Source organism: Heterocephalus glaber, unplaced genomic scaffold (assembly GCF_053883595.1).
Source record: "Heterocephalus glaber isolate CG9 unplaced genomic scaffold, H.glaber_assembly_v1.0 deba00001547, whole genome shotgun sequence".
Taxonomy (NCBI): domain Eukaryota; kingdom Metazoa; phylum Chordata; class Mammalia; order Rodentia; family Bathyergidae; genus Heterocephalus; species Heterocephalus glaber.
The window spans coordinates 14,319,916-14,392,004 of NW_028258340.1; the positions used below are offsets into that span (position 1 = coordinate 14,319,916).

General features: G+C 35.4%; 1 protein-coding gene across 1 annotated transcript; it reads left to right on the forward strand.

Moving 5' to 3' along the window:
- Nucleotides 1-23,946: 23,946 nt before the first annotated feature.
- Nucleotides 23,947-52,990, forward strand: Tmem47 (transmembrane protein 47). The gene is made up of 3 exons (XM_004850042.3): nucleotides 23,947-24,419; nucleotides 39,734-39,874; nucleotides 50,247-52,990. The coding sequence occupies exons 1-3, from the start codon at nucleotides 24,194-24,196 to the stop codon at nucleotides 50,423-50,425; spliced, it is 546 nt and encodes a 181-aa protein (XP_004850099.1). The 5' UTR covers nucleotides 23,947-24,193; the 3' UTR covers nucleotides 50,426-52,990.
- Nucleotides 52,991-72,089: the final 19,099 nt, after the last annotated feature.

Below are 72,089 nucleotides of genomic sequence, written 5' to 3' on the forward strand. Positions count from 1 at the left end.
GCCACTCACACCCAGGGTGGGGCATCTGTCTCCAGTAAATCCGTTCAACCACATATAGAAATGTGCTAATTCCTACCAGTGGACTAATTTAGTACCACACACCCTTAATCCCAGTATCACATACCCTAGATCCAGCCAGCTTCAAAAAGCCTCATCTGTGAGCACATGAGGCTTTGGGGAGACATCTAGACACAAGCCATAACACTTGTCTTGGTTAAGAAGTGACTTATTCTGTTTTCATTCATTGTCCATTGGTCAGAATTAGTCACATGACCAAACCTAACTGCAAAGATAGTTGTAAAATATAGATGAGATCATTGGTGAACGTCAATTTATTTTAACCTACCTAGCCTCCATTTCTTCTTGACAAAATCCATTAGGATTCACTATCTTAGCCTATTATACTGGATCAGTGGCCTTTCCTGTGTGATCTTATAATGCTTTTGTAATTCTCTATTCTTTGTACCAATATAATTTATGTTTATGTCAGTCAGGCTAACTTCTATCCAGTGAGGTCCTTGACTATTGAGATAACATAGATAGCTAAATTAGATAGAAACTAATAGGCAGTCACACACAGATTGAACCTTCAAAGAACTCAGCAGAAGATGAAAACACACCAAAATTATGGCTAGAAGTGCATCTGAAGGAGGCCAAGCCTCAAGATGGAAACAGAATAGCTAGGCCTACAAGCTTCCCTAAGAGATAAACAGCAAACTGAAATTATACTGTAATTAGCACCACTTGGTCCAATAAGTCCAGATAAGCATCAGACATATGGGTGGGTGATCAGGGCATCTGCACCAATCTTCCCACCCCTTCCCACCCCTTTCTAAAAATGTCTTTGTTCTTTCTATGTTAGAAATTATGGTTAAACTAAAATTAATAATGCCATATACCTTGCTGTGTGCCTCATTTCCCTATTCGATAAAATATTAGCTAAGTGACTATACCTCTAATCCTATTGGTTGCTTGTAGTTTGACCCACATTGAAACCACATTGTAATTTTTGCTGTATGAATTTTCTTGGAAAAAGAATATCTGTAGCAATGCAATTTGAGACCCTTCCTGTCTCTCAGGCGCTTTCTCTAAATAAACCTTTCCTACTCTTAACCTCCTTCATCCTTGAAATTTATTCTTTTATATTTGGGAGGCATGAACTCAGCACATCTGTCATCTAACAAGTTGGCAGTTATTTTTCCCCAGTCACAGTAATATTTTGCTTTTCTTTAATCCCAACTCTTTTTTCAATTTTAATATTTTAATAAAATGGTATTTTAGAGATATATCCAAAAAACTCCTTGCCATAGCTGGTGTCAAAGAACTTTACCTCAGTTTTCACATAGGAATTTACAGTTTCAAGGCACTGTATTCTTCAAAATTGATGTTAAGTATTCTCAGAACTGAATGTGTAGCTCAGTAGCACGGCATGTTGCTAGAATGCACAGAGCCCTGAGTTCAACCCCCAGAACATTAAAAGAAGTCTTCCCACCACAAAAATATTAATTATGCATGTGTTAATTAGTTCAATTTAGTCATTTCATAATGTATATATATTGCAAAATGTCACTTTGTACACAATGAGTATATAAGATTCTTATTTGTCTATTAAATTTTTAAATAAAAAGATAAAGTTTTAGTTTCATTCTTTCACATGTGGACATCCATTTTTCCCAACACTATTTATTGAAGAAACAACCCTTTCCTTGTGTCTTCTTGTAACCTTATTGAAAATTAGTTGACTATTTATGCTTGGTTTTATTTCTGGGCTCTCATTCTGTTTCACTAACCTGTATGTCTGTTTTAATATTGATATTATACTATTTCAATTACTGTTGCATTGCAGTATATTTTGAAATCAGAACATTTGCATCCTCCTGATTTGATTTCACTTATCAAGATTACTTTGGTTCTTTCCCTCCTTGACTGTCAAAGGATCAAGAGCCAACATGAATTTCACAGTAACTACATGGGCCAGGAAGTTAATGACAAACTGACTGCTTCACAGGAAAGAAAAAATGGACATTGATTTTCTTCACCCTGTGAAGGCAATGGCACCTAAGACAAAAATCTGAAGAAAACTAGCCAAAATATACAAGACTACACCAGAAGTCATATTTGTATTTGGATTCAGAATACATTTTGGTGGTGGAAAGACACCTGGTTTGGGCATGAATTATGATTGCTTTTTTAAACCAAGAAAAATGAACACAAGCATATATTTGAAAGGGATTGCTTGGATAAGAAGAAAAGACCTCAAGAAAAGAGACAGGAATACAAGAGTAGAATGAAGAAAATCAAGGACACTATAAAGGCCAATGTCGTTGCTGGCAAAATTGAGGTGGAAATTGGATAAGATCAGAAGCAGTAGAGATTCTGCAGTGACTTTGTCTGTGATAATTGTGGAAATTTTTCAAGAGAGGATTAGCAACTGTAGATCCTTTTTAAAACATTGTTTTGGGCCCGGGATTTAGCTCAGTGGTTCCGCCACCTGTCTCACAAGCAGAAGGTCCCGAGTTCTATCCCCGTACCAACAAAACAAAACAAAACAAAACATTGTTCTAGTTATTTCAAGTTTTTTGAGATTTCATACAAATTTTAAAAGTGTTTTTTTCCTATTTCTGCAAAAATTGTAATTTTTATAGGGATTTCACTGAATTCATTACTTTAAAGATTATGGATATTTTAACAATGTTACTTTCTCTAATCAATAAATTTATACTGATTGAATTTTATAAAAGAGTATTAGTTTTACTGGTCAAATCCCATAAGTTCTTAGATATATAGCCCATGGTTGTTAGACTGGAAGTCAATGACTAAACAGAAAAATGAGAAAGAAAATCAGGAATTCTTTAAATACATCTCTCTCTCACATCTCCTGACCAATTTCCTAGCATTGCTGAAGAAAGTGAGAAGAAATATAACTTCGAAATAGAGATTACATCAAGTGGTTTCTACCTATAGCTATAAAATCATCAATTTGGGAAATGGTTGTCTACATTTTATACCAGCAACTATGGCTTGTATTTGGCTGTTTTCTAATACAGGTGGGTGACAGTATACATAATTAGATATTTTCCTATAAAAGAGTAAAATATTATCTCTAATAGTTACCAATAATTACCAAATTATCAAGATTGACTTATTATCATAACTGCCTCTTTCTGCACAGTATATAATCTTGGGAGAAGGTCTAGATGAATGAATACATTTTATACTTGCATGGGCCATACACATAAAACGGGAAAATAATCTATAGGAAGAGAATGAGATCCTGTGTGAAGTGGCTTCTATTTGAAGCAGAATGTTGACTGGAGGCCATGAACATACCTTCTAAGCAAAACAATAAAAAGTTGCACGGAATATGAACATATTTTTAATGTCACCATTAATTTCATGAGAAATAAAGAATAAATAGATGACAATGAATACAATGAAAACAGAAATCCTAATACACAATTGAGAAATAAAATCAGTCTTTGTTCTCGGGGCATCTGTAAATCTTGGCAACCTTGAGCAGGGTATTATCAGAAACTATCAAAGGAAGAAGGGACCAAAGCAGAACCTAAGGCTTGTCCTAGGCTAGAGTCTAATACAACTCCCAAGATAAAGCTAGTTCCCCAGTGGGGTAGACCTACCATGTAATAGTACTGAAAAATAAATCTAGCACAAGAAAAGAACAGCAAAACTTGCCCATCTTGACAGTCAACTTGTATATAGGATGTAAACAATCTCATCTGAGAATTCTTAAGGACAAACAGTCCTCACACAAACTCCTAGCCCAAACTGACTTTACCAGAAATGTCAAGAAGAATACTTACTTGACTCCTAGATGACTAGCATTATCACACAAAAATTTTGGGAGGAACAATTGCAACCCAGGCCTCAAATAATTTTGCATTGACAACAGTCTAAGAAACACATGCTCATAGGGCCGGGGATTTAGCTCAGTGGTTCTGCCGCTTGCCTTGCAAGCCCAAGGTCCCGAGTTCGATCTTCGGTACCAAAAAAAAAAAAAAAAAAGAATATAGAAACACATGCTCATAGAAAAAGAAATACAAAGTCCACTAGAAAGCAATTACTATACCTGTGCTTCAGCATATAACTGTGCAAAGACTCTCAGTGCTGGACTCATTGTACACAGAATTCAAGAAAAGCTATATTCATATATTTCAAAATGTGAAAGAAAGATTAGATAAATTAAACAATAAGAAATAATAAAAATTTAAAAGTAGATTTGAAATAGAATCAAAAGAATTTATAAAAATGAAAATTGTAATGATTAAATTTCAATGGTGTACTAAATAGAAATTAAATAGATGAAGAGACAAAAATAAATAAAAGATAGACTCAATAAAACTCTCAAAAATGCAGCTCAGAGAAACAAACTTGAAAAATGTGAAAGAGATTAAATAAATTAAGCATGTAAAAAGACATTCCTACATACTGATGAAAAGTTTTTAATTTTCCAGAGGTTATAATGATTCTTAATTTATGTGTGTCCAGTCATATCAACTCAAATTATGTAAAGTATACAATGACAAAATTCAATAGTAAATTTCAAAATTTCAAGAAAACCTTATTGTACTGAAAGACTAAACATATTTATAGTAACTGATGAATCCAATAGATAAAAAATAGCAAAATACATAAGATTTGGACACAATAATGAATAAATTTGAACTAATTACAGTAATGTATATGTAACATTGCTTTCAATATATATATTTTGTTTGTTTGTTTGTTTGTTTTGTACCAGGGATTAAACTCTGGACCTTGTGCTTGTGAGGTAGGCAGCGGCACCATTGAGCTAAATCCCTGCCTGTGCATTCAATATTTGAAGAATATATTGTCTGTAGGAACTTGAGGAACATTACGACTATTAACCATGTTCTAAACCACGAACAACTGACAATACTTGTTTTGTTTTGTTTGCCTTTTTGCTTTCCTTTTGCTCCCATTTACTCTCCTCTCAACTCTACAACTACAGTGAGTGATCCTGTGCGGTGAATGAATCACATTTCCCTGCAGATTCTTTCAATGGATCTTGGCATTGTCTCTTTGACCTCACTTCTTCCCTCTTTCTCTCATTTTATCAGCTCTGGGCACTCTGGCCTCTGTTATTCCATTAACATATCGAGACCATTCTACCTGTGAAATTTTCATTTGCATTTCTGCCAGAATCCTTTCTGTATACATTTGAACACTCACTGCCTCGTCTCTTTTAGATATTTTTAACAAATGTTGCTTTTAATGGAGCTTTCTCAAAGCATTGTCTGTCTCTCTCTTCTCTACTTTCCTCGAAATGATTTCACACTGCCTAAAATATTATTTTGTCATCTATCTCCTATCTTTACAATGTAAATTCCTGAAACTTACACAATTTTTTCTGTTTTATTTACTGTTGCAACACTTGTGAATAGAGCAGTTTCTATTATTTTGTATGAATGTAATAAATACTCATTGAATAAGTAAAGAATAAATGAATTTGGAAATTTTAAAGTATCTTTTATATAATTCTTGGGTCCAAAAGTCATAATAAAATTGTGGGTTATTTCAAACAAAAATTCAAAATCATATGCATTAAACTTTTATAATATAACTAAAGTGGTACTTAGAGGAATTACTAAATGTTGGTATATATGAAAAGAAGAATTATTTCAAAATAATTAAATAAACATCCAACATAAGAACAAAAAAGAAAAACATAATAATTCTCACCAAAATATCAAGAAGCAAATAATAGATGAGTACAAAAGAAGCCAATGCCCATAAACAATTCTTGAAAAGACTAATAAATCTCTGGTCATAACAAATCAAACAAAATAGAAAAGGCAAAGTAGACAATATTAGGAGTGAAGAGATAACATAAACTAAAGAAACTACAGTGATTAAAAGGATATGACAATGTTATTAATAATTTTTAAAATAAAATTTAAATATTAGATGAAATTGGAAAAATTTATATAAAAATATAATGCACTTAAACTGGTTAAATTGAAAATATAGAAAACTATTAAAATCCAGAACACATAGATTAAACTATGCTAGCAAATATATACTAGAATTCAATGGTTTTATAGGGAAGCTCCAGAAAATATGAAAAGAAATCATAAACCAAGTTTTCCAGTAGAGAAAAGGAAGGAATATTTCAATTTGCTAGATGGTAATATAATAACCTTAAGAGAAAAATTATATATAGAAAAAAATACATATATATAGTTCTATGGGTAGATTTTTTTTTTTTTTTTTTTTGACAAGTGGTCAATTCTAGGACTGCATCTAGAAATACACAATATGAGCCTGGAGCATCTTGAAGTGCCAGAAAAGAAGTTTTTAAAAAACAAATCAAAATTTCAAAAAGCACAATGATTGACTTATGTCAAAGGAATGCAAGAAACAATTTTTGAGCTACAAAATAAATAATATAGTATTGAATTGCAACCCAAAGTATAGAATACATATCCATGACTCCATAGTGATATAAATAAATGATTGAATAAATAAATAATTGGGGGGAAAGAAACAAATATCCTGTGCGGAAGAATGCCATAAGTTTTTCCATAATTCCATAAGCATTTACTTATGTAAATATTCCTTCAAGGAGGTAGAGTACAGCTATCTACTTCCTAAGTGTGTCCTGTGAATACTGACTCCCTCGGCTCAAATAGTGTGGTATGGAAAATTGTGATTACATTTTATCAAAGTGGATGCTCTACTTATAAACAATCTACTGACCATGTAAATATAGTCTTGGTGACAAAAAAATTGGAAAACAATTTGGTAACAAGCATATTTTTTAACTCACAATATCCTTTTGTGCAAAAATCTTAAACCTTGCAAGGATACTCTAAGCAGTACTTCCAAGAATGTTCTTAGCTGTATTGTTCGTAAAGTAAAAAATGGAAATAGCCCAAATGGTCTTCCACAGATGAGTGGATAGTCTTTCATTGTATGAATATACACAACAAATGTATGAATATTCTACAACAAAACAAAAACAAATGAACAGCAGCTGTCTGCATCAGTACCGATAAAGATCAGAAAAGAGTCATATAAAAGGCCATTCTGGAAGACTACATGTGTGTGACACTATATGAGGTGAATCTAAATAATTCTCATGATAAAAATATGAAGTAAAAGCAAGAGAATAGTTAATATACATTTTTGGACTATAAGTACATTTAAGCTTAAGAGAGAAGAGAGACCAGTGAATTGCACATGGTGATCTAAAGTGCTAATAATATTCTATTCTAAACATAGGGATGGGTACATGAGTGCTCATTTAATTGTCATTGGTTATATTTAGACATCCCCTCTGTAAGTATGCTATATTTCATACTAAGACTGTGAGTTGTCAAGTGAAATGGACTTAGGATTTAAAATTTGTTTAGAGGCTGTAATTGTTCAGGTGTCAGGGGAAGACTTGCTTCTCCAGAGTGAAGGAACTCATTCGCAATATCCATGGTAATTTGAGAATAGCACCCTCTGAAGACTAACCTATCAATACCTTCCTGCAGTACCCATTCTTACCCTAGCTGTACCCAACAGTATTTTCACAGAGCTGGAAGGCTGTGCGCAGATGCCATAGAAATTTTAAACAGCCCTTTAACTAAGAACTTGCCCATAGTCCAGGCCATGGGAGAGCCAGTGAGAGCTCCCTCCTGACCAAGTGCAAGTGCAAGGTCCAAGATACTTTGTAAAGAACCATGGCAGCTAAGGCTTCTTTTGGAAAAAAAAATTCCTTTTTTTTTCATTCCATCTCTTTCCTTTTAACAATAAAGTTTATTGATTGTCCTATCATCTAATTTTCTCTTTCCATCTGGTTGCCATATATCTGGATTTTACTTCTTGGTATGACACCATAGAGTTGAAAATCTGTTTACATGGTTACCCCGGAATCTTCCCAAGGTGCAGATCTTTGCATTTCTTCCTGAATCAGCATTCACTGTGCTATCCTGAGGGAGGAAGGAGCATATGCTCTGTCTTCACCTTGATCTTTTAAATGCATATTTGCATGATTTCTATGATGCAAAAAACAACCAACCTGGATGGATCTGAGTACAAGTATCTGTCCTGCTGAGTAGCCAAAGCAATAAAGTTAATGATAGAACTATGAAGAATGTTTCTAGTTTATACATAAGTGAAATTATTGGATGATCCGAAAATAAGGAATAACCTTAAATGCAAGGTATTATTTTTTACTTTTAAAAAGTCTGGTTCTTCTAAATCTGTAGCTTCTCCCTTGTGTCAAATAAAGTGGTATTAATTTATATCTTGTCTTGGAAAGACACATAGTTTTGTCTTATTGTGTTGTGTTTTTTGGATTGAGTCCAGGACCTTTGCAACGAATTACATTCACATCCATTTTCTTTCCTTTAATTGTGACAGAGTCTCACTAAGTTGCTAAGTTTCCCAAGCTGTCTGGAACTTGAAATCCTCCTGACTCAGCCTCCCAGATGCTCAGATTACAGGCATGCACCACCACACCCAGAAACATATGTATAAAGATCATTGTATATTCAATTCGACAATATTTCCTAAAACAGAATTTAATTTGAGTAGGCTAAGATGTAAGTCACCTCTCTTCATTTCCAAACTTACTGCTTAAAACCACACATATCGTTATCAGCAATATGTCCAATTTCTCATCTTTGAGGGCTTTAGTTTGCATTAAACAAGAAAAATACAGTTTACTTGGTCCAAAAAAAAATCAATTTTCCTCCTAAAAGCTATCTACATGGAAAGCTAGAAAGTCCTGTTCTAATGTCATTGTGTTGTTTCTATCTGGAGTTACAGCTGAACTCTGGTGCTCTAATACCTAATGACTGTTTGCTCACTACTGAGGTGAGGTCTTTATGAGATACAAGAGTATCATGCTCTAGGGTTCCAATTCTATGAGTGTGAGTGTGTGTGTGTGTGTGTGTGTGTGTGTGTGTGTAATGTCATATATTCTCAGCCCTCCAAGTAAAACGAGATGCCCTCAGAATTTGGACATCTATTCACAAATATTGGTGATATGGACCAAAGACATTTCATTTGAATAAGGGTTTTCTTTTATGGAAGCCCTCCAGTATCTCTCAGGAAAGAATAATAATTCATTTTTAAGTATTCTTTTTAGAATAGTTTTAGTTTTCAGCAAAATTGAACAGGAAATACAAAGAGTTCCATATACGATTTGCTCTCTCACATGTACACCCCTCCCATTATCAGCATCCCTCACTAGAGTGATACATGTTTTTGTTCCAGCGGATGAACTTTTATCAATACATCATTATCATCCAAAGCTCACAGTTTACATTACAGCATACTGTTGGTGTTGTTCATTTTGTGGGTTTTGACAAATGTATAATGATATATATTCATTTTTATAATATCACAAGAATAGTTTGAATGTCCTAAAAAATCTATACTCCACCAATTCATTCCTCCTTTACCCCATCCTCTCTGGTAGTCACTGATATTTATGCTGTCTGCATAGTTTTTCCATTGCCAGAATGTTATCATTCAGTAGGCACCGTTTTCAGATTGATTTCTCTCACTCAGTTCTATGCATTTAAGAATCCTCCATGTATTTTCATGGTCAATAGCTCATTTATTTACAATGCTGAATAGTATTTAATTGTCTAGATGCATTATTCTTTATCCATTCACGAGCTGAAGGACATCATGGTTGCTCCAAGTTTTGGCAATTATGAATAAAGCTGCTATAAACATCCATCTGCAAATTTTGGGGTAGACATAAATTTTCTATTCATTTGGGTACATACAAAGAAGCATGATTGCTGGGTCATATGGTTGGAATATCTTTAGTTTTATATGAAACTTTTAAAATGCCATTCTAAATTGGCAATAAATTCTAAATTCCTACTAGCAAGAAATGAGAGCTCCTTTTGCTCCACATCCTCAGATGTTACAGGGTTTCAGATTTTGGCCATTTGATAGATGTGTCATGATGTATTGTTTTTGTTTTAATTTGGATTTCTCTGATAACGTTTAATGTTGAGCACATTGCTATATGCTTACTTGTCATCTATGTATATTCTCTGTTGTGTTATCTGTTAAGATCTTTGGCCCACTTATTACATGGACTTGGATTTGCCTGTTCTTCCCATTGAATTTTAAGTACAGTATTTCTTCAGAATATGAACGTATTTTCAACAATCATGTGATATAGGCCCATGAAACTTCCCTTGAATAAAGGTTCACTAATGAAAATTTCCTAATATCTTTCATGAATAAACAACATCCCTTTTTGTTTGTTTGATTTTTGAGTAGAAAGATGTCAGATCATTAGTATTTGTTCTGGATTTGAATTAAATCTAGATTTTTGTCCAATTATTTCCAAAAGTCTATCTTATCTTCTCCTGCAATTAATTTGAAAATTACTAGTACATTTCCAAATGCCACAAACATGTACATTACAAACACAAATTGTTCCAGATAGACATCATCTCCATGAGTGAGTAGGCCTACAATAGTCTTGAATTATACCTTGGCCTGCTTTACAGAAACAGTGGAGGAAATGATTATCTGGTGAGTTGGTTAAGTAGAAACAAGTTTCTTATAGGAGATCATGATACACTAAAATGACATAAATTATTATAATACAAAAAATATGAACAGAGAGATACAGGTGTCCTGACACTAATTATTTCTCACTAAAAACACATTTATTCATCTCTGGTTAATATAGTAGTAGTCTTACAGACTTTTACTCCCATTTGAATTCCGATCAAGCTCTACACAAAGTTAGCTTGTATTAGTTAACTTGTATTTTTTGTAAATACTGCTAGTCCTCAAGACTAAGTCTCAAGGTTGTGCAAAAAGTAATGAATGCTATCAGGGGAAGAACAAAGGTGAATGAGGGTCACTCCTGAGCTAAAGTCTACTAGCTGGAAGAAAACAAAAGACAATTAGTAGTGTTTGCCAATTATCCTTCCCTCTGTATAATGTAGCATTAGCCCTCCTTATTAAAATATTTTTTAAATGAAATTAAAAAATAAAAATACAGCTTGGAATAATGAAGCAATTTTCACATTCTATCAAATTCATATGACATAAGATTGATGTCCAGGTTTACTACTTAATTATGTGACATTATGTAACTCAAACTTCATCCAACCCAATTCTCTCAACTGAAAAGAAGAGCTAACATCTACATTTTTTCCCCAATGCTGAGAATTGAATCCAGAGCCTTGCTCATATCATGCAAATGCTCTACCACTGAGCTACATGTCCGGCCCAAACATTTGCTGCTTGGTATGCTTGTATTCATTTAACAAATAAAAAAGCATGTAAAACACCTAGAAAATGCGGGCAGATGGTAGATGCTCAAATTATAGTTAATAGTGATATTAGTAAAGTAATATGCAGTGATATCTAATTAAGGAATATTTACATCTCTCACATTACAGGTCATTAATATATGTATGTGATAACATGCAAGTTAGTCTCTGACAGTCCTTGACCAGTCTGCTGTTCACACTATCCTCTCTTTTTCAATCATATATTTTATTTTTTTTCAGTCATATATTTTAATCACTGACGTGAGATTGTATTTGAGATCCACAGTGATCAAGGGATACTTATTATGTGAAAGTGTACAGACACCCATGAGTTCTGAAAGAAATTTTATTGAGGAGTGAAGGATGATTATCCCACGTTAAAAATGTTTAGGGTGACTTTGGAAGAAAAAAATATAAAGTTGACTTTTTTTAATAAAGTTAACTTTTGACTCACACTTTTTCAAAGAGACTAGTTAACCATAAATGGTGAAATAATTTCTAAGTCTTCATTCTTTAGTTTCCATATACCTTGGTTGTTTCAAAACAGATTTTGCATTTTTTCTAATCTTTCCCATTCTTATCAAACTCTTCTCAAATCAATTATTGAGTGTATGGTGAACTCTAACTCAGATTAAACTACCTTCAATTCTATAATATTTCTGACCTCCTTGTGCTTAAAGCATCATTGATGAACATCACCAAAACTATCCTATTTTGCAGATAATCTATTTCTATCCTGTATTATTTTATTACTTTCCAGAGTAATGGCAAGAAGGTCAGAGATACCTTTTAACACTAAATAATACAGCATTCGTGAGTATGATTAAAGTCTCAGGTATGTTTAGAAAACTACTTGAAAGAAAGAATAAAGGAAAAAATGAATTTATGACAAAGCCATGTACATGGCTCAATTAGGAAAAATATCTGACTGAAAACAGTTTGTGGACAGAATGATTTTTTAGACTATAATTTCAGCAGTCCTAAATACTGTGTTTGGCAACACATTCTTGATTGTTAATATTTTGTCTAGTTATTCCTTTGGATCAGTTAGTTTGTCAAGCCTTGCATCCTAAATTTGGGTTTGACAAACATGCTGATTGGCATGGATCTGGCTTGGAAATAGTAAAACTAGCACCATAGTCAATAAAATAGCCGTATTATTTCAAAATATGTAGATTATTTTCAGTTTGATAATATGTGCCTAAACATCAGCAAAAGATGGTTCTATACCCTTCCTGGGTGCAGATCAAGGGCATTCACAAAGATAGGATGTCATAAAATAGTACATAATGGGCTGCATATATGTGTATGTATGTATGTGTGCATATGATGTATTTGCAGACAATTTGATTTGCTATTTTTTTCATTTAAAAATAGAACATTAATAATATGGGAAACTGAATATGACCAAAGGAGTAAAAGGAATAAAATGGAGTAACATTTTGTGTGTGGTGCTAGGGATCTAACACAAATCCTTGCACCTGCTAGGCATGCACTCTAACACTGAGGAATGCCTGTTGATTGCTTTTATCTATCACTCTCCCTTTCTATTTCTCCTACTTTACATTTGGGGAATGGGAATAAACATTGAAACCATCAGGAAAACATCATGATTTTAAAGTGATATTATAAATGAATGTAAAATTGAGTAGCACTATATAGCGGAAATTATTTTGCAGCAAGTGTATCACTAATTAAAACCATACCTGTAAAAGAATTATTTCAGTTTTGCTACCTCTGAAGCACAAATTTAATGTATTTATTTTCCCTTATATTATTTGATCCTCCACTCAGCCACTTGAACAAAGAATAAAAGCCAGATTTCATTTTTCTCTTAAAAGGATGTCTGTTATTATGAAAGCAACATATTCCAGGGAAGGGATAAGCAACATCAATGCATATCAATACAGTCAATGAGAAAGCATGTTTTAAAGGAGGACACAAGTTATGAGCACACATGCTGTATTAGTCAGCTTTCCTATTGCTGAGACACAATAACCAACACCCACAATTTAATTTGGCTTGTGGTTTAAGGAGATTCATTGCCTTCTGCTGTAAGGTAGAAACATGGTTGAAGGTTGTGGCAGAGCAAATCTACCTAGTTCATGGTGGCCAGGATGCAGACCTGGGAACTATACCAAAAAGTAATAGGCCAGGGCCTACATATGTGATATGACTGAAAGACATGGAGAATATTTAATTTTTTAAAAATGCATTACAATAAAAGATAAATTGCCATCAATAATCCTCAAAATACTCCTCCTCACTTCAAATACACTTACCCCATCATTCTTGCCACTTTCTGAAGTGGTTATGGAAGTCCTTTTTGGTGAAGGTCTTGACTTGCAATGTCATGTTTCACATGATATCATTCATCTATTCAAAGCATTTATTTTTCATTGTCATTTTGACTTTGGGACAGAGCCAGAAGTTGCACAGAACCATACATGGCAAAGTAGGTGTAACAAGCTTGCTTTTCCATTGGATAACACACAGCAGCAATATTAACAATATTTTTTATCACACCTTGTAAAGAAACTCTCAAAAGAGGACCTTCAAAACTGCTTCAGAAAATGGCAAGAATAGAGGGATGGTGTGATCAAAGCAGGGCAGGGGTAGTTTTGAGGAGAATTCATGGCAATATGGCCTTTACCATAATTATTTTTAAATTTGAACATTCACTTTATAATTTGAGCACACCTCATATCGTACCCTAATTCACACCTCCTTGACAGACCCAGATACACAAACAAGTGTGCCATACTAATCTGGGCAAGCCCCAAGCCAATTAAACTGACACAATTAAGCTTAACCATTCCATCTCTTGTCAACTTGACACCCCAATAGATTTCCTTAAAATATACTTAGTCTCCAAATAAACACAAGATCATAATTCTGTTTAACATAACACAACTATCCCACTTACAACTGAAACACAATAATCCCTTCCCCAAAAGTCTCAACAGTCCCATCACTGCTCAAAAGCCTAAGTCAAAGTCTCCTCTGAGACTCAAGGCAAACTCTCAGCTGTGCAACCCCATAAAAATAAAAAGGAAGTTGCACAATTCCAAAGTACAATGGTAAATAATAAAAATTCCCATTCCAAAAAGCAAGAATAGGGGGATAGAAAAGAATAGGATCAAAAGAAGACTAAAACCCAACAGGGCAAACATTAAGTTGTGTGGCTCCATGTCCAGAATGCAGTCATATGATGGTAAGATGTGATTTTCAGAGGGTTTGGGGGGCCTCACCCTGTGACTTTGCAAGTTGCATCCTATATAGCCTTTCTCTTCGGCTGGCTCTGCTCATGCTATGCAGCTTCCCTTGGGAAACATTCCATGTTTGACTTCCTTGGGTATCTACTACACCTTCAGCTTCATTCCCACAGTTTTACAAAATGCCCTCTCTGGAATTTCTTGCCTGGACTCCCATGTATCTCCTTGAAAGCTGGATAGGTTAAAGCCTCCCTCAACCCAGAACTCTTACATTCTGCATACTAGTAAAACCAGCATCATGTGGAGAGTGTCAAGATCAACTGTTAATGTAAACAGTAATCAGTCTCCCTTGGACTATGTATGCAGTAGGCTCCGAGTGCCTGGATGGCTGAGCATAGTGAAATGAATCCTGGGAAACAAATTTCCTAAGAGGTTCTGGGAACTCTTTTCCAAATGAAAGATTTATACTTTTGCACTCATAAGTCTGTGGTTGGTGGGAGTCTTGCTGATTCCTGAAATGCCCACAAAATGTCTTTCTTGTCCCTGTAGAGTATACTTGGTTTCCTTTTAATCTCTTCAGTAACCACACCTCCTTTGCTCCAACTTTAAAAAAACTCAAGTTTACCAAATCGTTCTGCATTTCTTTTTGCCCAAAATTCTTACTGTACATCTCACTAAAAGCAGTCAATAGTACCCATGCCACAACCCAAATGTTGAACTGCCTCGAAATTTTCTCCATCATACCAATCAGTCTACTACCTTTAACCTCAGTCTTCTACAAAGTCTCAGGACATGAACAAAATGTAGACCCATTTTTGCCAGACTGTAACACACGCGCGCACACACACACACACACACACACACACACGCACTATGTGCTTCCTTTCCTGGGCATACACAAAATATTAAAATGCATAGCCAAAGTAGTGCCTAGAGTTTGCAATGAAAGTAAGAGCAAATTGTTAAAAAAATAAAATAAAATGATACTAGAAATGTTCAAACTGCTTTGAGGAAAAAATGCTATGAGAAAAACTGCAATAGGCATTGAATAAAATATAAAATACACTGGGTAAATGTACTTCTTTGAATGGTTAGGTGTCTGCTTTATCTGTTTTGCTTTATCAAAATTGGTGATATCTTGTCAAGAAATAAGAGTCATCAGAAATCACAGCTTCACTTATTTCACTGCAGTTCAGTGGGGTCAAAACACAGAATGGTGATATCAATCATACTACCTCAATGCCAGCCATGAAAAATTGGTTCCCAAAAGTGTTATTAGATTGCCTTTCGATCTTAAATTGTTAACTCTAATAATTAATAACTTTTCTTTCTCTACTATTTTTTCTCCTAACTTACCAACCATTCAAATGGAATTGAACTTTTCTCATTCAGTTTAACATACATTTCTTGCCTTACACTTTTCTCTCCTCCATTCTGAAAAAACTGTATTCACTATTTCTATACATCATGTCCTCTGAATTGACTTTTCCAAATGACATGGGTCACATGCTTGCTTTTAGATTCATAGGCAGCTTCTCAACACTGTTCTCTGGCATACCATTGTTTGTTTGTCTATTAAGAAGGCTATACATGAGATTCCAAAATCTAATAACTAGGTGAAAAAGAGATAAGGAATTTAATAGAAACCTGGTGAGTAAATGTCAGAGTTGCCAGAGTTTGCAACCACAACAATGCAACTTTATCTTTTTACTTTACCTAAAGATATCATTTCCAAGCCTGTTACTCTTTCTGTTTGAAGGTTATCAGTGGAAATTAGTCACATTTTTGTAGTTCATTCCATGATGCTCATTCAGATCACTTGGATAACTGAACTTTTGGATTTTACTTCCAAACTGGTATTAGTTTATTTATGTAATGTGAAACTGCATGAATGACACAAAGTGAATTCATAAGAAGCCAAATGTCTCTCTTTCTTTTTCTCAGCCATAAAAGTTGATTTTTAAGGTGAACTTGGAGAGACATCTTCATTTATTATCAGGAAATTAATACATACTCAGAATCATAGGCTGTACTGAAAATCATAACTTACAGAAGTTGAAACAGTGAAACAAGTGGTTTAGGATTATCGAGTCAAGAGTACAATGACACCAGCGAAAATAGTTGACTCACAATTGCCAATGGCAACAAAAATAGTGATAAATAAAATCTGCTAAGAATTGTATATGAAATAAAATCCATTCTCCTAGTCAGCACATAATGTGATGAAAAATGAGGAACAAAATAGCCAGGTTTTATTCTCTTAGAATCTGGTTTGATACACTTATTTCTGTAGAAGATGAACTCTGAGAGTCCTGAGAAGATAATATAGATCAGTGCCTTTCAAAGTTAAACATAAGGCCTAAACTCTAGAGTATGAATTTGTCTTGGGTGCGCCAGAAATCAGCATTTATAGTGAACTTCCTGGTGACATCAGTACTACTGGCATCTGTACTTCAGGTAGCAAGGAATGAGAAACCAAAGATGGAAACTACAGAATGAGTACTTGGGGACAGGAGGGCAGGTGGAACTGACAATAATGAGGAGTTAGATGTGGGTTCTGACGAGGCAAGCAAGATGTGGAAGGCTTTATTCTTCATAGAGGTACACCCTTTCCTCATGATTTCTCAAGCTGTCATATAAGTTTCCTAAATTCAAAATTATATTGTACCATTTGCCTTTGGGGAGAGGGCTGGTGAAGGGACTGATATTTGCACCTAGGTTTCCTAGGAGTAGAACTGAGTATTTGTACACATGCAGAATCAACTACAGAAAACAAAACAAAACAACAACAATAAAAAACCCAGAAAAAGCAAAAATTTGAGAAAGGACTTTAGAATCTGACAGATTATGAAATTACAGATTTGAGCAGTTTATCTAAATCTCCCAGGGCCCATAGAGTCCTAGCTGACATCTTGATTATAATAATGTAATAATTATGATTAGTGCTTACCATATGCCAGGCATTCTACCTTGTATAAATTACAGCATTAATCCTCAAAATAACCCCATGATATAATACCCTGTTTTATAAAGGTGGAAACTGAGGTTAATGGCATAGTCAATGCAATATAGTCAATAGGTTCCAGACTGTGTATTTTAACCTTGGTCTTGCTGAATCAAGACCCGTTGATCTTGAATGGGAAAAAAGTTCCCATTCTTGTTTACTAATGACTAGAAAGCTTGAAAGGAAAGAAGAAAGAAAATGTAAAGGAGGTAGGGTAAAGGAAAGTGGAAAAAAATGATTCAACAAATGACCTAAAGCACTGATCTTCATATTGTTCTGATATTTTTCCACCTATGTTTGTTTGGCCCTGAATGAGGTGACATTTGAAATTTTGACAGACTGCAGACATATCATGGAGCACTACTTACTCATTTTACAGCCTAATTTTAAAAGGTGAAATCTAGAAGTGAGATATACACTGAAATAATATTCCTAAGAGTGTCTTTTTTTTCATTAGCCTCAATCCCCTAGCACTGCTGACATTTAAGGCCACCTTTTGGAAACCCCAGAGAGTAATAGTTTAGCTTCATTCTTCTTGTTGGAAATGTGAGTACAAATTGCCTCAGGTACCTTTTCGACTTAATCCTTTTTAACTTCAGCCTTTACTTCAATTAACATTGAACCATCACTGTACTTGAAATTAATAATTTAGGACTCACTTTTCCCTATTGTGCAAGTGACTCCTTCAGGCCACAAAGGAGAGGAGGAACCCACACTTGAGGGACCCATGCTTTCTAATGATGGAGAACTTTCTGACACTACACACAGACCCTATCAGCAGAACACTAGAGAAATGTTCCCAGCTACATTAGTCTTGTGGTTGCTTATATTACAAAAATAAACACAAGAGAGATTACAATAGTACTAATCATGATGGCTGAACATATTGCTGAGTGGAGAAACTGACATGACAGCACTCTAATTTGGGAAGGGGAGGTCTAAGCAAGTGTTTTACAGCCTTTTTTGCATCTAGCCTCAAGTGTTTCCATTCAAATGCCCAAGGGTAAAAGATTTCTATGAAAACTCGCCAACAGATGCACAAAGATGGCTTTAAACTCAGACTCAAGGAAGTAGCTTAGCTAAGCAACTCCAAGAAGAAGGGAGAAGGGTGAACAGTTGCCCAGGTTGTTTTCTAATGCCCTTTCCGCAACTAACCCTAACTTCCTTGGTCTGTGCTCAAATCAACACCTAAGTCAAGATTCAAAAGTAATTCCCTTCAAGTTTGACCAACCACAAGATAAGCCTGCTCATCCTACAAATGTTTCAACTATTTAGGGTACCCATTTTTCAAGCTTTCCGTCTTTCACTTTCATCTTAGTTCCCAAGCACAGAGCACTCTACATCAGATACCCAAATGATGGCATTGATGGTGTCCAAGGGTTCCTGAAATTCCATCAGGATGAGGATGTGTCGGTAGGCATGCACTTGCTTCAGGGTAACCCAAACTACATTGACTTACTGTGGCAGAAACAAAAAGATTAAAAATGCAGTCCTGATGTGCTTATACCTGATCATTTTTCCATATAGCTATAAATGAGCACAAATAAAATATAAATGTGGAGGAAGATTTGTGCCTACAGGGACTGTTGTTAAGGAAATGAATGTTTGAAAAAGACCGAAAAGTCATTTAGAATTAGCACCACTGGGAATATTCTAATTTTCCCATATTCCAACCTCCTGGGCATTTGACTCACACTTTTTTCATTACAATAAACATATTTATTATAAAACTAATCATCCTTCTCCTCCAGTGTCCTCTAGTGTTTTCACTTTCATGATTTATTTCCTTTCTTCGTGAGTGAGCAAATCATTATGGTCACGGGCACAACTATGAAACATCAATTAACTTGAAATCAAAGCATCAAAACATAATATGAATAGTGAATGTATAATTATTGATTTAATCTACCTGAATCCACAAAATATTACATTTTAAAATCAGAAAATATATTATAAAATAATGGAATTTAGTTTTTTAGATGTGCAATTCTTAATTATTGCAAATGTTCTTTTTGTAAAAAAGCAGAAATACTAATTATTCATCATAGTTATTTTTATAATTCTAAACCAAGAACTTTGCCACAACACAAGAAATCCCAAGAATGCACAATAACCTGGAACTCGCTTACCTTCATTAATTACCACAAGTAACAGACAGGCATCATTATATCATGATTTCACTCACATTACAGTTCTGAAGTGACCTTGAGAACTGATTGAAGATAGCAAACCTTTAAAGTATTCATCTGTGTGTTTTATTCTTAAACTATTTTGCAAACCATACTACCTATTACACTGTTGTTATGGCTTGTGTTTAGATGTACCCCTAAAGCCTCACGCTTTTTCAGAGTTGGCTGAATCTAGAGTGTGTGATTGATTCGTGGTGGAGATAGGCCCCAGGGCACTAGAATTAAGGGCATGAGTGCTACCCACCCTAAATAGTCTGAATAAGATAAAAGGGGCAGAAAGATGCTGTTAAACTCCCTTGTTGCCTTTACTGTCTTCTGCAGCCCTGAATTGTTGCCCATCTGCCACTCTGCCTAGGAGCCAGCTGATTATGGACTAAAACCTTCAGAAACTGGAAGCTAAATAAACCCTTTCCCCTCTAACTTTGGGTGTCAGTCATTTTGTCTCAGCAACAAGAGAAATGTAATTAACACAACTGGAAAAATAGTTCATAGTATTGCTAATATTTCAGTTACTGCTTATTTTTCCATCCAGGCAATTTGTCCCTTTTCTTTGCCTTCCTCCTTGGGATCAAGCAGACCTTAACCATTCATGACTGTAGTGATCCCAGCACTTCATGACCTTCTCGGGGTCTTGGAGGAGAAGCTTGATTGAAAGTGACCCTGCACCTGATGAACAGAGACTGAAGCATACTAATGGTGGTGGTGGGACTTCAAAAAAGCTGGAGGACACCTCCCTGTTGCCCACGAAAAGTAGAGTTTAGGATTGACAGTGGCTGCCATGAGAGTGACAAATTGGTGACTTGAGCAATGTATGAGATGTCCTGGGCTCATCCCTGAAAACAGTAAACTATTTTTCCCTGCCTAACTGAGTAAGTCCCCTGGGTATATCCAACATGACTACACTTTACTACTTGTACATTTCAACTCCCAAGCAAACAGGGACTTTGCCCTTGCTGATAGACTGTGAGCTTATAGCATGACAATAACTCCTGTTGTCTTAAGACATGTTGAAAGTCTCCAATGCACCCCTCTTCTCTTCCACACCCTCTACTACAACTGTGGTACATTCCACTTCCCTGATAGACTGCCTAGTCTCTTCAGTCAACCTCACCTCTCACACTACTGACCTATTGTGCTTTTCTAGCCTCACTGATTCAAGCTTGGGACTCACTACGTTCCTTAATTCAGGATCTAGAGAAAGACCCCTTCCTATCTTTCCCCAACAATGCAACTCAAGTATCCAATTTTCATGGAACTCCTATACTGTGGGGTAGAGTTAGGAACTTTAACTGATAGCTTTTGCTCCCCCAGAGTCCAAAGACAGAGGTGATTGGTGATATAGTTAAAGGAGAGGCCCTTGATATGACAGTGTAAGGTTAACAAAGACATCACATCACTTCTTAGAGATTTTGAGTCAATTTTTCGAGCTAGGGGCTCTAATTCATAGTTCAGTGTAGATCCATTTCATTTGTGAGATCTGGCTTTTATTTCAGTCCTTGTTTCTACTCCTCCCACTCATTGTATGTTTATACATGTGATAGCATATATACACATATATGATAATATATAATATATATTTGGGCTAGGGTAAGATAGATATGGATATTGACATAATCTTAGTTTTCATCTTCCACCCCACTTCCAGCCAGGTACTTTTATGGATAGGTTTTCACACAAAGTTTTTTAACTGTTGGCATCCTCCCCCTCCTATTTTTTCCATCTTTGAGATAAATACCAGCTTGTCGCACCTCATGTGAAAATTTGGAATTTGGCTGTGATGAGAAATTGAGAATATTTCAGGTATGTGAAGGCAACTGTGGTGCTCATACTGTAAATTACACAATGCCCAAAAGGGTCTGAGAATGCATACTTATTCACACTAAATGAGGTAAATCAAAACCCCAATTCACTTCATATCAGTTTGAAATAGATTTTTCCACCAAAAGAGTTTACTACAAACTTACAAAAAGAATAAAAAATATTTTTGTCTTGTGAGAATTTTGACTTTTGAACCTTAAGGCCAAGGATGTTAATTTGCATTATGGTGCGTAAGTTCAATAAATGATTATTTGAGGAAAGAGTATTTTAGGAGAATTTTGTTTTCTGTTGTTAAAAATGGTTTATTTTTCTAATTTTGAAGATAGCATAGAGAAAGTTGATAGGTAGCACAAAGAAAGATAGAGTAACTCAAGTAAGCAACTGAGAACAATCCAGAAAAAAAGGGCAGTAAAACAGGTATCAGGACTGGGGCTTAGAGATACAGGTGGCAGGGGAAGAAAGTCTGAATTAATGGGAATAAAAATGATAATATTAGATGACTCTAAAAAGGAACTTATTAAAGGGAAAATGATATATCTTGGAGAACAAGTTTTTTTATAACTGAAAATACGGTCAAGGAAATTTCTTAAAGATTACTTTTGAATGTACATAAGTCCACAAACATAAGTCCATGTAAAAGGAAAACATCACAAGCTTGGTCACCCCTATTCATCATCCTGGTTTTTCTGGCTCCTGTTTTCCCTAAGGAATGTTTTCAAGGAACTGCATCAAGGCTTCTTTTCATTTGGGAGGCCAAGAAGCTTTCATTTTTATTTATTTATCATTTACTCATTAAGTTTATTGGTACATTTTAGGTATATAATATGATGACATTCATCATTGGGAATTTGTATCTGTACATGGTATATCTTAGTTTTTATTTTTTTTCCCCATTCCCCTGCCCTCCCTTCAACCCCTCTGACCCTGGAAGCTTTTAGAAGCTCCAGGTTAAGACCCTCTGAGTGCTCTAGGTATTGTTAAGGGTCCTGCAGTAATTAGCAGAATGATGGCCGGGTTAGGGGCGGTCTTCAGTTCTTGGGCTTATAATACAAGTAAAACACTTTTTTTTTTAATGTTTCACAGGGTTTGTTCTTATTCTCAAGTCATGAGACACTAAGTTTATTGTTTCTTACTCACAAAATGTAGCTTTCCTCCAGAAGTATTAGAAGAGAAAGAATTGTAACCAACAAAAAGTATGACATCCTGCAGTGCTAAGGATGACTATTCCTCATGTGAGAGGATATTTCTTCAATTATTTACGTCTTAACCTCTGTATGGATTTCCCAACAAGTTTTGGAGGTGGTGAATGAGAAACATTGTCCTTCCCCGAACCTCTGCCAATAATCCCAGTCAACAAATTGTTTCATATATATAAAAGATGGAAAGTAGTCAACACCCTGCCAATCACATTCTCAATTATTCAATTACAGAACCGCAATTTCAATTTCAAGGGGTGTTTAGTTCTTCCGCACCGGGGAACAATATGAAACTTCTAAGAACCAGATAATGCCCTATTGGGCTGAATCCTTAAACCGTAGGTGTTCAATAAATACATACTTGCAGACTGATTACTTTCCCAGAGGAAAGATATACCACTTTTCCCTATTGTAGGCCCTGCAGTAGAGCATGCTGAAGACAAGGGCAGCTGAATACTTAGGTAGGGACTCAGATCTAGCTCGGCATAATGCAAAGCAGAATGAATTAAGGTTTTGACCGACAAAGGTCTGAGCAGCGGAAATTCAAATAAGGTTTACTTTACATTTTGCAGAATCTTTCATTCTCATTTTAGCGCCAGAGTGCCCTGAGCAAACGCCCTTCATAGCGGGCGCAAAAGCAGAGGAGCCCAGAGAAGGGAAGCGGCCACGGGGAATGGTGTGTGTGTGTGTGTGTGTGTGTGTGTGTGTGTGTGTGTGTGTACGTGGGGGGGGGATCTTGGAGCTCCTGGGACGTCCTGGGTTTGAAAAAAGAACGAAAAGCTCTCTGTCACTTTTCTCCTCCCTTTTCTGATCCCCGGAGTGTGAAACTGGCCTTGGGAAAACCGTGTTCTGTAACTGAGAGCGCGGAGCCATCCTTGCTCCACGGCCACAACCTAGGAAAACTAGGAATCACACATTTGACGCCTCCTAGAAAACGACCTACCCCGGGTCCCTAGAAAAGGAAATCCATGTGACTGGGAGTGGACGGGAGTGAGAAGACCCCAGAGTCAGGGGCCAGCCACCGGCCAGGCCGCCTGGAACAACTACTGCGCCCCGCGAGGGCTAGGGCCAAGAGTGGGGCAGGCGGGAGCCTCTGGAGCCGTGAGCCCGAGCCTGACGCCGCGCGGGTGCGGACCCGCCGCTCCTCCAGCTCGGCACCGCCTCCAGCAGCTCAGGGAGGGGCCGGGGCGGAGCGAGCCCGGCCACTCGGGGAGGAGCAGGCACGGGCGCGGGCAGAGCGCACGGAGAAGGACCGCGGCGGGATCGGTGTCGCTGCTGCCGCCGGCGTCCCCCGCACACGGCAGCCGCACTCACAGAGCCCCCTTCGCTGCGCGGCGGCGCGAGGCGCTCAGCCCCGAGGGACGGACGAGTCCCCACGAGCCGCAGCTCAGCCGCTCTCCGGGCAGCGAGGTCGGGCACCCCGGCTCTCCGGATCTGCCAGGTGTCCTCGCCTCTCGAGGGGCAGGCGGCGGCGACGTCCGGGATGGCTTCGGCGGGCAGCGGCATGGAGGAGGTGCGCGTATCGGTGCTGACCCCACTGAAGCTGGTCGGGCTGGTGTGCATCTTCCTGGCGCTGTGTCTGGACCTGGGCGCAGTGCTGAGCCCAGCCTGGGTCACGGCGGACCACCAGTACTACCTGTCCCTGTGGGAGTCCTGTCGGAAACCCGCCAGCCTGGACATCTGGCACTGCGAGTCCACACTCGGCAGCGGTGAGAGCCCGGCGCGCGCGACCCCTGCCTCCCCCGACGGCTAACGCCTCCTCCCCCGCTCCCCGGCTCCCTGCCCCGGCCGCCCCGGCCCTGCTTGGCGACCCCCGGTCTCCAGCCCCGGCCCGTCCCCGCCGGCCGGAGCCCCGCTCCCCTCCCCGTCACCGAACCTCAAGCGACGCCTCCCCCCGTCCCTCTGCCCTGGCCGGCTCCCTACCCGACGCTCTGGAGTAACTGGGTGCTATTTTGGGTGACTTATCATTTAAGGAGAGAACCAAGTGGCTGCGTAAAACATGTAACGCTTTCCACACCCCTGTGGAAAAGATACAGGCAAAAAGCGCCCTGACCCCAACGAGATGTGTGGGTTCTCTGCTCGGTGTTCCCCTCTTCCTCGTCGTCTCTCAAAGAGGAATTTGCCTGAGAGTTTACCACTCAGAGCCCACGTTTCTGCCTGTCCGACTTCAACCTTCTCTGTTTTTTCCCAAATGAATTTCGATTTGAGTTTTATTTCTTTAAATTTCGAGATGGTATGTCGAGCTGGGAGAGACGGGCTCGATTTCCCTTCCTTTTTTGGTGACTCCGTTGTTGATTCCTTCTTTCTCCACCACTGTAAGAAACTCCTCTCTCCCCCAGACCTTTCTTTCCGTTCTCCTTGAGCTACACACAGTTGCCTGGAAAGTGCTTTATTCAGAGATCACTGAAAGCTGCGAAGGAACAGGATAGGAGGTGAAGTAGGAGGTGGCCACTGGGGCTGCCAGACCCAGGGGACTTTATGGCTTTATTCCCTCCCAGACTCTCTAGCTGCCTTCCCGCGGGGTCCTAACTAAGAGAAATCGGCCAACTTCCCATTTCTTGCGCAAACTCTTCCTCTCTAATTTTCATTCCCTTCCTGCTGTTGTCCGCACGGAGAAAGCAGGATAAAGGGAGAAGACCTGCCAGTGATTTTTCTACACACACACACACACACACACACACACACACACACACAACATACACGCACGCGCGCGGGCACACATACACTCAACTGAGAAACTCATTAAATTCGTTCCTGACAGTTTCATAGTCTTCTCTGAGACTATTTATAAAGCTCTACTGGAACCTTTTCAAGTTCTAATAAAGTTGAAGTAGCACAAAAATCTGATTTTCCTTTGTCTTTTGTTTCATGTTATAAGACAGATTAGTTTTCTGGGTTAGGTTCCTTCCATAAATTTAATTTTGTATTTACAAAAGGCTTTTTCTTTGTTATTACCTCAGAATTCCCATTGAGGGCTTTCGTCTTTGTTGATTAATTCACTGTGCAGGGGACTGGTTGGCAGCAAGAGGTCAACATCTAGGTCTTTTAATTCTTTCGGGGTTGGTTGTTTACAACTAAAGGTAAAATAAACCGGCCAAATTCCTTTCTTCAGTAACCAGGGGATCCAAATAAACTTTGGAGAAAATATCTTTTCTTTTCCCTCTTCAATAGAAATGGAAATTTATGTAGGAATGCCAGCTTAGGGATGTCTCCTTAGCAACGTGAATCTTTTGCCCCCTTTCTCTCTGTCTCCTGAAATAATAGCCCTCTGATGGCATAAAGACTTTAGATAGGTTAGAGAAACCAGCTTCAATTCCCTTTTGCTTTTCAGGCCGTCATCCTTTTCTCCTGGACAGGAATTCAGAGAATGGGTGGAAGCCAGCTCAAGTTTGTTTGAGCAGTATGCAGTGTTTGCTAATCTTCCCTTAATTGCCTTCATACTCATTTATTTCAGCTTTCCTCCCTTCTAAGCAAAGAAATAGAGAGACACAAGATTAATGTGAATATAGTGGTGATAGAACTCTTGCAAAGTAAAAATCAAGCAGGCAGTTTCTGACCCCCTCCCGCGCTTTTATTCTACCCTCTTGAATATGCTCATGCCTCGTCATTTACTTCTGTTTTGGTTCCTGAAAATCAGTTTTAGTACTAGTTTGCTTAAAAAATAGTTTTTAGCCCAGAAAAGGTAGCATTTGTAAGCAAATGCTTAGCAAATAGAGATGGTTTTATTGGAGGCTGTCTGGAACAAGTTCTGGACTTTTTGTAGTAGCAGCTACTTTTGCTCTCCTTGGTTGAGAGGTGGGGGAGGGGTGAAGGAAAAGAAATAGAATGTGGAAAATTGCTGTGTCTCCACTTACATAATGTGCTTTCTTAAAATGTCCTGTGGACTTGAAGCTTCTGTCCACCAGTGTTTTGAAACGAAGGGGGGAGGGGCGCGCCTGAATCAAAACCAGCGATCCTTTTCTCGCATGTTCCAAAAGGCAGGCAGCTCTTTTCAGTCTGTTTGCTGTGTGGAGTGGCAGAAGGCAGGGAGGGAAATGTCTTCTCTAAAGATTTTAAAAGATCCACTTCAGTCTCTCTCGAAATGAATTACCTTGGGAGGAACCATCAAGGACAGTTTTACTGAAGGCCTTTCACCAGGATCTTCATGGCATAATTAAAAACCTTTGTCTTAATTAAAATTAAAACTGCCAGGAAGAGGCAAACTTGTATTTACAGATGGAAAATTTCTGGAATGTTTCTTTTGACAACAGTATGTCGTAGTTAGGCCCAGTTTCTACTGAAACTTTTGCCTGAGCCATTATTTTTAAACTTTAATTTTAATTTTGGTACCAAATATGCACCATTTGCTGTTTATAACCCATTTTATGGTCTTAAGCGAAGGCAGAACCTTGCCTCTTGTGTCCTGGTGTATTAAAGGTTGCGTCAGCACTCCTAGTAAGAACCGTAATCTGGTTGTCAGTCAGCTGAAATGCTTTTCTCTGGTGTTCCAATTCAGTGTGTGGGGAGAATGCAGGCACTCATCTTAAATTGTATTAAAAAAGCGACACAAATGAGAAAAGAAATAATTGACTGTCATCCGTGAGGGAAAAGAGGGAAAAAGTATGCTTGCTAGGAAGTTTACAATCTGCTGTACTCGTGGCTGCCAAGCCACAGAATTCCTTTCTAAGGATGATTTTCCCCAGTGTTGTTTTGGGTGGCCTTTTAATAAATCCTCAATCTTATTCAAAGCAGTAGTAAAGTTTTAGGTTTCTGCTTGCTCATGTTTAGTTTTGATAACTTTTTATAGAATAGAGTTAGGATTTCACAGACATAACATATAAGAGAAACTTTAGAGCTAATAGGATGGCTCAAGCGTGTATAGAATGTTGACACCCTAAGCTCAACATCAAGTGGACTGTATAATCCAGTGATTTTACATTCCTTTTTAAAAAAATGTATAAATGTGTAGCTATTTCATGTAAAGCAGAGTGATTTTTGATGCCCGTGTGATTTATTGACTCAGCAAAAAGCAGGGACATAGTGATAGCCAAATGAACACATTTTATTGACCGTAATTTGAGTATATGACAAGTGCATTTATTCATCTTTCCATCTTCAACATACTTGATCAAATAGTGCCTTTTAAGGAATATTGTTAACATCATTCATACACTGCCCTAAAAAGAGCTGCATTTGTAACATGAATCACTGGTAGTTTTGAAATGGCACTGCATTGTATGCAAATAGCAGGTGAATGTTATTATTTCCAGTTGGCAAGCACTAATTTTAAGAATGCTTACATGTAGCTCATTTTAAAAATTTTAGCATAAAAATCCACTTTTAAAAGAATTTATAAGAAAACCTATCTTAGGTGGTAATTTAAGATAAACAGAACTGTTTGAACACCTGCAATTCTTAGAAAATCTGAAATACAATGAGCCTTGAGTTCAGACACGTATCATCTGTACATATTCTGAACCTGTACCTTAAAACAGAAACCAGATTTCATTGAGAAGCCTCACAATGTAATTTGTTCCAGGAAAGGTTCAGCTTGTTGCTTGAAATGAGTTGATATTGATGCATGTTTACGAACAGCTCAGCAGCTGGAAGCCACTAGAGTTATACCTTCTGGCTTCTTCTAAAGGAGCAAGTGTAGGACAAATGCAATTTCGTTTAACCTATCTATATACCATAGATGGGTAGAAAAGGAACAGTACCAGTTAGCACCAAACTGTTTTCAAGTAATAAAGCGGAGAAAACCAAGTATAACTTATTTCAAGAACTTCATGATGAGCTCTTTTAATATCTTCTAGAATTTCAAGTTTCCCTGATTTTCTTTTACAAAGACCATTTTAATTTGTGGACAAATATAATTCCTCTTTTGCTCACATTCATAAAAGGATTGTAATGTCCAGGGAGCCACTTAGATCTGTCTTTGGCAGCAAAGGGATCTGATGGGTGTGTGAAAAGCCTGGCCTTCAATAAAACATTTCAAATAAAACAAAAACAAACAAAAGAATATCTCAAGCAATAGATTTTACCTGCTATCAAGAATACATCGTGATCATTTCCTTTGTAATACTAAGACTGCTAAGAGAGCCCATAGATACAGCCAGGCTACTAAATATACTAATGAAAATGGTGAACACATGACCTAAATAGCACAACAAACTTCTGTATAAACTAAATTTTAACAATCCTCTGGCAGGGCAGAGTAGTATTATGGAGAATACATGAGATTTTGGGTTCTAACTGACCAGAACTATGCCACTTTAGCAATCATGTGACCTCATGCAACATTATGTTTTCAAATGGTTTTCCATGAAGATTAGATATGTGAAACATTATATTTTTTTCATATTACACATTATAAGGACAAACGCAAAGTGATTTTTTGCAGTAAGAGGACTCTTTTTTAAAAAAATCCCAAAGTAATTGAATTTATGTATTGCAGAATGAAATCCTTTGTTAATTTCAATTTTAAATAGTGATATATATTACCTAGCATTTAATAATGCTCTTGGTATGTTGTGATTACAAAAGTATTATCTAGTTAGCTACATTTTATCCAGTATTATTACAGACCAGATACATCAGTTATTCCCAGTGTCACAGTAAACTTGGAAGGTAGTGAATATCATCCTTATATATTGTTGAGAAGAGCAGGGAATTTTGTAAACTTACAAAAGTCTCAATTGGGCCAGGGATTTAGCTCAGTGGCTCCACCTGTCTCGCAAGCGCAAGGTCCTGAGTTTGATCCCTGGTACCAAAAAAAAAAAAAAGTCTCAATTAATTGGTGGTAGAGACAACTCTTTAACAGGACTGTTCCCATTACTAATGCTAGGATATTAACTGGGCCAAAAATTAATGGTGTAAAATAAGCATTTTATTAGGCTCATAGATTGTGTCGGTTGGGAATTTAGATAGCCAGAGATTAGGATATTTGGAAATGTAGGATTCTTTTCTAGATAGTTTTATTCAGAGATTGGCATCTTTGTGGGAATAGCTGGGAAGCTGGTCTCAGCTGGAACTCTGGCTGGAGTGTCCACAGGTGGTCTTTTTAGGATGGTACTCTCAAGATGATTCGACTTCTTACAGGATGAATGGTTTCCCCAGAAAACTAGCCTCTCTAGTGAAATAGCCTGGGAAGTCACATGTCCACATGTCTCTTCTAGCACTTATGTTTATTCTGCAGAAGACACGAGGCCAGCTCAGATTCAAGAGGAGGAGAAGAGGACACTACCTCTTGATGGAGGGTACCATCTGACAGAGACTAGCTGCATATCTGTACTTTATTTCCTCTGGAGCCCAAAGACAACCACATAGCTTCTATACTTAAAAATTCCCCTCAGCCGACATATGATTTTAATGATTGATCACTTGTGTGGAGTCACTTTAGATTTAGGATGAAATGGGCTCAAGAACCTAACCAATCCACAAATACAGAGGTATAGATGTATAGACATAGCTGGCTGGTTTCATCATTTTTGGTTTGTAATTTCAGATGACCAAGGCTCAAAGTGATTGGAAACCTGGACTGTAGGTTGTTACTCCATGTTGTATGGTACCATTTTAGTCTTTTTTAAAAGAAAATTTTGAATGCATGTGATGAGACGCTTGGTACCTGGACACTAACATGTTAAAATTCCAGATAGAAGCCATGTTTTGCAGTACTAGAAAGGAATTGGAGTTGCAGAATTGTTTTTGTTTGCTTCCTTTTTGTTTGTTTGAATAACAATTCTCTTGAACACACATGTGTAAATACCAAATAGTTTCTCTGGTGTGAGAAACTGAAAGTGTAAATAAGGATTAAAATGAATAAGTGATAATGTGAAATAGGAAGAAAAGGTCCAAAGGGGTAGGGGAAGTGGGAGGGGTAGGGGAAAGGAAAGAAGGGAAAGGAAAAATGATGAGAAAAGGAAAAAATGGAAACAAAGTCTTTGTAAATAGGGAAGGGTGGAGGGGGTGAAGGGAGGGGAGGGAATGGGAAAAAAATAAGAACCAAAATACATAGTGTAAAGTGACAAGTACCCAATGATAAATGTAAATGTATCATATACCTAAAATGTACCAATAAAAGAATCTGAGAAAAAAATAACAAAAAAAACCAATTCTCTTGATAATTGTCATATATTGCATTGCAAAATCACAGCACATTTAGAGTAGAAATGATTTTTAAAATAATTCAAGCAAATAATTTATTGTATAGACAAAGAAATGGGGCATAATACAATGTTAAAGACTCACTAGAGAAATGGCACTTAGCCATAGTATTTTTTGCAGGGTTGCTTTTCAAAAATTTCTGTACTATTTCAGATAACTATCTCTTGGTGTTTGAAGGACTGTTGAATACTGTAACATGGAATTTTGGGTAGAGAGGTTAAGGACTACATGGGAAAGAGATATCTACTTTTTATAAGATTTTTTTATTATCCATGATTTGATTTCATATACATTGGATTTAAAGTCTTCAAAGAGATACAAATACAATCACACATGTTGATAGATCAGTTCTATTTTAGATGTTTATTATCACCAGATTTAAACTTTTATCATGACTAGTGCCTCTATGCTTCTCTGTGATGAGGTACTTTAAAACAGCAACTGATTTTAAGTTGCAAGTAATTCCACAAGTATGTGGAAACCAGCCATGTAAGTTTCTTGAGTTGATTAAATGAATATAAATTTTTATTGACATCTTACTAAATTCTGGCTTTATTAAAGATAAACTAATTTACCAAAAGCGGTTTTTCTTGAACCAGAATTTCAACCTCACAAGGCAAGAAAACCTGATAGATAAATCTTACCAATTTTTACGAATTATTGGATCATCTTCCTTGAAAATTAGACAAGTACATGTTTTCTTAAATTTTTTGCTGCTAGGTTTATGTAGGATTCAGGGGCACTGGTAGATCGTCAATTTTCTATTGTATTCTAATCTTGTCTTAGGCACTAAGACTCTCATTCAAAAAAATACAACAGTGAAATATTCATTGTCTCCAAAAGAACCAGGAAAAAATAGGTGGATCATGTTGGTTTCTATAGGTTTACTAGCTGTTGTGAAGTTTAAAATGATAGCTTAATGAGCCATGTTTCAAGAGATAATGTCACTAATGTTGGTGCTGTTTGTTCAAAAATAGAAGTTGGAGTACTGAATTAGATTTTTTGTTTTGTTTTGTTTTTTTCTGAGGCAAGGTCTTGCTATGTAGTTCAGGCTGGCCTCGAATTTGCAGCGATCCTCCTTCCTCAGCCTCCCAAGTGCTGGGATTACAGGAGTACAACACCACGCCTGGCGTGATGAATTAGATATTTTCTTTACAAAAAAGTTTGCCCAAATTCAAATTTTTATCAGAAAGGATTGTATTGCTGTCATGTTTAAGATCCCTAAACCAAATAATCACTAAAACACTGCCACGGTACTCTGTGAATAAAATCTAGAATGTATTTCTAGCACTGACATGTGACATAAAGAGAGATAGAAATTATTTCTCTCCATTTGCCCATCTTCTCATACATATCTAGTAAGTTAACTTCATTGAAAAATGGATTTCCTAGCAAAGGGTAGGCATGATCCTGGTACAATGTCAGTCAGTGTCAGGTTCTGTGTTAAGAGGTGATAATAAGGGTATGAGGGAAACAAATGGTGTCTTTTAAGTAAATTAAATAAATGTCCAAGGTGCTGGCAATGAGGTAATAAAAGTTCTGCTTCTGCAGAGGCATTATAAGGAGCTGGCAGTAATACTAACTTTCCAATTTTACCCTTGCATATTTACTAAGAGGGTGTCTTAATATTGTTTGTAGGTGGCTGTCTGGCTGTTTTCCTTCTCCTCTTTTATTATTATTAGCTGTCCTAAACCCATCACAAAGGATTTGTAGTCGCTTAGAATAAGGTCACCAGTTACTACTGGCATGAGATTTCTTCCTGTTTTTCCAAATAACTAAGTTTTCCAAATTGTAATCTACTTTGGATTTTTCAAAGAGTATAAAAGAAACAAACTTCCGTATTCTTTTTCACATGAAAAGTGTTAATTTTTATATCATTTGTTTGAAAAAAGAGGTGATCCTTTTAATTATTTGAAATTAGAATCTGAATTTTTTTGGCTATGTTTTGTTTATATCATGGAAAAATAGAAAATGTCTCAGTGCAATTTAGCCAAGACACCAAAGTTTAAACTGCCTCTGTAATAAGTTTATTTGTCTACTTCATTTGCCACATGCAGACTAACTTTAAAAACTTAAATATATCCTTCTGGAGGTACTCTGTTAAGTCTATAGTTACCTTTCTTTTACAAAAAATAACAGCACTGATTTGATTCATTTTTCATATATGAGGACATTGTCTTTCTTTCTAAACTAATGTATAATTAATCTTAAAATAAAATCTTAGGTTACATTTGATGAAAATAATTAAATGTCACAATTTATGACAAAGTGGGCTAGTTGGGAAAAAGATATCATCTTCAGTGAAGAGATGGATAACTTGAGGGGTGTGAGTTTGAAATATTTGGCAACTAAGCATTTTTTTCCTCTTAAACAAATGCCATCCTAGTATTTTCAGTTCCTGAAGAAGTAAAGGGATTCAAAATACTAACACAGCTTTCTATGTTTTCACCAATATAATTAAATTAAATTGAAATGTGTTACTATAAGTATGTCCAACAAATGAATAAAGATATTTAGAAGAACTGAATGTTTGCTGGGAATGAGTGAATTGGTCCAGTTTATTTTAGTGAATAAGGGAGAATTTGTGTATAATTTAAAGTGTTGTCAAGATGATTGATAAAAGCAGTATTTTAGGTGGGCTAGTGAGTGATTTTGATTGCATTTGTGGATATCATTTTAATATAATTTCCTTTCAGGGGGTTCAAAGATGAAAATATATCTTACATGTCTGGAAATTCGAATGTGATTATAAAGTGTTTTAAAACTTACCTTTTAATTTATAATGAGAATAATAGAAAGTTGGCAAATATCTATGAAAACTATCTAATATATACTATTACCCAACCAAACAGGGAGACTTATATGTGTAAGGTTAAAAATCTGTTTCTTCATTGCTTTTTAATTATATCTAATTTCCTAAAAAGTAGTGATTGTATGTGCAGGGATTTGCGTGTAGTATAACTAATCTCAACATAAAAATAATACCTACAGAGGTAAATAAATTAGCCAATATTTGATAAGTTAGAGGTTTGGAAATGGATGGAGGAGGATATAGACTTTAGACACTGATGTACACTGACCTCAAAAGTGTGGGAAATGTATCCTCATTGAAATTTTGCTTTTCCTGAAAATTTTAAGTGAATTTTGTCTGTGCATTGCCTGAGGGAAAGACAGTTCTCCAATTGGGCAATTATAATGTGGACCACAGAATTTTCATAATGCAGTGGCAATTCCAGACCAGTCTCCCATATTACACTGCTAAATTAAGTAAGTATGATTATGCAGAATACTAAAGCATTTATAGACACTGGCAACTCTGATGCCAGCTAATAAAAATACCTTGAAAGAGGACCCAAATTTGTTTCCTGAGTTGCATTTTAATGTTTGACTTGATGTTATAATGCAGAGACTGCCTGATTTTTTTAGTCTCTTACCATAGGGCCAAAAGGAGTATGTGTGCGTATTTTCTGCTATGGAAAGCAATAATAGAGAAACAGATGCTTACCTTTATCCTTGGCTTTTCTACATTCATTGCAAATGCCCCTTGTGTTATAGTATCATTTAACCAAGGTGCTTTTGAGGGGAACTGACATGTACATAATATGGTTACCTCATTTCAGGTTCGGTTTCCAGATGCAAAATATGCTGATCTCCCCTTCTGAGCCTTCACCAGTGTGTAGACCAAAGAGGACTGCTACCTCTGCAAAAGTGATTAATACCTGATCTCTCAGATCTTAGAAAACAAATTCAGATTTCTTTTTTTTATTAGTATGTGTTTGCAGTACATAATGATTACATTTGTCTTGGGGAGTTGGTACATGTGCATAATACATCTTAATTCTTTATTTTTCATCCCCTACCCTTCCCCTCCCTACTTGCTCCTTCCAACTCTTGGTCTCCTTCCCATTTGCAGAAGCCTAATTTTCATCATTTTTTTCCATACTACTCTGTCATAAAGATAAATTTGAGGCATTTATAGGTAAATGGATGCAACTTGAGACCATAATGTTAAGTGAAATAGGTCAGACACACAAGCTTAAATATCACATGGCTTGCTTATATGAGAAATTTAAAATGTCTGTCTAATGCCTGTCTTTCTCTATATCTCTCTATATCTATCAGAGAGAGAGAGAGCACAAAATAGAAGATGGATAAATAGGGATTAGGGAGATCTTTTTCAAATGGATGGGGGAACAAGAGATGAGAAGAGGTTGGGGGAGAGAAAGGAGATGAAAAAAAAGAATTGAGGGGAACGAATTCAGATTTCTAATCAGCTGACCTACCAATGAACAATGGCCAGTTTCAATTGCTCCCAGTACTGCTGTTTTATAAACAGCACCATGGCCATTGATGTTTTGCAGGGCTGGTTTATATTCACTGCTGCTCTACAGTATCGGTATATCATTATTGAAATGTTGTAAACTAATACGGAGTAATAAATCTCTAAGGATTCTTAACACTTTATCTGACTAAATAATGTAAGGACTTGATTGGAGAACTAATATTGATATAGAAATTAACAGATTATGAGAATTTTAAAATACATGACTTTTGAAGAAATGAGGCTGAAAACAGAATTTTTATGACATTTTAATTTGAAAGCACTGAATATGGATAGCAAGTATTTGTGGCATGCTAACCTTAAAGGAAAAACCATTAGGGTAGAGATATGTTTTCTGGCCATTTATTATAATAGTACTGTAAAATTGCCCAAGTTCTATAGAATATAATAAAATATTTTATATGTGTACATTGTTACAAAACCTAGTTTGGACTTCAGTCGAGAAGCACATGTTTGTCTATCTGTATAGATGTAAAGCTCAGCCTACTATCTTAATGGTCATTCTTGGATATCTACAAAATGTTTTCACTTTTTAAATTCCTTATATCCTAGTCTCTTTCAGTCTACACAGTCCCTGACTAGAGATCCCCCCCTCAGCTAGCTCTAATGTTTGAACAATGGATTCTGGTTGTTTAGTGTTACAGACAGGATGCCACAAGCCCTGTTCTCAGCTTCAAATGCCCAGGCTAAACCTTGAAAAACTACTGTGGACCTCATTGCTTATGGTAGCCATATCTAATCACATTTTTTTGCTTCCTATTTGAGGCTCAACTGGTCAGTTATATCAAGTGTTGGTTCCAGGCCAGTGGCCTGAGTGAATCCTTCCCAAGTGAGTATGACGACAATAATTCAAAACCTTGGCATTCCTCACTAGGGATATGGTCTCAGTATTCCAGTCTAAGCCCCGGCTTCCAGCCAGGAAACTGGCATTCATGGCCCATTTCTGGTCTCTCTTGAAAAATAAAACAGCTTTTCTGTTTGAGTAGCTCTAGCTCTGGTTGTGGACCAAAGGGAAGGGTAGCAGGATCACAGCAGTGATGAACCTGATGGATCTCTTTCTTTGTTGACTTTTCATCTAGATTGATTTTCTTATTGGCCACATTGTCGACACTAAAAATAAATACTGAGCATTTAATAGAAACCCCAAAACTGCTTGTGTACATCTGCTTTTTAGAAGTATTTCCTGTGGTGCAAGAAGTTTCTTTTCCTAATTAGACGCTAGTCCCTTTTAGTAAAATTTATTCTTATGCATTCTGTTATTTCATTTTATTGATTTTTCTCCATGAAGTCAAGTATAACTGTTTGGAAGAAATTCTAACATTAAGTGACATTAGGATTTTTTTTTTTTTTGCTATTTTTATTGCTATTTCATAGAAGTATCACTTTGTACTCTATATTACTCATTTATCAAACTGGCTTTATTATAAGAGGCCTTTACCTAGGGAAGAGGTTGATCCTTAAAAATTAGATATAAAAGGGCCAGGGATTTAGCTCAATGGTTTTGCAGCCTGCTGTGAAAGCGCAAGGACTGGAGTTCGATCCCCGGTACCAAAAAAAAAAAATTAGATTATAAAATGTAGATCAGAGATCACCAACAAACAAACTAGCCACAAGGTCAAAACCAGCCTACCACTTGCTTTTGTAGATAAATATTTATTGGAACATAACCATGCTCATTCATTTACGTATTGCCTGTAGCTATTTTCATACTACATGGCAGAATTTAGTAGGTACAACACATTATATAGTGACCTAGAAAATGGAAAATATTTACTGTTAGGGTCTCTGTAGAGAAAGTTTGCATATTTTTTCTATCTTTCAAAAATGCAAGCAATTGTGTATTTTATCTGTTCTTTAAGGATATTTCAGACAAAGACAAGTTATTAAAATTAATTCCTGTTTGATTTGTGTTTGCAAGTGAAAATAGACATTTGTGTGGCATTTTATGCATATTGAGTTATGTGAAAGAGCTTAGGAAAAAAATCAATTGCAGATTTATTTTAAGATCTTTTTATATGAGTGACACAATGTCATAAGCCTTGTTATATTTAGTTGTATCTTGATTTAAACAAAGCCAATACTAAAAAGTTCTTATTTACAGAAAATAATTTGGGAAAGTTGTTAAAAAGTAATAATCATTTCATAAAAGTATTAGTTCAACAAGAAAGTATCCAGCATAGGATCTCTTAACCAAATCCTCCAAGATTTTCATTGATGGATGGATTTTATTCTTTCCTTTGAACCTTATATGCTTTGATATAATTAAACTTTGATATATTTTTATTCAGAAATTTCAACTTACATACAAGTTTCCAGAAGGATTTCCATTGTGTTAAATAATGTGCTACGGATAAACTTTTCCAAAGAAATTTAGAGACTTCCAAGTGTAAGAATTATTCTATTGGCTTTTTAATTCAAAGCTACATGCTGGTAGGGAATAAAAAGCCATAGTATGGCTGTACTTTTAACTTCTACTTGAAAGCCAGATATATTTTGTTTGAAGTTACATGGCTTTGATACAAATAGATGGCATAAAAATGCTCTCTACTTTCTTGTGATTCATCTTTATATTTTAAGAAGTGCAGATTTGTTCTATTTTCCCCTTATTTATTTGTTTCCTGATTGCTGTGCAATTTCTTGTTGAGTGCCCATGAAATAAGCAGAATTTCTTAGGAGGAGAAGATGTGGGAAATGATGCTGGAGGCAGCAATATACAAGTATAAAGAAATGGAAAAAAAAAAACTTGGAGGTTCCTCTGCTCATCCTTTATCCTACTGCAGCAAAAAATGCAGTTTGGAAGCTATCTAGAGGGATTATTTTTGATGGAAGCATCATCATGAGTTCTGGACTTTGAACAATGTATTGCAATTTAACAATAGTGATGATGTGAGAAAGAATTGGAACTCTTCTATATTGCTGGTGGGAATGTAATCTACTACTACCACTATGGAAATCAGTAAGGAAGATTCCTCAAAAAACTCTGGCCAGAAACTCCAGTTTAACCCAGCTGTACATCTCTGCCTGGCTCTCTTCCCAAAAGAGTTAAAGTCCTCATATTACAGTGATGCATGCATACCCATGTTTATAGCATCACAATTCACAATAGCTAAATTATGGAAACAGCCTAGATGCCCATCAACAGATGAGCGGATAAGAAAATATGATATATATTAGAGTATTACTCAGCCATAAAAGAGGATAAATTTGAGTCATTGGTAGGAAAATGTATGGATTTTGAGACTATAATATTAATTGAAATACATCAGGCACAAAGGTCAAATATTGTGTGGTTTCTCTTATATGAGGAATGCAAAATATATTTAAAAAGCAAAATAAAGGAGAGATGAGAGGAAGCAGATGGGGAAGGGGACCTAAGGAGAGGGGAGGGGAGACGGGGAGGGCAGAGAGGGAAAAGGAATAAAAAATGATCGATCAAGATTAGGCTAGTTTTCTGTCATATCATGACCACAACTTTATTGTATAAAAAATATCAACTGCATTCATTGAGGTTTACTTTTTCCTATGTGTGATGTGCTTTTGACATATCCCATGTACAGAGGCTTGCACAACACAAGTGGTCAATATAGGCTTGCTGTTTTTTTGTATAAATGCAGAGGATGAACAACCATTTAGAATCCATCCTGACTCTCTGGGAATATTTAATTTCAGAAACCATTCCTGTAGTGGCAAATACAGCAGTGAGATAAGAGCAAAATGAAAGCAAGGAGGAAAAAACAAACTGCAACAAATCCTTCTGAAGCTAATTGGCTAGGGGATTGTTTTAGTGGTGGAGGGAAGGAATATAAAAACTTGGGGAATTTTTATGAGGTAAACAAAGGCTTTGCAAGAAGGGACAGCAATAAAAAGAATGTACTACATACTACCACACACAGCAACATGGATGGATTTCAGAGACTTAAAAGCCAGACACAAAGAGTTCATATTGTTTTTGAACAGGCAAAACTAAACTAATCCATAGTAGTGATATATGTTGTCAGTAGAAGTGAGAGGGTAGTTATTCAGTGAGAGAGGCACAAAGGAACTTTCTGGTGATGAAACTGTGTATGAGATTTTAATCCAAATAGTTCTTATATTGATTTACATATTCATAATATATATAACTTACATGCTAAATTAATATATTATCTATGCAATATATATATAAATTCATACTCATTTTTTTCTGTATTTAAGATTTGCGAACTTTATAATTCCATAAAAAATTAATTCATAATAATATTGAAAATAGGTCACAGAGGGGACACTTGATTCAACATGAATGCTTAATAGAGTACTTGGAAGAAAAGAGTGGCAAACCCCTCATCTAAAAACTCTGCTGAGCTTAGCGTAGGAGCCGTTTCTGAATAAGAACATTAATATTAATTTTTGTTGCAAAACATTTCAAACCCCAAAGGATGCTTAGCATGCATTAAAATCACATCTATTGAGCTGCAGCAAGGTGAAGGATGCTGAGCACAGTTCTGTTGATTCTTTGAGGACTTACTGCTTAAAAGCAATGCCTTTGTTTTTTCTTTCCAGATTGGCAGATTGCTACTCTAGCCTTACTCTTGGGTGGTGCAGCCATCATTCTCATTGCATTCCTGGTGGGTTTGATTTCTATCTGCGTGGGATCTCGAAGGCGCTTCTACAGACCTGTTGCTGTTATGCTTTTTGCAGCAGGTAAATACTTTCATTACTTTCGAACCATTATTAAAGTTTCATGATGCCTTGTACCATCCTCCCTTCTCATGCAGAAGCAGTGTGTGTTTGGAACCTTACATAAAAACTGAGAGCCGTTTCTTATATTTTAAGATAAGTTGGCTTAAATTGTAACATAATATCAGTTTTCAACATGTTAAGCATTTCACAGAACACAGTGGTATCTTCCAAAATTCTAACTAAAACGTGAATAACTAATACTTCGTGAGAGGACTATCACTTTCGGAATTGCAGCAGATGTATTTACCAACAATCTTTTTATGCAGTCAGTTTTTTCCCCTTTCTACTGCCCTCTTGGTGATCTTAAAGCAGCATCATTTTTTCTGACATGAAACTGGAAAAAAACATTTCCAAACTGTTTATCCTTAAGGGCATACATCTCTTTTTAAATAAACATTATGCTGGGAAATCATGACATGTAAATTGAACAATCAGACAAGTTAATTGTATGAGGTCAATTGTACATTTGTTAATTTAACAACCATCATTCTGTGAAGCATAGCTTAAATTGAAATATCTACCAAGGTAAATTAAAAGAGTTATGTATAAAAGAAGCTGGTGGACTAAAAGCACAGTACATTATTTGATATGAGTTTTAATTTTAATTTGTAAAGGTATCCTTGAATATATTACCCTTTTTGACTTAAGTTGAAATATTCTTGTGTCGCCTTCAATTTACCCTGTCAGTCCTATCTGATTTGAAGACTGCAAAATAAGCCCCTGTGACTGTCAATAATGAAGATACTGACAGAACCATCTACGATGTTAGATGGATTTTTAAAAGCTTTTTATAGGTTGGAATAGATGAAATTTCTTAGGATTTAAGGGATAGTTTGATCTAAAAATATGAAATCCAAAGTGTTCTGCTGCCCCCTGCTGTTTTATGTTTATCTTCTTATGCCTACGAAGACTGGTTAGAGCATAGGTATAAAAATGAAGGTCCAAAGTGTCGAAGGAATCCAGAAGTACATCTAATTCAGATTTGAGTGACTTGTTCAAGATTATGTAGTGGTTACTGGCAAACCTGAGGCTGGGAGCTGACTAAATCATTTTTTTTTTTTGATACCGGGGATGGAAACTCGGGTCCTCGCGCTTGCGCAACAGGCCGCAAAACCACTACGCTAAATCCCCAGCACCTTAAACTGAGTCTTAAACTAAATCTTAAACTAGTGTTTTAGTGTTTTATTCACTACTGACTCCCTTCCACATTAATTCAACTATTTCTTGAGTGCCTATTATGAACTAAATTTTGCCTTAAGGTACCTATAAAACTGACCAAAGTATTACTACAGATACTTTCTAACAGACTAGAAACCACGATTACAGAAAATACTTTGAAGTCTTACACAATGACCACAGTATCATTTCATTGCTCTCATGTGTAATAAAAGTCTCTATTCCGAATGACTAAGTACAACATGAAGACTCCCCGAAAAGATTCATTGTAGTTCTTTGATTTATTTTCCGTTCAGTGATTTACCACAGCTCTTTTTCTATTTCAGAATGAAATAACTTAGATGTTTCAATTGTAGTATAAGTATGTCGTCGCAGCTAGGATTTAGTAATGTAATGAATATTTAATCTGTCATAATAATATTTCTTGATACATTGTTTCCAATGATATGTGAGTCCTTAAAATTGAAATTCTACTTCAAGTAATTTCTAGAACAGATAGACATTTTTCACTTTAGACTAGTTTTAGAGATATTCTAGTCATTTATTATAAATACTCAATTTTACTGTACGTATCTAGTTACTATTCCATTTAGAATTTATCATACTGTATAATGGCAAATGTAGAATCTATAAATTTATTGTTGATACCTTCTAATATAAGCATGTCTAGAAACTAGAAGTTTCTATTTTATTCTAAAAAATTGTATTTTTCTACATGTAGAAAAAATTTTGAAAATAAGTAGTAGATATAACAGAAAATATATTGTAAATGAACATAAATTAAAAGAAATGGATTTGGCCAAAATAAAGATTTTGATTTACCTGTGGCTACCATGTATATTAGTAAATCATAAAATAATGAAGAAAATCTCTGCAGCAAAATTCATATAGTATTGTTGTGCCAACTAAGACCAAAAATGAACATTATATTGCTACATTTTAAATATGTACATGGGCTGAGATTTTACTCATTCTAATTTGACAATATGATTATGAAAGCTTGTTTTGAAATAAGCAACAGTTTAATGTTTGCTTTATATATAAACAAGATAAAAACTCCACTGGTTATTTGTAACATGTCAGGAAAACATTTCTCTCTCCCATTTGTAAAAGTCATTAAAGAATTGGTTATATCTGATTTTTGGAAATTATATTAATTACACACAATAATCTCTTATTGGCTTGGGCTTACTAATGGAAAAGTTGGAAAATCTGACTTGGAATTATGCTAGCTAGTTATTGTCTATTTTGCTTACCTTTTAGTAACTATTCAAGTAGTTGGTTCGTCTCACTTTTAATTTGGTTTAGTGATCTTTTATAAATACATATTTGGGGCTATTTTTTACCTTTTCTTTATATCTTGTTCTACTTGAAAACAGTTGCCATTTCTCTTCTTTTCTCAAGACACTTTTTTTTTTTGCAAAATTAACCTTGTGACAATAAGCAATATATTGGTGTTTACATACATAAAGAATATTTATCTCAACAAAGAAATGTTCTTTCGTTTCTTCTGCTGAGACATGTAGTACATAAATTCAAACCAGGCACCACTACCACTAGGAAGCATCTCTATCCAGAACTCTATACTTTCTTAATTCAGTACCATGTGCTATAGTTTGTACTCATAGGCACTCAATAAATAGTATCTGAATGAATGATAGAAAGATGACCAAAGCATGTGGCTTACAATATGGTGGGGAATAACAAGCATGTAAACAACTAACTATAATTTCTGTTTTTAAAATCTATTTCTCTTATTGAGGCTTATTAATCAGCATGTTTTACATGATCACATAGCTAGGATCAAAACAGTTAAAAAAATAATAGTTATCAAAATGATTTTTAAAAATTTTTAAATGTTTTATTCATTTAACAAATGTCAGGCACCTCCATTATGCAAGTATATAATATCTTGATGTTAGATAAGAACTTCTAAGGGTTTTTATTGAAAACTTAAGACTAAATCCATAAAGCCAGCTAGAGAGATTTGAAAGATTTAATCTTCTCTTTTATTTGAAGTCTTTCATTTGGGATGGGCTTGTTACCTGCTTTAACCGTTGCTAGCAGGGCTAAGAGCTAGCCATCATTACAAACCATCTCAACCATTGTCCCACTTTTCACAAATCTCTTACTCACCAGTCTTGGAAGTCAAGATTTCATAATCAGATTTCATCTGTAATAATGATGCTGATAATAATAATTTAGCACCTACCATATGCCACAGTGTTAGACACTTACCATAAACTATTTCTGGTAAAACAATCTTAACATTACTGTATCAATGAAGAAAAAGGCTCAGATAAGTTAAGGAATTTCTCAGCATTATCCACCTAATAAGATGGAGCACCAGGGTCTAAATTCAGGGCATCTAGCTGACTTGAAAGCCTAAGTGACATTCTTGAGTCATCTTCCCTTGGGTGCACAGCACATGTGGAAAAACTAGGGAAGTATCAGCTTCGATTTGGAATTCACCTGCCAACTGTGGACTATAGTTGGAGTACATCCTGTGACTCTTGGTACTCCATATCAGGAGCAGCACCTGAAGGAAGTCAGCAACTTGATGTCATAAAAACCAAAGACTGATCAGTGCAGCATGACTGTACCATAACACATAATGAAAGCTGTATATGTTTCCAATGGAGTTTACTAAAGCACACTTCTTTTTGTGTCACTGACAGTGACAGATAAGATATGATGTGATTCTGATAAATTACATTCAGTTCTCTTCACTAAGGACTTGGTGAAGTTAAAGAGACTTTCTCTTTCTTGGTTATCTTCTTTTATTGTCTAGTTTTGAACTGGCTGAAGGTTGTTTTTATAATCCACAAGTATTTAGGATGAGTGTTTCATTTCTTCCCCCAAGGCCTTTAATATGAATTACAGAAAATTATCAGTTTTCTAATTTAAATTTTATTATCATAATCCACATTTATTATACAGCATTATTAAAGATGGTTCAATTTGTTATATCTGTGAAAAACCTCCTGTATGTAATTATTTATGTGAAATGGCGATTTTTTTCAAGCTCCTCCAATGTATTTCCATCTCATAATTGTGTTTCATGAGAGGTTTGTGTTTTGCACACGTTGTTACCATCCTGTGAGTTACAGTGAGATAGCTAGAGCCATTTGGAGTCTAAATTTTTGGAGAAAAAATGGTGTCCGGCTTTGATTTCCAACTTTAAGGGAGGAGTTCTACTCACAGATCCTTAGATTCCATGTTATTCCCCATGTACCAACATCAAACTATACTTTGATACAGTTACTTTTCTCTTGTTGCTGAGGCAAAATACCAGACACCCAAAGTTAAAAGGGAAGGGGTTCACTTGGCTTACAGTTCTGAGAGGTTTCAATGCATAATCAGCTGGCTCCGAGGCTGTGATGACAAACAAGCATCACAGAGGGGAAACAACAAGGCAGCAAAGGTAACAGGAGGGCCTTCACAGTGTCTTTCTGCCTCTTTTGTCCCATCCAGACTACCGGGATTAGAGCAGTGCCAAAATGGTCTAGTAATCCCATGCCCTTAATCCCAGCATCACACATTACAGATTCAACTACCTCTGGAAAAGAAAGTCCCACCTCATCTGCATGAGGGCTGGGGGGACTTCTAAACAGAAGCCACAACTGGTATAATTTACAGTATCATTGTCCATTAATTAAATTCATACTACTACTTTTAGTAGTTATGAAGAAATTGTTGACTTTATTATTAATCCTATACAAGCAAATGTTTTTATTCTCCAAATTGTCGTTTCCTTTATGTAAATTCTATATTTCCTTTGTGTAAATCTTGGCTACTAAAGACTGTTACTTATCTCATCAGTCTGTCCTTTGTTTCCATACACCACTGTCATCTTAGTTGAGGCTAAAACTAGTCCTCAAATGCTAAGTCCCAAATTCAGTCTCCCTTATTTTGTTGTATTTTTCTATGGTAATAAATCTGACTTAATATGTCTATGTGACTCCTTGATTTCCTTTTCCTAGGGCCTAGTTATGCAGTTCTTTCTTAGAGCTTTTCTTTACATTCTCATTCTTTTTCACCTATAGTGTCTTAGGCATTACTGTACACAGGAAGCCAGGCACTAACTGACCCCCAAGGGGCCTGTGCTTTTGTGTACTCTTCCCCATGTCTGTGTTACACACAAACAAACATGAGGGTTTTTTTCTGAAATATGAATCTGGTCTTGTTATTTAACACTTTAGTTTTCATAGAAACAGTTTCTGAGATAAGGAATCAAGTATAGACATTTTATTTGGGAGGTAATAGAAGGGGTGTGGTAAGGGGTATGGAACATGAGATACGATTCAGAAGGCAGCCAATAAAGGGCACATTTTTTGACTTGAAAGCAGAAAAATCTGGGACTTAATTTTCCTAGAGAAACTCTGGAAACCTCGAACACATACCTCAAGAGTTATCTCATTTGAAGGACTAGACAGCTGAGGTGTTTACACACCCAGTACTGGGAATCATTGGTAAGGCCCACTGGTTGTGACTGAGGGGCAGCATTTTAAATATTCCAGAACTTCAAGTCTGCTCCAAGGACAGGTATATTAGCTTGAGTGGCCAGAGGAAACTCAGGGAAGAAAAGCCATAGGAAACAGTTGGAAGTCAGGTTAGTATGTGCTGAAGTCATGAGGATGAGCATTTATGAATAGACACCAGCCGCCTCTACACTTAAAATAGCATCTCAGATGTCTCTCTAGAGAAACAAAAAAATCTATTATTTTATGATACATAAAGGCATCTATCTTATGGTCCTAATGAAACATGTCACTGTGCATTTGCCCTTCATTCCATCCATGTTAATTGCCTGTAGGCATACCCTTATACCTCCAGTCTCTACACAGATCGCTGATTATTCCTAAAGGTCTTTTCATCTTCCTCTTCTCATCAAGTCCTACCCATCATTCAAGAACCAGTTTAAACACTGCTTCCTTTTGGCAACCCCTTTTTTTTCTCTTAAGAAGGATTAATATTTGACATTGAGTTCAATAAAAGTAGTTGAATGGATGATAAATAAATGTGTCAACTTCTACTGTTGAATACATTTGATTTTATGCTTATCTGTGGGTCTATACCACCATCTTATCCTCTTGTAAAACACAGTGGGCACCCAATGAATATTTGTTGAAATATTGAAATATTCCCTTAGGAAAAAATATTGAATATTTCAATATTGAGTGTTTTGAATATTTTAATATTGAAAACACTGAAAAATACTCCCTTAGAAAGGAGGAAAAAAACAAGAATTAGTATCTTTTTGTTCCCATCATGCTTCTATTCACACAGTTTCTTAGTTATTGTTGCCTCCTTTCAAAAAAAGTGTGGCGAGCATGAAATCAACTCATGTCTCTTCAAATTCTGAAATGCTCCATAACTTCACCTTTGTGTCTCTAAGACAGAGCATAGGGAATACCACAGCCAATGTCAATTGTGTTTCATTGATGGATGGTAAAATAGAAATATACTATGATGGCATTTTCTTGACCTCTAACCTCTAGTTCCCGTCCCCATTGCAGAATTTATGAAGGGCAAAGAGACTTTTTTTTTTTTACCTGTGTCATATATTGTATTAAATTGAGAAAATTATTTACCAAACAAGTTTGTAGTTTTTGTTTTCAGTTTTTCTATTATATACATTTTTCTCTTCAATCCAGGGAGTACAACATTCAGAGGCATAAAGCATTTTAAGATAATTTTTGTCTGGCTCAAACACAATAAAGGTGTAAGACAGCTGTTCAAGAGAATATGCCACTGGACTCTCATAGAGTTGTTTTTCCACCGTAAGGAAATTGTGTCATTAAATTATACTGGGGAAGTCAAATATTTGCTAAATAAAACACATTGAAATGAATATTAAAAGCAGCCTAGGTAAATACCTTATTCCTGGGACTGGCCAGTTCACGAAAGAAGCAATGTAATGCTTTTAGAATGTAATTCCAATTTGTTATTTCTTCTCTGCTCAAAATCCTCTAGAAACTGCTTGTCACACTTAAAATAATAACATTGAGGCCCCTAATCATAATTCTCAAGGTTGTCCATGAGCAGCCACTGCTGACCCTTGCAAGGCTTTACTCATCCTTTCCATTCTTTGTACTGCAACCACAACATCTTCCCTGCTCTACAGTGTACCCGATGTCCCCTGGGTTAGGAGCTGGGCATTACCTGTGCCCCCTTGCTGGAATACTTACTCCTGACTCTCATAGCCTACACCTGCATTTCATTCTGCATTTCATTCTGCATTTAGGTCTGTACTCAAATGTCTTTTCTCCAGAGGGGCCTTTTCCCATCATTGATCTGAAAGAGTAGCCCTCATTCCCCTGGTCCTCCTTTCTTAGATTTTCCTGTCTCTTAGCGGCACCTACCATTGTATTCAGCATTTATTTACTAATAGTCTGCCTATCTATGAGAGTAGCAACTTTGTCCATTTTGTTACCAAGGATGTCTTAAACTGTATCACTTTTGAAACACTGAAATATTCATTGAATGCATTTATATGTTGAATGAGTAAGTTAATTACTATAACTAACACATTCCTTCTTCAATCACATCCTAGAAGGATCACCGATGATTTGACTCACAACCAGAATACAGAAACCCAAGGAGAAAAGCCTTTTATATTTTAAACATGCTTTGAAACTTGGGAATTTTTTTTTGTAGGTCATATTTATCACTTAGTGGCTAGAAACAGATGAAATACGGGTTTTATCATATCCGCTCAGTTGAGTCCTAACAATGACCTCAAACTTGTTCTAAGACTTCTAAGCTAAAAATTATGTGATTTCTATTTTAGATGTCAAGGGATTTTCTTATTATGTGAGCCTATCTATCCATCCACTGTCAGAAGTAATATGGGAGTGTGGTGGCCAGATGCAGGCCAGGGAAAATATTGAGCTATATGGAAAAGACATTTGGAATACTTTTATTTGGTTCCAGATAGAGCCTTTGTTCCCTAGTCAGATTCTTATAAAAAGTGACAATTTTGAGGAGTCATGCCCTCACGAACTTGCTGTTGCTCATCAGTGTTATGTCAGAGATAGATAGATCATTGTTATGTAGACTATTACATATGTTAATCATATTGAAAATATGATCCTTTATAGGTGCTGAGAATAGATGAGAGTAGATCTTAATTAAAACAAAGTTCCAGTTACCATCCATCCAATTGCTCTTTTTAAAATGTTTAATAAATTATATCAACTGTATATGTGTATATTTTAACCATGTCACAGTTTGTTTTTCTACTCCTTAATTGCTCACAGTTTTGTTCTTGAACTTCAGGAGTTTACAGTATTTTTAAGATGAATTACATAATCATTTTAATGAAAAATATCAAGGATTGCTCTTTACTTTTTTGTAAAGGTCCAAAAAGCAAAAAATAATTTTGGCTTTGTGTTGCCACTGCTCAGCACTGCCATTGTAATGTGGACAAAACATAAATGAATAAGCATGGCTGTGTTCCAATAAAACATTTTGATTTCAAAACAAGCAGCAAGCAGATTTAGTAGTTTGCCAACAAGTTTTCCTAGTTCTTGAGGGTTGATGCATAATAGAGTAAGTTGCAGATCCATCCAATAAGTTCTTTCAATTAATTTAGATAAAATGCAAATTATATAATAATAGATCCAATAAGAGGATATCGATTTAACAAGTGATATCATTTCTCATTGTAAACCAGTGTCTCCCATATACAAATATCCACAGCATATATACCAGTGTAATTTTAGATGGTTAAAAAAAACCTTTCTCTTCCCTTCCTGAATGATTGGTTTGTTTTATTTTATTAAACATGACTCATTTGCTTTTCTCATTTAGTCCTGACTGGGAACCAAGATCTAACTGTAAACTAAGAAATAAATTCTGTGCTCTGTTGTAGTAGCCTAGGTTTTTCAGTACCATTATTTCTTATGCCTTCTTTGAGTTAATTATTTTTTGAAAGGTGGGAAATAAATATGTAAATATCTTCTGTTATGTCTAACAGAAAGAGTATAACTAGTTGTGGCAAATGACTCAATTTTATCCTTTTTTATGGCAGAGTAATACTCCATTGTGTATAAATACCACATTTAGCTGTTATGAATAGTGCTGCTATAAACATGGGTATGCATGTATTATTGTTATATGATGTCTTTAACTCTTCAAGGTAGATACCTAGAGGGGGGAATAGCTGGGTCAGATGGAATTTTTAGTTTTAATTCTTTAAGGAATCTCAACACTGATTTCCAGAGCCTCTATTTAAAGATGAAATGCATGGACTGGATGGGAAGAAAATGATGAAAATAGTTTTGAGTCAGAGTAATAGAAGCAGAAATATAACAGTACAACTCTATGTGGTCTGGGATGCAGTTCAATGATAAAGTGCTTATCTAACGTTCACAAGGGCCTGGATTTGATCCCACTCTGGTCAAAAACAACAACTTTCTGGTTATTGGGTTGAGTTAAATGGTTGGGATAGAATAATTACAACAGGAAAACATCTTGAATCACTGGTTGACCAGTTTAATCAGTAAAAGTGAATTTGAATTCCCCAGTTCCTCAGGCACACAAAGAACAGGGGTTTAAGTTTGCATTGATATCATTATCAGGGATCTCTTTAAAGATTTTGTGTAGTAGAACAATTTAACTTATACTATTAGTCATTATAGTGATAATTGTATATGTGTTTGGAAGTTGAGAATTACTACTTTGTATCTTTATATAAAGTGCACTAATTATTTCATCAAATACTGATTTGCTAATTATTAATAGGATAATTCTTACCATATTATGAAAGAATATTCAAACAGAAAATAACATTTCAAAGTATGCCATCTAAAATAAGCAATACTTTAAATTTTTTGGCTTTTAAGGGAAAAGAAAAAATATGAGAAAAGGAAAAAAAATGGAAACAGAGTCTTTGCAAATAGGGAAGGGTGGAGGGGGTGAAGGGAGGGCAGGGGAAGGAGAAAAAAATAAGAACGAAGATACATCATGTAAAGGTACAAGATCCCAATGATGAATGCAACTGTATTTTATACCTAAAATGTACCAATAAACTTAATGGAAAAACATTTCTTTGGCTTTTGATTAAAAAGTTATCCTTATTCATATGTATATGTTTACATTGTTTTACTTCCTGTACACAACATATTCTAATTTCGATTTGTTTTTATTTTAGTTGTTTTGCAGGTTTGCAGCCTGGTCCTTTACCCGATCAAGTTCATTGAAACTGTGAGCTTGAAAATTTACCATGAGTTCAACTGGGGTTATGGCCTGGCCTGGGGTGCAACTATATTTTCATTTGGGGGTGCCATCCTTTATTGCCTGAACCCGAAGAACTATGAAGACTACTACTAAAACCGAGTCTCAAAAGAAAAAGCAACCATCCAACAAAAGAATTGCATCTGCATCTTTTCTATTTTCTAAAACACTTGTGGAGCATTAAGTAGTTTGCTCATTTGATTTAATATCCTTTGCCTTTTGGCTGTCAATATTATAAACAGCTTTTACATTCATTTTAGGGACCTGCACAAATTAAGAGAGCTGATTAGACATAGGCAAATGCTTCAAACTTCCAATATGTTCATGTCATTTTTCTTGACAAGTGAAGGGTCTATATGACAGCAACTATTGTGAGAAACTAGTTGGAATGAAAATTGCCTGAATCTCATATTGCCTGCAGGGGAGCAGCTGGCATAAGCAGCATTTAGAAGTTCCTTTGCTCTGATAAGGATTCCATTGTTAAATCCTGGTTCACCTGCTTATCCCACTCAGTGACTACACTGGTTGTTGGTAATTGAGTGAGTTCTTGAAAAGTGAACTGCCCTTTGGCATCTTATGTGTATTGTGAATATAATTGGTTAATGATACACATTCCACTTTCAAGAATATTTTTTTAATGGGAGGCTATGCTTTGGCAATCAGCATCTCCCTTGAAAGGAAGTCAAGACCTGGAGACATGTGCTTTTCATTATATGGTTAGAAATTGTGCTTCAGACTCTTCTAGAAGAGGGGAAAACTGAGGATCTCTGCTTTCCCTGGGGCAATCAGAAAGAAGTATGCATGAGTTGCTTTTGTACCCTTTAAATCATTTACCAAACATTGCAGCAAACAACTGTGCATATGTAACAAACTTAAATATTTTTTGTAGAAGGTGAACTATTAGTATAAATGGTAATAAGTTGTTCCTTAACCCTGCACATACATTTACCAATTACGTATAAAATTAGTATTTGCTGTAGTGAAGTGGTTTGAACACTAACCTTGTACGCATTAAGAGGCTTAGATTGGTTCTCACACTCATTTACAATATAAAAGTACATATACCTTAAAGCTTTTGCTCTATGTTCTCTACTGTTTCACTGGAAAGTATTAATAGAATTGCCTAAGAAGAAAAAATGAAATGGTGTTAATATGAAAATTAACGATTCTTCTGTAAGCACTGTATTTCAAAAGAAAGTAGCAATTAGGATGATCACTTTGTGTAAAATTCATTAAAATAGAAGGCTGCTATTTTTTGCAAGTATTTTAAATGTCTTCATTTTAAAAAATAGCGTTAGATTTACATAAATGTCTAAACATCTTGGTAGAGGAATAGAATTCATTTGGTTATCACCTGGTCCTCTGGAGTTAACTGATGGGCTGATTTGTGCACACAATTATGATGGATTTTTGTTAAGGGAATCATTTACTCACTGTTCCAAGGGAAGAAAATATCAATAAGTTTGAAGCTAATCTCACACTGCAAACTTGTATTAATCCTGTTTAATATACAAATTTGGATAGTTTAATTATAAACCTATTTTTATATAAAATATACAATTCTAATATAAAAGTTATAAATAATTATTTTTGTTAGGAAAGACACTAAAACAGTATGTTCTGGTTTGACCCTCTTGCAGAAAGAAGCATTGGAAAAATAACTTAAAACATATCCATTTATTATTATATTATACAAACCATTGCAAGCAGGACAACATCAAGAATATTTAGTAATTTGCTTTACCTCCAAGAGCAGAGTTATGCTTTTAACTTGTCTTAAAAATGGTTGCCAAAAACAACAACCCCCACCCAAGGAAACTATTTTATTATTCAGATGCCAAAAAAAGCCACTTACATGGTGAATTTTCTACAGAATCAAAAAAATAAATATGAAATACCAGGCTTATTCTTATTTTAGTAACGATAGACAAACGTGTATCCTAGAGAGAAACCTTTATAAAACTCTATGATTCTATAAAGAATCATAAGAAGCTATGAATGGAAGTGTTCCAGAAAGATACTATTATTGTAGAATATTTGGAAGCAATCTTCCTGAGGAATAGTAAAATCTGGGGCAAACTCACTTGAAGTTAATTGCATATTTTCAGAACAGCATAAGAAATAAAATATTTGGATTTTGGTTACTAAACACACTGTTGTGAGAACATCTCTTTATTCCTAATAGTGGAAGAACAGTACATTGTTGCTGACATCAGTGAGACACCTTTCTTGGACCTAGTGGAGGATGCAATGTGCTGTTAGACCAACATCATGATCTTATCAAGTTTTCATTCTCTGTCAGTACGAAAGTATCGAGATGTCGAGGCACACATATCTGTAGTTTATTGAAAAGATTTCTTCTATAACTTTTCCCTTCCCAGTGAAGAGCCAGCCTTATGCTACATTTCCAGCATCACTAATATTTGGAAATGTTTCATTACTAACAAAGCTCAGTACAACAGGAAACTTGTTGTACATCCAAAATATTATTTTTGTCTATCAGAATAAACACAAGTGAAGTTTGACCTACATTAATATGTTTTTGCAGCTTTAGGTTTGTTTCATGTTTTCTTAAGCAAAATTGTTAACCACAACTCATTGTTTATTTTAGAGAGTATGAATATATATATATATATATATATATATATATATATATATATATATATATGGCATAGCATAAAAGTACTCAGCAGGGCTAGTTATTTGGATTTCTTGCACAAGTATTTAGCTTTTTGTAAGTTCAACATGTAAATTTTAAAAACATAAATATAGAGAGACCTATGTGTTTGAAATATAAATGATATATGTGGATTAGCATGTACCTGTATATTATTAAATTGTAATGAACTGATTGGTAAGTGACGTTTAATTGTATGGCTAGCAGTGTAATTTATTCAGACTGTATTTTTGTACAGAGCAGCACACACTAACCTATGCCTCTGTGTCCTCTTTAATGCCTAAAACTGTGCCTAGAAATTTCATCTGTCTTAAAAATAAAATATAATTCATGCTGTTTATGCTAATAATTTCTTTATTGCTATTCTATATTTATTACTTTTGAATATATGACATGTTTAGTACTTAAATATGAATTTATGGTATCCTGGTTACTTTTTTTAACAATCATCTGGGGGAAAGCTATTTATCACTCCAGTGACTCAGTTTGCAGTTTCATGATCAGTTCTTCATTTCATGATTTTTGTAGTTGACATGAAGTTATCTGTGTGGAAAAAAATAAAAATAAAAGTGGTTTCACTGATGTGATTTGACTTTGTGTCTTCTCTACTGTGTAAGTCTTCTCAGCCAAGACTTCTAAATTACATGTCTTCAATTGATTTTCTTCTTTAAAATAGAAATGATTTAGAAAACACACCTTAATATTAGATGTTTTTCATAAGTGTTTTTTCTTGCCCTGCTGGTGATTGAACCCAAGGCCTTGTCCATGCTAGGTAAGCAATCTACCACTGTGTTACATCCCAGGTTCCCCAAAAATATAGTTTTTATTTCAAATTCACCCAGATCCTTTCTGTTGAGCTATATGAGCAATCAGTGATAACAGGAATATCATTAAATATCTTTTAACTTTCTGTTTTAAAGTGCACAGAAAGGACATGCAGTGTAGGCTATCATTTTCTTACTTTGTATCGCATAATTAGAAATTGTGTGATATGCAATACTAAGTTGGTTTTTGGGTAGTTTCCAATTTTTACCGAGTATGTTAAGATATGCTTGCTTACATTCTCTTTTCTTAAAGAGACACTAAATATTCAATGCATGTTCTTGTGCTCGTGTGTATGTGTGCATTCATGTGTGAAAATTCATAAAATTGAGTCAAAATTCGTCATCACCCTTAGATGTGTATAAAATGCTCAGAAAGCAATTGAAATTAGACATGCTATAGAATTCATTTGTATGTACACCAGAATCTTCCTGAAAATATAAATAGAGCCATATGTAATTGCACAAACTTTCTTGTGTTGACAAAATCAGTTTGAATATAAAATGTAAAAACATTATTCATGTCTCGTGTACCTTCAAATTTTGAGGGATACATGATACTTTTTCTAAGAAGAAAATATTGTAAGTCACCTATAAGCCCTTGGTGCATTTAATATCAAACTTAAAAGTATGCATATTTGTTAAGGACTCCAACATGTTCTCAATTTTTCTACTTAAGAGTTTTTCTTTTCAATGGCCTTATATTGTAATTTGAAGTAGTATCATTCATTTGATGTATGATATTTTCAGTATAAGTGCTCTCATTTTTGTAGAGATTTCTCATGAGCAAATCACCTTTATAAACATGTCTCTCCTGGTAATTATGACCCAGATTTTCTGAATTTGGAAGACAAGGAGACATAGTTTCTCTAGGATTTAACAATGGAAAACTTTATGTTCAGAAATTTCATTGGGAACGTAAAACAGGAAAGCAATTTCAGTTTACTTTTCCATAATGGCTACATAGCCTGTGAACAGCCTGTTGTATTAAGTCAAGCCCATACTATTTCAATAATACTCCATTTCAATTATTTTTAAATCATTTTGGTTAGAAAACAAATTATTGTGAATTCAACACTCACATTATTAATTTATCACATTTTCATGTTAGGGACTTTCTGCCAGTAGCTTTTCAGAAGTTCAAGATTAAATGAAATAAGATTAAAGGGGCAAATAAAAATTAGAATTAAGCGCTTAGAATATTTTCACAGGAAACACTAATTTATTTGAATAAATTCTATGTCAAATTTTTTCATTATAGCAAATTAATCTCAAAAGTTAACACAACTCCATGTAAAAAAATGCTAACAGTTTTCTTTATAAACCAACTTGGAAGTCCTCACATTTGTAACAACTATTAAATGTTGTCCTGGACAGAGGTTTCACATATCTATACTTGGAAAATCCATTTTTCAAAGAGTCACCGACTAGGTGACTGATGCATTTAAATTCCAGAAGTGAGTCTAATGGTTCCAAAGTATAACTAGGAGAACAGGAGCTGAACTGTTCAAGTGGAAAGGACAATTTGTGATGTTTCCAAGCCAAGATTAACAGCACACAAAGAATGGTGTTCTTTGTAAAACTAAAGCTGTGTCGAGTGGTTCACCAGAGAAACTCCGTTTTGGCAAGCAATTATTTCCAAGTTGAATGACTTCATAGAAATAATGATTATAAAAGAAGCTTGGAACCAGTACTGGAAAATCATGTCATCAAGCTACTGGAATACTGGAATGCTTCTGTCTTTGCACGTGAGAAGGAATAATCAACAAAATCCTATCAAAAATATTTGTGCACACACACGCGTGCACTAAGTTTTGCATGGATGAGCATGTACCTGTAGGTGACCTGAAGGCATTTCTTATACTACACATTAGATGCAGGCAGGCATGAAATTCAACGTAAAACATTTCAAGTGTGAGATGACAGTACCGAAGACTTCCCCTTAATTTTCTTTGAAGTTATCATAAAGTTAGAATAAGAAACGAATATCAGCTAGGCATAGTGGCACATGTTTGTAATCCCAGCACTCTGAGACTGAGGCAAGATCACAAGTTTGAACCCAGCCTGGGCAACTTACAGACTTAGTCAGAACCAGTGTCAGAAATAAAGGAACTGGGGAATGTAGCATAGTGCAAAGGCCCTATGTCCAATCCCCAGTGTCACCAAAATAAATACATGAAAATATAGCTCACAAGGAAGACTTACATTATTTTAAACCTGAGCAGGAAATGATTTTCTTAAGATTGTTATGAGTGGGAAGTTAAACTGTTAAGGGTTAAATGAAGAAAGAAACACTACTTAGTCATTCTTTGACTTTGTGTATTAACCACAATCAATGGTAGATACTGCTGTCATGCTTGGCAACCTGTCCTTGTCAAACTTCTGCTCTATCATAGCATTTTGGGAGAGTAACTCCACCTTTGTCTATATCAGTGCTCAGGGTAATGGAGCATGTCTAACATCAAACACAATTTTTCCAATTGCTGTTAGGTGATACTTCCTCTTAAACATTTTCTAGCTACTATTTGAGCTATATCTATGGTTGTGTTAATTATTTGAGACATGTGAAAGAAGCAAAACATGAAATTGTAATAAACATTTGACATAATATGTTATAATGGGGAAGAATTTTGGAAAATCCAATTCTCAGAATCTTCTTTGTTCATATCTCAATACCACTTATCTTTACAGCCAATTTTAAAAACATGAGATACTTTGAGTAACTTCCCCCATTTTTCAAGCTTGGAAAAAATAATTTTCCTAAATGTCTCAGAAAGTCAATAAATATTAATACATATTTATCCAGGCATAAGAACTTTAAGACATTTAAGAATGATTCAAAATTTTGTAAACTACTACTCCTAGTGATTGCATGGCATCTTCAAATCAGAAATGCTCTTAATAGATGAAGGAACAATTAAAACTTGTTTACTCATTCAAGCCAAGAGCACTGTTGATTTCAGTGAGGCCTGTTTGTACTGTTTGGATGAGAAACACACATAATATTCTGTTTTCCTAAAGTTGGCCTGGTTTTGATTCATAAGTATACATATGTATAAATTCCAGCTGCTTATATACTTAGAATGGTTTCTATAGTATTTCTCTTGGAACTGAAACATTTTTAGAATTGTTTGCAATTTATAGAATATGAAGTTGAAATCAGGGTAAAGACTGAGAAAAAATTATCTAGAGAAAAGGAAATCCAACAATTGGGTCATCCAAGTGTTCCATTTACTTATAACTGCATGCTTTAAGACGTACAGGTATGAGAGAATATAGTAAACTAATCGGTTGAAGTAATTGATTAGTTTTGGAATTTATACTCTGCCATAATGATTTCTCTGAGAACAATAGAGGACTTGGCAGGCAGCCATACTTATATCATATGACCCTGCACCCCTGGTCAGAGATGATTAGAGCAGAGATGACTCTTGCCTTAAGCTAACTTCATCTGTTTCCTCTGCCCATTAATCTGGAATTGGTCTCTGCGTGTAGCTAGTAATAAAATGCATAAACTGTGGAGGTTTAGGGTATGTGTAAAGATGCAAGGAAGACAAATTGCAGAGAATAAAGGAGTGAAATAAATACATGGGGAGAAGTAGTCAAGTGGAACATGTGGGACTCAAAAAGAAAGAAAGGGAGTAATCTCAGTTTCTAGTAAAGTGAGGCTGTTTTGTGTTCCACAAAATGCTATGTCTTTTCAATAATTTCTTGTTTTGATTAAGCCAATTTTAGGTATACACAGGAGAACCTTGACAAAGACGTTTTTTTACAGAGTGTTCAATATTCAGGTTGTGCTAACTTTGGAAAAGAGGAATTAGGAAGTACATGAAAATTTCTTTTTTTTTCCCATTAACTTTATTGGTACATTTTAGGTATAAAATACAGTTACATTCATCATTGGGATCTTGTACCATTACATGAGTCTCTTGGTTCGTATTTTTTTTTCCCCTTCCCTTGCCCTCCCTTCACCCCCTCCACCCTTCCCTATTTCCAAAGACCTTGTTTCCATTTTTTTCTCTTCTCATATTTTTTCCTTTCCCTTTTTTCCTTTCCCCTACCCCTCCCAATTACCCTGCTCTTTTAGACCTTTTCTTCCTGTTACATAATATCAGTTATACATTTTTTAAATTACAATATTAAGATCTAGGAGACATTACCACAGATTTTACAGAATTTAAAAGGATATAGAAAGCATATTACAAAAATCTTTTTTGAAATAAATTTGACAACTTCTAAGAAGTAATTTAGAAGACAAATTAATGAAACTAACTCTGGAGGAAATATAAAATTTGAATAGCACCTATTAAAGAAAGTATATTCCTAGCTTGAAAACCTACCTATATGACAGCAGCAGGCTCATAAACATTTTAACTGATAAAGTATATCAAACATTTAAAGCAGAAAAAAGAAGGAACACTTCTCCCCTCATTTTAGGAAATCAACATTGTGCTAATCCTAAAACTGGATAAAGATAATAGAAGAAAAATGTATGAACATAGTTAGAAATTTGTTTAACAAAACAAACTATTAGAAGTCAGATCTGGCAGTATGTAGAAAGTGGTTTTATTATAGGGATGGCAGTGTTGGTTCAGCATTGGAAGATCCACCCCCAAAAGTAATCATTTTAACAGAGGCAAGGGAAAAGCCATATGATCCTGTCACTAGTTGGAGAAAGAATATTGGACTAAATTCTAGAGCTGTTCATGGTAAAAGCTATCAGGAGCCTAGAAGTAGAACAGAAGCTTCTCAACAGATCAAAGACATGTACTCCATACTTCCAACAAAAACTCCTTCTATAAATGGAGACAATACAATGCTTTCTCCCTAAAGTGGGGAACAAGGGCATATATGCCTACTCTTCATGTGTCCGGTAGACTTTGAAACATAGGCCGAAACCAAAATAGTCTGGCAATAAAATGACACAACTAGGATAGGATTGGCACGGCAGAAGCAAAATCTTTATATGTAGATGAAATGGTCAGCTACAGAGAAAATACTAAGAAATCTCTAGGAGCCCCTAGAACTTGTACTTGAATTTAGCAGGATTAGAAAACACAAGGTATATATAAAAATTCAGGTCTGTGTATACTTGCTATAAATGAAGAACTGGATATTGAAATTTAAAAGTTATGTAGGAGTACAAAGGACCCAGAAAAGCCAAAAACAAAAACAAAAACTAAAACAGTGTTGGAAGACGTTTAGCATCCAATTTTAAGACTTCTAAAGCTACAGTAATCAAGGCAGTGTTGGTGTAAGGAAAGACACATAGATCACTTGAATAAAGCAGAGAATCTACAAATAGAACCACACATATATGGTCCATTGAGTTTTGAAAGATTATTTAACATTAGCATTTTATAGAATATACACTCGATTCAAGAGCCGAGGAAGAGATAGTGTCTTCAGCAAACAGCACTAGAACACCTGGTATCCATATATAAAAAATTAACCTCAACTCTTTTTTTCCATACATGAATATAACTTGAAAGGATCTATGAACCTAAATAAGAAAGCCTAAAAGTATAAAACTTTAAGAAGAAATTATAAGGGAAAATATTTATGAATTCAGGGTAGGCAAGAACTACCTAGGATACAAAAAACATGATATATAAACAAAAAAAATTGATAAATGAGATTCCATCAAAATTTAGAACTTTAAATAACATCATTAAAATGAAAAGTAGTCCTTAAACAGACCATATTTACAATGCATATAACCTATGACCAGAATATATAAAGAATTCTTACAGCTCATTAATAGACAACCCAATTAAAATGTAGACATAAGAAGATGATAAATAGCCAGTATAGCACAAGGAATGGTGTGCAATTCTAGAATCAGAAAAATACTAATCAGTACAATAATAAGACTGAATTATACACTCATTAGAGAGATGAAGTTAAAAGTTTTAAAAGCCTTGTCATGACTTTTTCTTTTTGTTGGATTCTCTCTCTTTGTGTTTAATTTGTCACGCCCAATGGATTCATTCTGCTGGGTTTCCTGGGGTTGTGATCCTATTGGCCTTTCCTATGGTATTGTCTAAAATTTTTTGGAGTGCCGGTTTGGTATTCATGAAGTTCCTGAGGTGCTCTTTGTCATGAAAGTATCTTATTTCTCCATCAATTTTGAAAGATAGTTTTGCAGGGGACATCAGTCTGGGTTGGAGGCTGTTTTCCTTTAGGGCTTGAAATACATCACTCCAAGTTCTTCTTGCCTTGAGGGTTTGCATTGAGAAGTCTGCTGTGATTCTGATGGGCTTTCTTTTGTATGTGATTTGTTTCTTTTCTCTCACTGGTTGTAGAATTTTGTTCTTTTGTTGGATTTCTGGAATCCTAACTATTATATGCCTATGTGTAGATTTTTTTTTTTTTGATTAAGGCTAGCTGGAGTCCTATATGCCTCACTTATCTGTATGTCAAGTTCTTTTCCCCTCCTTGGGAAGTTTTCTGCCATCACTTCTGTGAAGAGTTTTTTTTAATGTCATCTGCTCTCTCTCCTCTTTCTTCATTGACTCCAATCAGTCTTATGTTATTCCTCCTTGCATCGTCTAGCAGCTGCTGGATTGATTTCTTATGTTCCCTTACAATTTTAAAGCAATTTTTCTTTTCCTCCTCACTAATTGCAATCTTATCTTCTATATGTGAAATTCTATCCTCACATTGGTTCATTCTGCTGTGCAGACTTTCGATGGAGTTTTTAATCTCTTGGAAATCTGTTTTATGAATTCCATTTGTTTCCTATGTTGGGATTCCATCACATTCCCCAGCTACTCTCTAGATTCTCTATTTTTTATCTATGTCCTCTCTAGATTTATTAATCATGTCTTGCACCATGAGCAAAATCTTTGCTGTTATCTGAGTAATTATTTCTGATTTCATTTTTTCCAGATCCTCTTTTGTTGCCAGTTCAGAGGGTCCAGGTGGTTGAGTATGAGAGTGTTCCATCTCGTTTCCCTTTGGGGTTGCTGTAGGTGATCTGGAAGTCTGTTTTTGAGGCTTGTTTATGTGTCTTCTCATTTCTACGGGGGGGGGTGCTTCTGGCATCCATGCAGCTCACCTTCTCTGCCCTAGGAGCTTGGGATGGCAGCGGGGGAGCTTTCTTCTGGGTGCTGGGACCAGCTCAGCTTCTCTGCCCTAGGAGCTTGGGATGGTGGCAGGGGAGCTTCCTTCCGGGTGCTGGGACCAGCTCAGCTTCTCTGCCCTAGGAGCTTGGGATGGTAGCGGGGGAATCTTCCTTCCAGGTGCTGGGACCGGCTGAGCTTCTCTGCTCTAGGAGCCTTGAAAATTTCTTGATAAACTTCACATTCCATCTTAGGGTGCCCAGCATGACCTAATCTCCCATCAAAAATTGCTCCTAGTTGTCTCATTCACATTAAGATTTAACTAAGTGAAATTTTTTTAGAGTTAACTCTCCCTGAGTGTAAATTTCCCACAGGATCAAAGTCAAGTGCTAAAGGAGGAAGATCAGTAATTACCAGATGATGTGAACGGTGTCATGGAATTTCTGAAATCACTTGTGATAGGGTTTTCTCCATCTTACCTCTGGGGTACATTGGCACTGCTTTAGGTCATGAGTTCTAGAAGAATGCTAATCCTGCTGGCTTTGCTTCTTTTTGCTCAGAGTTTCTCTTGAAGAACAATACCTAACACATACAACACTATCAGCCGGGGTTTTTATTGCCTTCACACTAGTGCTGCTTTTGACTCAGGTGAACCAAGGCCAAATAAGATCAAATATATGGGAGCAGATTCATTCATTAACTATAGTGAAAGATTCTCCTTCTCCAGTTTCCCCAGAGACTTGAAATTCATGGTTGCAGAAACAAGTAAACCTTTAAAAGTATTACGAGATTGTCCTTTGGCTAATGTAGTGATCCACACATGAAAAAATCATTATACACAAGTACAGACACCTAAATCCAAGGTGAAGGACCTAAACTTCCCCACATTTGTGTTCCCAACACAGCTGGAGATTAAACAAGACATAAGAAATAAAAATCCCCCCTTCTTGCTATTGTATTCTCCTAAAGGTAAATATGTTGGTATTTTTAAAAGGAAAAGATAATGATTTGTTCGTGAAAATCCAGAGGTAATATATGTATTTCAGTTTCAGATGCACCTATGACATAAACACCTTTAAATGAAGGGACAGTTATTTATTGCAATGAAACCAAAAATATTTAAATGATGTTATAAGATGATTTGCCTAGCTTTTATCACAAAGTATTATATGCAGTCAAATTGTCTGCCATTCAGAAACTAAATAAAGTATCTACTTTTAGAGGTTCTTTTTCTCCTGTTTAATTTCAAAAATATAGTTCTGTTGATTGATGTGGATTTCAGCTTTGATAGACATTTGTCTTTGATTCTCTATGACAGCAGATGGCCTTAAGATAAATGGATTCATCATCAGAAGCATTCACTGGTATAATACACTATCCCTGCCTTTTTGTGTATGGTATCTTCAAGTTGTATACGTAAGCCACACATACTGAGAACACAAGAGTGGGCCTGACAATGGGTATGACTGCTAGAAGTGTCCTGTAAGCATTCATTGGTAGAATATTTCAGTGATACTATGTGATAACCTCCAAGGCATTTTAGTTCATTTAGTATTTGATACTTCTATATAGACTACATTGTGATTTTTCTCATTTCTTTAGAATTCTCAGGCCTTCCAAAGACCTTTGGACATATTTAGTGAAAAGTCCAATTGTTTAGCAGATTCTCTTCCTGTGGCTGAGCAGCAAGACACACTTCTTTCTGAAATGCCAGGCATTGTCACATTTCCTGGGTCAAGTGAAAATACATGACTTGTTATTTTCCATTCTTATTCTGATCTAACAATGCAAGGTAAAATAATTTTGCATTCCTGACTCCTTCATAAGAAAAATGACATAAGAATCCAAAGAGCAAACATAGCACAAGACATTTAGGAGTGTTGTAATTGCACACTATATTTAAATGCTGTAGGAATAAAATTAGACTCTTAAAAGTACATCTGGTCAAGACTTACCTCCTCCTTTCCCCACATTCTTTAATTTGAAACACATGCATACTGACAGTGCTCAAAAAAATAGCCCTAATGAGAATTCTCCCTTTTCCAATGAGTGCCCTCTGCCACCATCTATTTATGGAATAATAGCTGGCTCCCTACGTCATTCTCACATTGTACCTTTAAAAGAGCAATTTCCATTTTTGAACTATTGCTGAAAGGAAAGAAGTCATCTTTTATCACAGTCAGGAAAGATCAGCAAGTCAGTAATCCTCCACTCACTTACTGATGGAAATATCCTCTTTCCTACCACAGAAGACCAGAAAAGTGATTTATTTGAGATTGGCATTAATACATAAAATGGCCAATGCACCTAGTTAAGCCTGGGAAAACCTTTACATGGTCCAGAGACTTCTTTTATTACCTACTAAGGCTATGAATTGAATCTGTTGGAGGAAGCATTGTAGATAAGCTTCTCAATCCCCTCCCAAACACTCTTCCATAATATCAAATTCTGGCAAGGCCAAAATACTTTCATAATGAAGACCAACCCACAGGCTATCTTTGCTGCTATGACCAGATGTTGACATTTTCTTTCAGATAGATAGATAGATAGAGATATAGATAAATATAGATATATATCTCCACAATTTATAGAAGTTGTTTGTTTCTTACAAGTGTTATATTAACTTTTCATCCCTCTAACCATTCACCAAGTTTTGTTACATCTTTAATATGGGCCTAATACTATATAGACCAGCTGGACATTACTAAAGATGTAATCTTGAGACTCCAAAGGACATCTAATTTAGGTTGGGAACACAAAAAAATGCACGTAGAAATAATAACTCTAGCTTATATTATGAAGTGACTTAAAGATTTCAAAGTAAGTTTACTAATGTTATTGCAACTTGACGGTTTTACTAGTCATATAGAGTATAAGATTTTGATCAAATTTAATCTGTGGTTAAACAAAATGGTACATGTAAAAATTCATCTAAGTTTTCCTGTCCAGTTTTAGGCTAAATACATTATATTCTTTGGGGAGACTAGTAAATCTCTAATTGTCAGTGACATGTATTTTGTATCATGCTTTTCTCTATTGATTGTAAGATATAATGTTCCAATAAGAAAGGAAAAACAAGATTTTCTAGAAGGGTGGTCAAATAGGAATCCCCTCAATAAAACTAGGACACCAAAATCTATAGATTTAGTGTAAGATTATTTGAATTAATAGAGTAGCCACAGAGAAAGAAATATCAATGCAAAGTTAACATCTCAACTTTGGTACAGGATGGAGAATTTGAACAACTTGTTGGTACTCAGGCAAGTTTGAGGCCTGAATTCAAACTACCAGTGTGTTCTAAAAAGCCGCAAGTAGAAAATTTAATTCAAAGTCATCTTATATAGGTAGCTCCTGGACTTTAATAACAAAAATGAGCAAAAATTCTTCCCAGAAGATCTTGACTTTCCCATGGATTGACAGAGGTTCAGGATATTATTCATTATAGCATACAGCCTGATTTCAAAGATGTGAGCAATATTAATGGAATATAGTTATCACTTATCTGTAAGTGATTAAATAATATTCACCTCACGAGCTCTTAGCTACAATTAAAATATCTGAAAATTAGAGTTAAATGTATTTTATATCTTATTTTTTCAATGCCTTTGATTTATCTTTATTTGAGTGGCTTTATATCACTATTTTCAGTGCCTCTATCATACTGTTTTTAGTGCTTTTAATTCTAGGAGACTTACCTATCTATATATTTTCCAAAATACATTTCTAACCTACCAATTCAGGTTCATATGTCACTTTGTCACAAAATAGTGATGATAAATATCAGAGGACTTTAAGTAGTTTATTTGAATGCTTTGCTCTATATTAAAAAAATCAATGATTTTTTTAAAAAACATGATTAACAGAAGCTTAGGCTAAGGACTAGCAATGAGATAGAAGACAGTCTTGTAGAGGTGTTTTCATACATAACATTGGAATTTGTATTTTTGTAAAAAAAATTTTAAATTGTGAAATAAAGCAAAGAAATATGTAGAAACACATATGTAGAATTTAGTAATTTCTTAAAAGTGGGCATCCATATGACCATAAAATCAAGAAACAAAAATTCCTAGCACCTTGGAGATCTCCCATGCCCATCGCATCCATCCCAGACATAATTATTTCCTTGTTCCACTTTTTGTTAATAGCTGTATTTCATAATTATTCATCCCTACACATTGCAGTTTTACTTAATTTGGATTTTGAACTTAGGAAAATGGATTCATGCATTGTTTATTTTGTATATGTCTTATTTTTCTTAACATGTCCTTGAGATTTAGCTATGTTGTTGCATGTAGCTGTAATTTGCTCATTCTCATTGTTGTATATTTTTTCATTACATGAAAACATCACAGTTTACTTACTCTCCTATACTTTACCATTCAACTTATATAGGTTGTTCTCAGTTTGGACTAGTGTTAATATTGATGATATGGTTATTCTTGTACAGTTCTTTTGATAAGACTTTAGACAGTTCTATTGCATATTTATAACTTGTAATATAATTGATGGGTAATAGGGAATTCACAAGTCCAATCTAATACATATTTCTAACCAGTTTCCTCACCAAGCGGTACCAATCTACATGCCCTAATGTGATGTTCAATAGAGTATCAATTTTTTTCTGATTTCTTTTTTTATATATAAAATGTGGGGTCATTTAGCCCACTGAAATTTTTTCTGACTTTTATGACTACATAAAAATTTGTAAATACTATTATATGATTGCGTTCTCAGGATAGAAAACTGCTGCCAGGCTAAAACAATAAAACAAACACAATGAAGTAAAATTCAGTTGAAACTTTATAAAACTAGATCATCTGACCAAGTATAGTATGAAAAGAACAAGTGTCATAGAATTCCACATGATAAAAATGGTAGGATGTTATGAAGATGCAGTAAGGAGAAAAGAAAAGTACAATCAAAGTTTAATTTAGCAAGGTCAATTTTGCCTAAGCAGAGCTTGCATAGCCAACCCCCAACAAGAAGTGATCACTTCACTCAATAAATGTTTGTGAAGTTAATGAGTAAATGAGTAAATGCACAATTGAATGGTTTGTGTTCAAAGCTAAATGATAGGCAATCTAAAGATAACTCAGGGCTTATCTGCATGTTTTCTACTTAAAGCCTTCTTATTTGAAGAAAGGGGAAATTGGGTGACAATTATTACATGATTAAAAGAAGCAAATAATTAAATTAATAACCCATTAAATCAATCCTAGGATTTTTTGGAGACATTTATAAAACAAAAGGCTTTGAAGGAATTATTTAAGTCTTAGTTATACTCTTCAAAGCAGAATTTTCTTTTCCTATGCTGCCCAACTCATTTTTTTCAGTTCTTTTTTTTCTTCTCTTCTTTTAAGTCCATTTTTGCTTTCTCCTTTTCCAAAAAGTGTAATTTCTTTCCTTTAAGTAAAAATGAAATACTATGCTCAAAAAACTTCCAATTCAAGAACTTTCTGTTGGTCCCTGTTTAACTTAGCTCCTGCACTTCTATAGTCATGTTCCCCATTACATTTCATCTAGTGAAGATTACTAAGGTGATTTTTAAAGAAAATAATAACATTGAGAGATTTTAATACATGGGAAAATGAAAAATCAAGTGGAGTTTTAAAAATTCATGCTCATAGAGAATATTACTTGTAAATAAAGTCACATCTCATAAACTTAATGCCTATTAGCATCTTCAGATTTTCTTTTTATGTTTATTCTAAGGCATAATTAGTTTCCTGTTTTGTACCATTTGTATATGCGTGGCTCCCAAAGCTGAGAAGTAAATGCTCTGTTTCATTGCCATTCTAGGGGGGTTATTTTAGTTCAGTTAGCTGATGTGTGTAATGCATCATAGAATTAAGAAATGTCTTGTTAATGCCTTCATTTACCGTTTAGGTTTTTTGTCTGTAAGATCTATGCTACGGATTACATTTATTGTAAACTTAATCTATTTTTATTGACACCTGCCAAAAAGCTATGACTTTATTTTTCTGTTTATTTAGTAGTTGCCTAACAAATAACAGTGGCCTATAACTAATTTGGAGGAAAGGTGGCATGTTAAATTTCACCATTTATCAGTTTTTCCTGTATAACTGCCGTATCAAAGAACAGTGCATTTTAAATTATCTAGTGCTTGCCTGAGGTTTCTTTATTTATGAGACAAAGAAAAAAAATTAGCTGGAATATTACAGCAGCTTTGAAAAGGAGTTGCAGCCTCATAATAGTGGGTTATATTTTTACTATGCTTTAACATTCAAAAAACACTTTAAAAAATAATCTCATTTCATCCTCACAATAACAAAGCACTCAGCATACTTGTTAGAATATGGCCCCTGGGGATAGAATCCCTAATTTCAAACCCTGACGCTGTCACTTATTGTCTAGTAACATGACACAGAGTAGTTGAGTGAACTTTGCTCTGGGTTTCAGTGGGTTCTTCTGTCCAGTGCTGATGATAATTATGCCTGCACTTCTTTGTGTAAACCCAATGAGATAATCATTTGTATCTGCTCATTGTCACAACTATAATATGTGTACCCAAATAAATAGTAGTCTACAACTATAGTTGAGGGTTGGTTAGAGTATAGTTATGGTTAGTCTCATTAACAACTCTGGGAGTTGGCTGGATGTCTGTTGGTCAAAAATGGCATGCTCGCTTTGGCAGCACATTTGGCAGCAAATTGGTTTGAAAAAAGGCCTATTCCTGGATGACTTAGTGTCTTCTTTTAAAAATTAATTTTATTGGTAAATTTTAGGTATGCAATGTAATGACATTCATCGTTGGAATTTTGTACCTTTATGAAATCTCTCTTGGCTTTTATATTTTTCCCATTCCCCTGTCCCCCCTTCAACTCCTCCTCCCCTCCCTACTTACAAAGACTTTGTTTCCAATTTTTCCTTTTATCATATTAATTTCATTCCCTTCTTTCCTTTCCCCTACCCCTCCCACTTCCCCTTCCCCTTTGCCCCTTTTCTTCCTATTTCACATTATCTATTATATGTTTTGGTCCTTATTTACACTTTCAGTTTCTCACACCAGAGAAACTATTCGGTATAGACATGTGTGTCCTACTTATTTCACTTAAGAGTATGGCCTCAATGTACATCCACTTAGCTATAAATGTCTCTAATTTCTCATTCTTTGTGGCTGAGTAGTACTCTATTTTATTAAAAAAAGGAACATCTTTATCCATTTTCCAGTTGATGGGCAATTGGGCAGGTTCCAAGTTTCAGCTATTACAAATTGTGCTCCTATGAACATGGGTGCACATATATCCCTATGGTATAATTCCTTTAATTCTTTTAGGAAGATACTCAGCAGAGGAATAGCTGGGTCAAATGGGACTTCCAGTCCTAGTTCTTTGAGGTATCTTCATACTGATTTCCACAGTGGTTGCACCAATTGACACTCCCACCAGCAGTGGGGCAGTGTTTCTCTTTACCCACAGCCCCACCAGCATTTGTTATTGGTCACTTTCATGATAGCAGCCATTCTTTCTGGGGTGAGGTGGAATCTCAGAGTTCTTTTCATTTGCATCTCTCCAATGACCAGTGATGATGACCATTTTTTCAACTTCTTTGCCGAGAAATGTCTGTTCATTTCAGATGCCCATTTTTGGATTGGTTCTTTATATTTGGGAGGTCTGATTTTTTAAAAGTTCTTTATATATTCTACATAGTAGACCTTTGTCTGTGGAACAGCTGATGAAAATTTTTTCCCAGATTGTGGGTTGTCTCTTCACACTGTTGCTGGTTTCTCTTGCTGTGCAGAAGTTTTTTAATAAGAAGAGATCCCACTTGTTGATTGTTTGTGCTAGTTCATGGGCAACTGAAGTTTTGTTCATAAAATCTTTTCCTACAAAAATGTCTTCAAGAATTCTCCCTAACCTCTCTTCCACCCAGTTTAGTGTTTCTGTTTTAATATTTAGATCTTTAATCCATTTTGATTTTAGTTTAGTGCATGGTGAGAGATATAGGTCTAGTTTTAATCTTTGGCAAGTTGAAACTCAATTTTTCCAGCACCATTTATTAAAGAAGCCATCTTTCCTCCAGTGATGATGTTTGGCTCCTTTCTTGAAGATGTGTCTGAGTGTGTCTGGAGTTGTTTCTGCATCTTCTAATCTGTTCCACTGGTCCTCAGGTCTGTTTCTTTTCCAGTACCATGCTGTTTTTATCACAGTAGCTTTGTAATATAATTTAAAGTAGGAGATTGTGATACCCCATTCATGATAAAAACCCTGCAAAAAATTGGAATAGGTGGTCTTTACCTCAATCTGATAAAAGCCATCTATGAAAAACCAACAACCAATATCATACTAAATGGTCAGAAACTGAAATTCTTCACACTAAATTTAGGAATGAGACAAGGATGTCCACTATCACTACTCCTGTTTGGTATAGTTTTGGAAACATTAACCACAGCAATTAGACATAAGAAAGAAATAAAAGGAAAAAAGATAGGAAACGAAGAAATTAAATTGTCACTATTTGGAGATGAAATGATACTCTATATAGAAGACCCCAAGAACTCCACCAAAACTCTTTGAGACTTAATAACCAAATTCAGTAAAGTAGCTGGATTCAAGGTCAACACACAAAAATCAATAGCTTTCCTCTAACGAACAACAGACTCACTGAGAGAGAAACGGGGCAAGCAATTCCTTTCACAATAGCATCCAAAAAATTGAAATACCTAGGAATCAACCTAACAAAAGAAATCAAAGAGCTCTACTCTGAAAACTATAGCACTCTGAAAAAAGTGATCGAAGAGGATATCAGAAAATGGAAAGACATCCCTTACTCCTGGGTAGGAAGAATCAACATAGTGAAAATGACCATACTTCCAAAACTGCTATATAGAGTCAATGCAATCCCAATTGAAATTCCAACAGCATACTTCATGGATCTTGAGAAAATAATCCAAAAATTCACTTGGAACTTGAAGAGACCTAGGATAGCAAAAGCAATTCTAGGCAATAAAGACTTAGTGTATTTGACTCTATTTGACATGCATCTCATTTGCCAACAGTCTACCCTGGTCACATTTTTGTGGGACAAGAGAGCAAGCCACTTGCACAAGTTCATAACAATCCTCTGCTTTCTCACACATACTAATATCCCATTGTCCAAAATAAATCAAGCGGTGAGCTCAAACTCAAAAGACAACAAGGCAAATCAATCCACTCATGATGGGAGGGGACTAAAAATATAATTGCAAAAGACCCCTGTAAAGGGAGAGCAAAAAAAAAAAAAGCCCTCATTATAATCTCCTACATGTAAAAAAGTAGCAAAGTCCCTATAACAAAGAAGGATTGCATCAATGTGTACAGTAAGTCTCCGACTTATGAACAAGCCCCTGTTTTTCAGGGAAAAGGTTCATAAATCAGATTCATTTGTAAGTCTGACAAAGTGACTGTTATACTCCTTTGACACAAATATACAATGTAAATAATTAAAGATAAAAACTCACACACAAAAATACTGTAAATAAACTATTTTTGCTCTTACAGTTACCTTAAAATGGTGCCACAGTACAGTACAACTGTAAATAAACTATTTTTATTTTTACACTTACCTTAAAATGATAGTATAGTGCAGTACAATAACTGGCATATAGGGGATTTCATGGAGTGAACTGACAAGAAGAGTGTTACTCACTGAAAGAGAGAGGGTAGGTGGGAGATAGTGGAGTGACTACCATCTTTTTGCTTCAGTCCAGTCTCTCAATTATTTCCACTATTGGTTTTTTTTTTTTTTAGTACCAGGGATCGAACTCAGGACCTTGTGCTTGCAAGGCAGGTAGCAGCACCACTGAGCTAAATCCCCAGCCCCTTATTTTCACTTTTGTCTCCGTTGTTATTGCTTTGCACTTCCTAGCAGTCCCCTCCACATCACCACTGCTTTTCCTCTTCCTTCTGGACATTCTGGGCTCTGATTGAGCACTATACTACTGTACTCTCACACTGTACAGTAAGCACCCAGCAGCACAACTGTGACAATGTCTGCAAGTCACGTGAGCTACTTCTGATATTTGTTTGCAGATATGAATGTTCACAATGTGAGCTCTTTTCCTATCTGTGAAAGTTTGTAACTCAAATGTTCGTAAGTTGAAGACTTACTGTAGCTGTTACTATTTAGGTTACTATTTATTATCATTTTTGTAAATTAAAATGATCAAATATCAGAACTTTTATATGATTCAAACTCAAATTACTATTACAATGCCTTATAAAAAGGAATTACAATTTTCAGTGGAAGAAACCAAAGACTATTTAAAGTTACCTTGTTAGTAAATTTTAGCTTTTATTTCAACGTAGTCTTCTGACTCTAAATTTAGTTGCCTTTTTTTATATTCCAGTTGCTTTTTTTAGATCCTTAGTGATAGGTAAATAATTCTGTGACATGGCCTTATATATAACACAGATACTTAATTTCCAACCTCTTTATCCTCATAAAACTCATGCACTGCCAGTGAATATTTACAACTGAAACACTTGGACTTTTGTCAACAATAACCCTGTGGCATCCAATCTCCTGGATACTAGCCCCAAGAAATAGAAATAAAGCATGTAGTAGCTAAATACTACATTGATACTTTAAGAAAATCCAACTCAAAGGCACTTGAGAATTTGTGAGTTATGGCTAAATATAACATTTCATTCTTATCTCATATTCTCCAAAATAGGATGGATATGGCGTTTTTCAAACACCATTTTTCTGCTTATAAATCTGTTTCTTGCTTATAAATTTATTTATATTTATTTATTATTAATGTATTTATTATAAATCTATATTTGAACCAATTGAATAAATACATTATTTGCAAATATATATGTGAGTTCTTTTTGCTACATTATATGTAAATATGTATGTGGGTTCTATTTAACATTTGTGCTTATAATATATTTAGCATTAAACTATGCATCAAAATGTCTCTAGAGATGTCTATTTCTATCATCTACTGTCTCTTGGATGACCTCCACTGAGTAAATTAACTAGAATACAAAATATCGAAATGATTACAACAGAGTTGAGTTCTTCATGTGTGTATTCAAATAAGTCAGATAAATCAATATCCAAATCAAATTATTTTTCAATTCTAGACAATGTTTCATATAAATCAAAGAAAACAATACTTATAAAGATCAATAAGCTATTAAAGATCCTTGTTCTCATATACTGTTGCTAGTTTAAGTTACCTAGACTAT

Bases quoted from the DNA above. Each gene is read 5' to 3' on its own strand.
- Tmem47 (XM_004850042.3), top strand. From the start codon at position 24,194: ATGGCTTCGGCGGGCAGCGGCATGGAGGAGGTGCGCGTATCGGTGCTG. The intron at 24,420-39,733 runs GTGAGAGCCCGG...TTTTCTTTCCAG, and splicing joins CGAGTCCACACTCGGCAGCG to ATTGGCAGATTGCTACTCTA. The intron at 39,875-50,246 runs GTAAATACTTTC...TTTTTATTTTAG, and splicing joins TGTTATGCTTTTTGCAGCAG to TTGTTTTGCAGGTTTGCAGC.